Source organism: Arachis hypogaea, chromosome 7 (assembly GCF_003086295.3).
Source record: "Arachis hypogaea cultivar Tifrunner chromosome 7, arahy.Tifrunner.gnm2.J5K5, whole genome shotgun sequence".
NCBI classification, from domain to species: Eukaryota; Viridiplantae; Streptophyta; class Magnoliopsida; order Fabales; family Fabaceae; genus Arachis; species Arachis hypogaea.
The window spans coordinates 71,928,993-72,001,081 of NC_092042.1; the positions used below are offsets into that span (position 1 = coordinate 71,928,993).

Below are 72,089 nucleotides of genomic sequence, written 5' to 3' on the forward strand. Positions count from 1 at the left end.
TGATTAGTGACAACTATCTCAATAAGCTCTTGAGCCTCTCTAATGGTCTTTCTCATGTGTATGGAACCACCAGCAGAGTGGTCCAAAGACATTCTAGCCATGTCATAAATCCCATAATAGAAGATGTCTAACTGTACCCATTCTGAAAATATTTCAGTGGGACATTTTCTTAGCATCCTCTTATACCTTTCCCAAGCATCGTAAAGGGATTCCCAATCTCCTTGTTTGAAGCCGTGGATGTCCAGTCTCAAGTGGGTCATCTTCCTCGGTGGAAAGTATTAGTTTAAAAACTTGTCCACTAACTGTTTCCAAGTTTTTAAACTAGCTTTAGGTTGGTTATCCAACCACCTTTTTGCTTGATCCTTTAAAGCAAAAGGAAAGAGCAATAACCTGTAGACCTCTTAGTCTACTCCTTCATTGCGTACTGTGTCAGCAATCCTTAAAAAATCTGCAAGAAATTCTGTAGGTTCTTCCTGAGAAAACCCAGAATACCGACAGTTTTGCTGCACCAGAGTAATAGATTGAGGGTTTAATTCAAAGCTACTAGCTCTGATCTGAGGTATGCTGATACTTCTTCCATAGAAGTTAGCATTGGGATTTGTATAAGATCCCAAAGTTCTTCTGAACTCTTCATTCCCACTTGGGTTCATGATGGAGAAAGGTAGAAGATGAAGAAGGAAGAATGAGGATAGAAGGGGTAGAAGAAGAAAGAGAAGTAGAAGAGGTGAAAAAGAATTAAAATATTTTTATTTTTATTTTATGTATTTAATTAAACCAAAATTAAAATTAATTAATTAATTAAAAAGAATTTAATTCAAAAAAGAAAAGAGAAGAGTAGAAGAGTTAGTTAGGAAGTTTGAAAAAGAAGAGAGAGAAGATATGTAATTAATTATGAAAAGATTTGAACATAAAATAAGATAAAAGATAAGATAAGAATTGAAATTAGAATTTGAAATTTGAAAATTAAATTTTAATTTTGAAATTTTGAAATTTGAATTTTAAATTTTGAATTTTGAATTTTAAATTTTGAATTTTGAATTTTTAAGTTTTGAAAAAAAATTGAATTTTGAAAAGATTTAATTTTGAAAATTGAAATTTGAAATTTAAATTTTGGAATTGGAAATTGAATTTTGAAATTTGAAATTTTTTTTTTGACATTTTGAAAGTTGAAATTTTAAATTTGAAATAAGATAAGATATGATTTTTTATTTTGAAAAGATTTTATTTTTGAATTTTTAAACTTAAGATAAGATAAGATAAAAAAAATTTAAAATTAAAATCTGAATTTATGTGTAAAATTTCGAAAATTTAATAAAAATAAAAATAGAAAAGATATTTTTTTGATTTTTAAATTTAATGATGAAAGAGAAAAATAAGTAAAAAATACAAAACTTAAAATTTTTAAATCTAATGCTTCTTTTGTGCAAAAATTGGAGGGAAAAAATACCAAAGAACACCAATCAAAACACAATTAAAATACAAGAACATCTTAAAGACTAATAAGAACACAAAAAACAAGACTCAAAGAACTCAAGAACATAAAAAGAATACCAAACTTAAAATTTTTAGAAAACTAAAAGTAAATTTTCGAAAATTAAAGAAATATAACAAGAGAATACCAAACTTAAAAATTTGACACAAGATTTAATCAAAGAAAAATTACTTTTTGAAAAGTTTTGAAGGGAAGATTCTAAGTTTTCAGATATTTACCAATAACACAAATAAATATCCCAAACAGAAACCTAAGGATGCTTGAAAATAAACTGTATGAAAAGGTCTTTGGAAAAGTTTTAAAAAATTTTGTAATTGAAAAACAAGAACATGTAAGACTTAAACCAAGAACAAAGATTTAAACAAAGAAAAGAAAAATATTTTTGAAAAATATTTTAATTTTTCAAAAATTGAAGAAAATAAAAATAAAAGACTCAAATAAAAAACAAAGATCAAGAAAAAAATATTTTTGAAAAAGTTTTTAATGATTTTTTCGAAAATTTAGAAAAGAAGAAAACAAAAAAATAGACTCGATTAAAATAAAAATTACCTGATTTAGAGAGCAAGACAATCCTTCAATTTGTCCAAATGAAATTACAATCAAATGCAAATTTTCTAACTACTTCTAGATGATTCTTGTGGCCTTGATTGATTGTTAATTGTGGCTTGACATAGATGGAATTGTGTTGGGCTGGTGAAGTTTTGATTCTCTTCTTGGAGGTTTGAAACATTGAAGAATAAATGAAAGAATTGGGGTATTGAAAGTGGCCCAATGTGGAGTGTCATTGAAGTGGAACTTTGGTGACACGTTGGGCTTTTGAAGGCTTGCAACGTTGAAAGATGGTGGTCATTTGCGGCCCCAAACTGAACGTCTACTATAAACTATTACATATCATTGGAAAGCTCTGAAAGTCAGCGTTTTAATGCCAATAGAATCGTGTCATTTGGACCATTTTTGCTCAAGTTATGATCTTTTGAAAGTGAAGAGGTCATCCTAGCGTGTTTGCAGGAGATTTGGCCCAGCGTGCCACTTCCCAGGCACGCCAGCCACATGCCGGGTGATGACAAGTCATCTTATGCTAGTTTTACTAGCATTTTTACTTGCTTTTATTAGGTGTTATGCACTTTCTTGCACAATAAGTAAGTGATTAGAGTGAAATTTCATGATTATCTTGACTCAACCAAACATTGTTTAACTTTAGACAAAATCATGAGATTTATGCACAATTTAGTTAATTATTATGAATGATGCAAAACCTTGTGATTTTTTGTGAGACTTTGATGGCATGTTTGTTTGATGACAGGTGAAAAAATGAGAGGAAGAAACAAAGTGCAGGAGAACGCTACATTCATTTGAAGAACACTACGTTCACAAGTGGTGCGCACGCGTACAAGGCGCTTCCGCACAGGATGACAATGTTGGCAATCCACGCGTACGTGTACATGCGCGCACGTGTGGGTGAGGGATTAGCGTTCACAAGCCAAGAATGCAACGTTCACTTTGAATGAATGTCTGCGATACTTTCAGAGTTAGGATTTGAAATTGGTCACCGATGTGCACACGTGCATGATGCACACGCGTTGATGTGACAAAAGTAGTGGTTGGCGCGAACACGTACATAACGCTAGAATGCAGAGGTGACATTTTACCATCCACGCGCACGTGCACAGGACGCGCACGCATGAAGAGCGTTCATGGCGCGAACGTAGCGTTCAATCAATGAACACTACAAAGGACGCATACGCACGCATGGTACGCGCAAGCATGGTTGAAGCTGAAGATTGTATCGACGCGCATGCACGCAGTACGCGCACGCGTCGATGCTGCAACATTGCAAGGGACGCGCACGCACAAAGGACGCGCACGCGTAGATGAATGAACGCAGCGTTCACTTTGAGAACGCTACGTTCTCCTGAAACACGCTCCCAACCACACCAATTGAGGACCCATTCTAACCCACTTCATCAGAGGCAAAAATCCCACTCCAAGTACTTGGAAGACCAATTTAGAAAGTGTATAAATAGAAGGAAATTTATGTTCATTGGGGACTTTTGGATTTTTTCTAACTTTTGGGATCTCTTCGGATATCTTCTTCTTTACTTTTTCTTTTATTTTTCTTTAGAATTTTGAGATCTATTTTCTTTTCTGTTCTTCATTTTCTGCAACTTTTCTTTTCTTTGTTTTGGTACTAGAGCAATGATGAATTAAACCCCAATTTCATTAGGGGGAGGAGCTCTATTGTAATTCCAATGAATTAATGAAATTCTTCTTCTTCTCAATTCAATTGTGTAGCTATTGGGTATCTTCTACTTTGATTGTGAATTATTCTCTCCGGAAGGGGGTTAATTCAATTGAATGTGGGTGTGAGCCTCAAAAGGGGAATCATCTTCATTAGAATTAAAGCTCTATCCTTTACTACTCTCTTAATCAACACTATTCGGGAGGAATTGAGATCTTGAGAGTTAATGTGGCTTATGGATGAGAGAAATGTGCTCTAACTCTTCTCATGACAATTAGATCAAGGAATAGGAATTTTCACCCTCAAATCTAGTGTCCACTATAAAGTGTTATATATGGTTGGAAAGTTCTGAAAATCTACTTTTCAATAGCACTGAAATCACCTTATATCAGGGTTGCAAATCTTCTTTGCTTCTCTTGAATTTTGTTTCCAACTCTTTTGACACCTTGGGAGTGTACTTCCTCTAGTGCTTTTGTTACTTCTTTTTCTATCATTTCCTACAAAATTACTCAAGAAATCAAAGCAATATTCAATTTAATCACCAAAGCATTTCCATAATTAAGCATTATGAATTGATTCTTATATGAAAAAGTATAGAAAAACATATCATAATGTGCATGCATCATATGCTGGGCCATAATCTCAGAAGCAATTAACACTGGCGTGCGCTAGGCATGCAGTGAGCATGAAACGCTGGGCTTTGTTTCCTGAAGCACTAACTTGGGTGTGCCATGCCCCTTCAACCCTTCAATAAGAGCGTGCCATGCTAATTCTCCTCAAGTCAAAGCTGGCGTGTAATATGGTATGCGTTGGTGGTGCACGAAATTGTGATCTCAATGGCTCCAACAACTTGGTACGCACAATTGTAATATCACTCCTTTTCATAACTTCGCACAACTAACCAGCAAGTGCACTGGGTCGTCCAAGTAATAAACCTTACGTGAGTAAGGGTTGATCCTACGGAGATTGTCGGCTTGAAGCAAGCTATGGTCACCTTGTAAATCTCAGTCAGGCAGATTCAAATGGTTATAGAGAGTTTTAATAATTAAAATGTAAATAAAACATAAAATAAAGATAGAGATACTTATGTAATTCATTGGTGGGAATTTCAGATAAGTGTATGGAGATGCCTCATTCCTTTTGAATTTCTGCTTTCCTACTGCCTCATTCCAATCCTTCATACTCCTTTCCATGGTAAGCTGTATGTAGGACGTCATTGTTGTCAATGGCTACTTCCCATCCTCTCAGTGAAAAAGGTCCTCTACGGTTTCCCGCATGGCTAATCAGTTGTCGGTTCTCGATCATGTAGGAATAGGATTTACTATCCTTTTGTGTCTGTCACCATGCCCTATAGTCGCGAGTTTGAAGCTCGTCACAGTCATCCCATCCCAGATCCTACTCGGAATACCACAGACAAGGTTTAGACTTTCCGAATCTCAAGAATGCTGCCAATGGATTCTAGCTTATACCACGAAGACTCTGATCTCACGGAATGGAAGGCTCTGTTGTCAGGAGAGGCAACCATGCGTCGTGGACCATGAATCCAAGAGATATACACTCTAGCTTTCGCAGGTAGAACAGAAGTGTTTGTCAGGCACGCGTTCATAAGTGAGAATGGTGATGAATGTCACGGATTATCACATTCATCAGGTTGAAGTGCGAATGAATATCTTAGAATAAGAATAAGCATGAATTGAATAGAAAACAGTAGTAATTGTATTAATACTCGAGGAACAGCAGAGCTCCACACCTTAATCTATGGTATGTAGAAACTCCACCGTTGAAAATACATAAGTGATAAAGGTCCAGGCATGGCTGAATGGCCAGCCTCCCCAAATGACATATGAATTCAAAAATAGGGAAAAAGACCCCTAGTACAATAGTAAAAAGTTCTATTTATACTAAACTAGTTACTAGGGTTACAGACATGAGTAAATGATGCAAAAATCTACTTCCGGGTCCACTTGGTATGTGCTTGGGCTGAGCATTGAAGCTTTCATGTGTAGAGGTCTTCCTTGGAGTTAAATGCCAGTTTGAAACTTGTTTCTGGCGTTTAACTCTGCTTTGCAACTTGTTTCTGGCGTTTAACGCCAGAATATGGCAGAAAGCTGGCGTTAAATGCCAGTTTGCATCATCTAAACTCAAACAAAGTATAGATTATTATATATTGCTGGAAAGCCCTAGATATCTACTTTCCAACGCAATTAAAAGCGTGCCATTTGGACTTTTGTATCTCCAAAAATTCCATTTCGAGTGCAGGGAGGTTAGAATCCAACAACATCAGCAGTCCTTTGTCAGCCTCTGAATCAGATTTTTGCTCTGGTCCCTCAATTTCAGCCAGAAAATACCTGAAATCACAGAGAAACACACAAACTCATAGTAAAGTCTAGAAATGTGAATTTTGCTTAAAAAGTATTAAAAATATACTAAAAACTAACTAAATCATACTAAAAACTATGTAAAAATAATTCCAAAAAGCGTATAAATTATCCGCTCATCACAACACCAAACTTAAATTGTTGCTTGTCCCTAAGCAATTGAAAACAAAATAGGATAAAAAGAAGAGAACATACAATGAATCTCACAATATCAATGAAACTTAGTCCCAATTAGATGAGCGGGGCTAGTAGCTTTTTGCTTCTGAACAGTTTTGGCATCTCACTTTATCCTTTGAAATTCAGAATGATTGGCATCTATAGGAACTCAGAATTTTAGATAGTGTTATTGATTCTCCTAGTGCAGTATGTTGATTCTTGAACACAGCTACTTTATGAGTCTTGGCCGTGGCCCTAAGCACTTTGTTTTCCAGTATTACCACCGGATACATAAATGTCACAGACACATAACTGGGTGAACCTTTTCAGATTGTGACTCAGCTTTGCTAAAGTCCCCAATTAGAGGTGTCCAGAGCTCTTAAATACACTCTTTTTGCTTTGGATCACGACTTTAACTACTCAGTCTCAAGCTTTTCACTTGGACCTTCATGCCAAAAGCATATGGTTAGGGACAGCTTGATTTAGTCGCTTAGGCCTGGATTTTATTTCCTTGGGCCCTCCTATCCATTAATGCTCAAAGCCTTGGATCCTTTTTACCCTTGCCTTTTGGTTTAAAGAGCTATTGGCTTTTTTTGCTTGCTTTTTCTTTCTCTTTGCTTTTTTTTCGCTATTATTTTTTTCACTGCTTTTTCTTGCTTCAAGAATCAATTTCATGATTTTTCAGATTATCAATAACATTTCTCTTTGTTCATCATTCTTTCAAGAGCCAACAATTTTAACATTCATAAACTTCACTATAAAAAATATGCACTTTCAAGCATTCATTCAGAGTGCAATTGAGAGCCCTGGATGTCTACTTTCCAACGCAATTAAGAGCACGCCATTTAGACTTCTGTAGCTCTAAAAATTCTATTTCGAGTGCAGGGAGGTCAGAATCCAACAGCATCAGCAGTCCTTTGTCAGCCTCTGAATCAGATTTTTGCTCTGGTCCCTCAATTTCAGCCAGAAAATACCTGAAATCACAGAAAAATACACAAACTCATAGTAAAGTCCAGAAATGTGAATTTTTATTAAAAACTAATAAAAATATACTAAAAACTAACTAAATCATACTAAAAACTATGTAAAAACAATGCCAAAAAGCGTATAAATTATCCACTCATCAGTTGGGCATGACACATTAGGCATCTGCACCAGAAGCATCAAGTTGGGCATGCCTTCTCAAGTGGCATGCCAACTCTTCAACACTGGCGTGCCCCTAGACTTGTGTAGAGCGTGGCACGCCAGGCAGCATTTCTAGTGGGCAAACTTGGGCGTGTGTTGGGCGTGTACTTGGCGTGGCACACTAGACCTTTTTTCCAGAAGCTTATCAAGGGCATGCACTATGAAGTGGCATGCCAACTCTTAACCTGGGCGTGTGATGCGCATGCCAAAGGGTGTGGCACGCTGGACAAAGAATTAAGAGAGGATCCAAAACTTACACTACTTGGGCTGTCACGAAAGTTGCACTTGTATGGCACGTCACTCAACCTTTTCTTTACTCAACAAGCTGGGTCCATTATGAGTTAGTTAGAAATGAAATTTCAATTGAAATTTGAGCTTAATTTGAATTTACTTTTGCAAGTAGGAGTAGTATATAAATCGAAGGGAAAGACTGCTTTTTGGGACTTTTACTTTACTTCACTTTTGTACTTTTCTTTTAGATTCTACCTTTCATCACTTTTGTACTTTCCTCTATGAGTGATGAGTCCACATTTGATGAGATATTTTAGCTTAATTTGGATGGATTTCATCACATAAACTCACACTTATTCACTTAAATAGCATACTTTTGTGATTTCTCCCTAATTTGGACATAAATGTGAAAAAATGCGTTTTTATGCTTAAATTAGTGATTTTGATTCCACTTTTATGCCATTCGATGCCATAATATATTTTATGAGTGATTTCAAGTCAATTAGGCAAGATTGGCTAGGCAAAAGTGGAAGAAAGCATGTACAAGGAAGAACACATGAAGAAAACAAGAAAAAGCACACAGGTCAAGTGTGCGTCTGCACAAGCACCTGTGTGTATGCACAAGAAGGAAATCGGCTAGTGTGCATGCGCACAATCCTCTGTGCGTACGCACAAGTGGCAAAACAGCAAAGTGTACGTACACAACATCTGTGCGTACGCACAGTTCCCTGCACGTGGTTTCCTTAATAAAACACGTGATCTGCGATTTTTGGGGGGCTTTTGGCCCAATTTTGGAAGGCTTGATGCTGAATGGGAGTGCTATATGAAGGGGATATCAACACATATGAAGGCATTAGGTTTTATTAGGCTTTTATTAGATTTTAGTTTAAGTTTTCATTAGGTAGGAAGCTTCCATAGGAGTAGGAGTAGTGTAGATAGCAAATTCTCTCCTAGGGCTTCCATTGTAGCATTTTATAGCAAGTTTGATCTTGGATTTTGCTTTCTTAATTGTAAGTACTCTTAATTTTCTCTTTAATTTCATCATCTTTGTTTTCATTTTCCTTGGTTCAAGAACTTTGTTAATATTTGCAATTGAGTTCTTGAAGTTTTGATTGATGAATTTAAAGTTTTACGTTTTATATATGCTCGTTTGATTGTCTAGTGTTGATATTGTGAATAGTTTGGTCATAGTTTTCATTTTTCTTTGCAAATTCCCATATTTTGGTTTTATGCCCACAAGGTATTTGTGAAAATGCCAACTTTAGATTTTGAGTAGATTTTCACACCTTGGCTTGGGATTTGAGTTCCTAGGATACTAGAGTCATGATGTCCGACATTTAGTGGTAATTCTTGAGTAGTTAGTTGACTCTTGTTTCCATTGAAGCTAGCTTTTTACCAATTAATTTGGTAAGTTAGCTAGGACTTATGACTCAAGGTCAATTATGCTTGCTTGACCTACTCCTCGATGTTAGGGTTTAACTAAGCGAGATTGACTCATCATAATTATCATAGTTGTGGTCATGGCAATGATAGGATTCCTTGGATCCTTATTCCCAAGTCAAGACTCTTCTTATGCATTTATAGCATTTTCACTAAGTTTTGATCTTATCTCCTTTTTGACTTGCATTAATTTCAATTTTGATCATCTCTTAGTTCTTTCATTTCTTAGTTCTTTTAATCTTTCATTCCTTGATTGAAAATCCCTTTTTCCTCACAACCAAAAGTGGGACACTTCAATTATATTCCAAGGGAGAACGATTCGAGGTTTCATTACTCTCGGTTTATAATATTTTATATTTGAAAATCAAACTTTGATTGATTGGGAGTTGGTTGCCGGTTTGGACTATACTCACAACGGAACTATTTTATCTAATTTTCGAACCGATGCAAATCCTAACTCTATCAGTGAGCTTTGAGAAGCTATTTTCTCTTTCATTGGGGGAAAGAGCTCTATTGTAATTTGATGGATCAAATGTGATTTTATCTTCTCCTTTTCTTCATCTTTCATTTGATTCTTTAGAAAGAAACATCGTTCTTCATTCCAAAGATTCAAAGATCTTTGAAAAGATTTTGAATCTAATATGCATTCTATGTGAACCTTGGAAAAGGAATCATAGAATGAATGCTTGAAGTTCTTTCTCACAATTGTTGTAAATCTAGGTTTGGGATTGATATTGTGACATGTAATCAACCCATGTTTGAATTTATGGGATTGTGTGGCTCTAAATCAGAGACCAATCTTCATCTTTTCTCATGAGCAATTAGATCAAGAAATTGGAAATTGATCAAGTTAAGAGAGACTGAATCACCAAGAAATTGGAATTCAACCACTTATGATTTACCAAGAGATCAATAAATTGCATGATTATAGATGAGATGTGTAAAATCCGGTCAAATCGTAATTTAATAAATAATAAATTAAATATGGACAAAAATGGTTAAGAAAATTTAGAATCATAATTTGGAAATTTAAATATGATATTTGGACTTAGTGAATTTTTCTGAGTCAAAAAACATAGTTTTTTGCGTGAAAACACAAAAGAGAAATTTGACCGGCAATATGGCTGAGATCTGTCTAGTACTACAACTGAGAAAAATAATTTATGAGTGAGAGAGATTAAAAAAGTTAGAATTTATAATTTAGAAAGTAAAAAATATTTAAAGTGCGATTTAAAATGCTAATCTTAATGGTTTTGGCCCAAAATTGGGCCAACAGGCTAAACCAAGTGAACCGGGCCTAAGTGGGCCCAAGATCCAACATATATAAACCCTAATTCCATCAAACATCAAACCACCATAAAATTTGATCCGGAGCTTCGATTGACGAGTCGTTTGCAGCCACGCGTCGCTCTTCTCATCCTCTTCGATTCTATCTAGGTATTGTGGTGATTATACTACTGTCCTCTGCCTAGTTTCGATATTCCTCCTTAAATTCAAAATTTGATATGGGTATTAAGTAATTTTGTGATTTTGGTTGTTTAAGAGTGCTCTAGTATGAGCCATTGGTGATATTCATCACAAAGTTCAGTGGGTTAAGGTAAGAAACCTCAAAACCTTTGTGATTTATCAAATTTTATGAACCCTAGATTAATGTATATGTGAAATTGGCTATGTTAGTGTTGTTGGGTGTACTTGGAGCACTTGGAATAAGATGTTGGTAGCTAAAGCTTATTGGTGATGATTGAGAGCCTTGGAAGCTTAAGTTATGATGTGTTTGGGTGTGAACCGCCGTCATTAAGGTACGGTTTAAGTTTCATTTAAGTATTGTGTGGTGTGATGAGAATTTCTAGGCTAGAAGCCCCTAGGATTAAGTTTGGATTGTGTAAATGGTTGGTATTAATATGTATAATTGATATGTTGTGTAAAATAATGATTAGGTTGAGAATTGTGTGAAATTGCATGTTTGGTGTGTTGAGAAATTTGATGAATTGGATAATGATTATTGGTTTGTAGAATATACATTGAAATTGTGAATTTGGGCCGGAGGTCATGGATTTTGGGCCAGAGGCCAGAAAAAGGTAAGGACGGTAAGTGATGATTGAATTGTTGATATTGTATGAGATTGAATGAAGAATTGGTATGCAATGTATGAGAATTTGATTAATTGATGAAATAGTGGAAAATGAGGTTTTTGAAATATGGAATGGATGTATTTAAGTTGGAATGTGTAAAAGGAGTAGGTTTGAAATTCGTTGTGTGTAAATATGTAACTTGAGTTGGTTTGGGTTCATTTGTTGGTTAAAATTGATTGAGGCTAGTGAATCATTGAAAAATTGGTAAATGTGTGGTTTTGGTAAAAACAGATTTTTGGCCAACTTCAGTGGGCTATAACTCAATCCTCGGAGTTGGACAACTTTCAAAATTAGATTTTTATGAAAATTTATTTATCGATCTTTCTAACGGTTTGAGAATGGTTGAAAAAGAAATTTTGTGAAAAAAGTTATGAGGTTTTGAAAATTGAATTGAAAATCTGATTTCTGCAACATATCAAATTTTCTGTTTTCTGATATGAATGCGTACATGGCCTTTGACATGCATACACGGGAGTTGATATGGATGCATACGAGGACACTGCATATGAGGACATTGCATGCGTACGCAGAATGGTCCAATTTTTGGGTCATGCGTACGCGACACCATGCATGCATACGCGACTTACTAAGTTTTCACCTTATGCATACGCGGGCCTTTGCATGTGTACACGGACACCTAAATTTTCAGCCTGTGCGTACGCACACCATATATATGCATACGCACACCTCCCAAAATTTGGAAAAAATGTGTTCTTATGGCTTTCAACCATTATTTTGGTCTCCTAAAGCTTTATAAACTTCGATACGGTTCTAGAGTCGGTGGGATTGAGGATGGAAGAGTTAGGTATAAAGCCAAACGAGTTGAGTTAGTAAAATTGAAAGAAATGAACAAGATGTTAAGTGAGAATGATGATGATTATGAGATTGTTAATGAGAATGATGAGATTATAAGATGGATAATAAGAATGATGATGCTTATGAGATTGATAATGAGAATGATGATGATTATGATATTGATAAAGAGAAAGATGATGATTATGAGATTGACGATGAGAATGATAATGATTATGAGATTGATCTTGTATATGATTGATGTGAGGATTATTGTCGGATAGGAATTTTCACAAGATAATCCCGTTGAAGTATAGATCCAAACCAACAAACAACCCTCAATCAAAGTTTAATTTGGTTGTCACAAGTTCAACCCAATAAAAATAACCGAGAGTATTACTCCCGGGTCATTCTCCCTAGCAATTACAATCGAGTGCTCAATTATTGGCTATGATATTCACAAAGGTGGGTTGATGATAAAGAAGCAAGAAATTAAGTGGCAAGAAATGTAAATGGAAATAAAATAAAGTAAACAACTAAAGATAACAAATACTAAAAAGAGGCATTCATGGCAAGGATTGAGAATCAAGGTTTTCTATCCTAGTCATCAATCATAACATAATAATTAATAAGAGATAATCCTATTTTGTTATCTCCAACACCGAGAGAAAATCAAATAAGACTAGTTAATCTCAGTGCATAAGTCCTAATCAACTTACTAATTGAATTAGTAAAAGATTAGCGTCAATGGAAACAATATTAACTAACATCTCTAGATCACCAACATAAGTTGGATATTAATGACTCAAGAGCACCTAATTTCTCCTTCCAAGTCAAGAATGCACAAAATCTACTCTAAACCTAAGCCAAACATTTTATCAAACACTTGGTGTGCATAAAAAGAAAAGCATATTAGATTGCAAGAAATATAAAATTTAAAGCTACCAAATGCAAGATAACAATAATAACAACTCAATTAAACAATAAGAAACATAAAAAGATATCAAATTAGGAATCAAAATTGACAAGAGTTCATGAACTAAAAAAGTATTAATGAGAAATTGACAAGAAGAACTAAGAAAGTTAAAGCAATGGAACATGGAAAAGTAAAAGAAACTAAATTAAAGCAAGAATTAAGACCTAAATCTAAGAGAAATTAACCTAATTATATCCTAATTCTAGAGAGAAGAGGGAGCTTCTCTCTCTAGAAAACTACCTAAAGCATGATACCTAAGCTACACTAATTGCTCCCCCTTGTTCCAACTTGAATTCTGCCTCAAATACTTCAGAAATGAGTTGGATTTGGGCCTAGATAAGCTCAAAAATTGCCCCCAGCGAGTTCCTTTAATGAGGTCTGTCACGTGACAAGTGTCACGCATACGCGTGGCCTTGCATTCACCAAATCCTTATTTTTTCATGAATTCTCCATCTTGCATGTTTTTTCTTCACTTCTTTGATCCAATTCTTGACTCCTAAGCCTGAAATCACTAAACAAATACATCAAGGCATCGAGTGGAATCAAAGTGAATTAAATATAGCAATTTAAAGGTTTAAAAAGCATATTTTTACTCTTAGGTGCAATTTAGGAGAAATTCACAAAACTATGCTGTTTCATTGAATAAATGTGAGATAAGTTGGTAAAATCCACTAAATTCAACACAAGATAGACCACAAAATTGGGATTTATCAACCTCTCCATACTTAAACCAAGCATGTCCTCATGCTAAACTCAAGAAAGATACAAGAAAGGGGTATCAACATTTATTCAATGCAAGTAAACTATCTATATGCAACCTATGTACATGCATGCAACTACTTGGTCAAAATAAATCAATTTCCAAGAAAGCATGTATAAACATAAGGGCTAAAGCAATCACAATCAAATCAAATCCACAATTGAATTGAGTTATTGAAAAGTATTTAACTACTTGCAAGAAAAGAGATGATCATATGTGAAAACATGTAATTGAGCAATCGAACCCTCACCGGATGTGTATCCGCTCTAGTCGCTCAGGGTTGATCCATTCAATTCTCTTCTAATCATACTCTCTAAAATTTGTTTTTCATCTAACAATCAATAATTATTCAATGCATGCATACAAATATCACGAGGACTTTCCACAAGGTTGTAATGGGGCTAGGGTAAAGGTAAGGATGCATATGGTTAAGTGAGCTAGAAATTTGCATCTTTAATTAACCTAAGCTCTTACCAAACACATATAACAACCTATACAATTCTAATACAATACCTAGCTACCCATAGTTCTCACTTTTTCACACATTCATGCATTCTCTTTTTAATCACAACACATATGCATTCCTTTGGGTATTTTGTCCTCTTTTTATTGCTTTCTTTTTATTTCTTTTTTTTATATTATATTTTTTTTCATTTTCATTTTTTTTTCAAAAACATAATATAGACAAAAATATTAATGCATATGGTTCAATATTCAATGCATGAGTATGTACTCAACTTCCAAGATTTTTAACGAAAACTCAAAAATACACTTTTATCTCAATCAATGTTCTCAAACTTTCCACACTTGAATGATAAACACTCTCACTAGTCTAACCTAATCAAAGATCCAAATTAAAGACATTTATTGTTTTTCACTTAGGCGTAGTGATGTGCTAAAATTAAGAAGAAAAGGGATTAAACAGGTTCAAAAGTGGTTGGTAGATAAAAGGATAAGGCTATTTGGGTAAGTGAGCTCAAATGAAATAAATGCCTCAATCATATAAATGCATTCATACACAAAATAATGGACATAAAGAATCAAACAAATCAAAGACTACAATTATAGAGAGAGAATAACACACAAGAAGAAAAATAGTAGTTATATAATGCAACCACGCAATTAGGCTAAAAAACTCACAAGTTTATGTGTTCTTAGCTAAAAAACATATTGCACAATATATAATTCAAGCAAGTTCAATGAAATTTTTTTTTCTTAAATCAATTAGGGTGCCCTATAGATAAATTTCTTGGTAAATTTTATTATTTTGACTAAGCATATTATATATACGCAAACCAAGAAAAATGCAACTAAAAATTCTAAAAGACCTAGTAATAGAAGAAAAATAAATGAAATGTGAAAGTGTTGGGATTAGAAAAATTTCACCAAAAAATTGGCTGATTGGTCGAACAACCTCCCCACATTTAAAAGTTTGTATCATCCTCGGTGCGTTCAAAGATGAGTAAGGGGTACGGCGACTTCACGGATTGCCACCTTTAGCTAGTGGTTCAATCGGCTGCTGCGTGTTCTTTCTTTTACTTCCCTTTTTGCTTATGGTGGTTCATCCTGAAAGATAGAAAGCAGGATATAGTAAGACGAGAAAATGAAAAAGCAAGGAAGCATAGATTGTTAGAATAAGGTAAGAATCACTAAAATGAAGTGAGTTAATAAGGTTGTGACATTGATGAAAATAGTGCGTGAATTCTATGTTGCATGCGGGATAGAATTCACACCCTAGCATTCAAAAGCTATGTCACAACTACACAAAAAAGGTATGTACTTCACTCATTTTAGTGTGCTTGAAATACTTGAAAGAGAACTTGTAGGTTAAGATAACCAAACAAGTAATAAAGAAGCATAAAAGCATTCAAGCAATAATCAAGCAATTGTGAAAATGGATAATGAATGGACATTGGTTGATGTGCAAGAGAATTCAATGAATAAAATGAAATATAGAACTCGCACATCAAACAATGATACACTTTGAAGTTTGGTTCGCATCACCTAGTTGACATAAAATGGGAGACATGGGTGCTATGCAATTTAGAAAAAGAGAAATAGAAGTTAAAATCGATCACATAGCAAGCATGATCCATATAGCTTAAGAATTTCAAAGATATATCCCTAGGTGAGCTTACAATCCAATTTCACAAACGAAGCATTATGCCAAAATGACTAGTTTAAAATATGTGTAGAGCACATAGTTAGACAATTAAGGGCTAACATATCATTAAGGCATAAGCATAACTTATGGATGCATATGATCAAGCAACACAATGCATTAAGATAAATGCACATCATCCAACATCAAGAAATTTCCTAGTCATGGTTAACGAATTTAAATCACATGGTGGCCAAAATATGTAATTCAAAAGATTTAGAAAGCTTTGAAGGCAATGTCATAAGCACTTGGTATGCACAAAATTAAGCATGAAGAATTCAATACCAAGCCATAAATTACAACCACAACAAAGAAATCCAACAATGAATATTTTCAGCATTGAGAAACAGTAAATCAAATAAATAATCCAATACTTATCACCAAAAACAAAAATTAAGCTAACTAACTAACTAACTAACTAAAGGAGGTGATGGTTGGAGAGGGGAAGAAGAGAAAAGATAAGAAAAGAAGAAAAGAAATGGAGAGAAGAGAAGAAAAGAAGAATATGTGAAGCAGGGATAGTCACGCGTACGCGTGGGTCACGCATAAGCATGCGAGGGGCGAATGGGGTGCGACGCGTACGTGATTGATAAGCGTACGCAGGGAAGGAAAAATAGAAGGTGATGCGTAAGCGTGGGTCATGCGCACGCATAGGAAGAAATTGTGCTAGACGCACAGTTCCCATATACTACGTGCACAACTCACTGTCTGAACCGTGCAATGGCACAGTGCCAGCACCAAAAATTCATTATCCAGGTTTATGGGGTCACGCATACGCGTGAGAAGGGTTGTGCGTCCCGCATCAAGCCAGCACGGTCCCAACACAACTTGCTGTTTGGACCGTGCAATGGCACAGTCCACGCTTGATCCTGGCACGTTCAGATTTTAGGGTCATGCATACACGTGGCTCAAGCGTACGTGTGGGGTGACTCTTTTTTTTGTTTTTTTAAGCATAAAAACAGAACAAAACTAATCCAACCACTATATACATTCTTAAAACCAACCAAAATTCAAATTTATTAAAATTCTTAACTCTTTTTGAAAAAATTTTCAAATATTCCACTAGGCAATTCAAACAAAGATGAAATTCAAAACAACTAACCTACCCTTAAGGCATATATCTAAACAAACTAACTAACACATATGGCAATATATACAAGAGTAATATAAAGAGAGAAAGTATCTAGTAATGGAAACTTACTTTATTCATCAACTATATCCAAAAGAGAAAAGTGGAAAGAGTTTACCATGGTGGGGTGTCTCCCACCTAGCATTTTTGTTTTAAGTCCTTAAGTTGGACATTGGTGAGCTTCTTGTTATGGTGACTTGTGCTTGTATTCATTTTTGAACTCCCACCAATGCTTGGATCTTCATTGGTTGCCAGAATTTCCAACCAAATGCATTAAATCTTGATGAAGTTCTTCACAAGCTCGGAGCTCCCAAAATTGATCCTCATCACATATGTCGGGATCCCAAACTTTGTTCTTACACCCGTCTTCAAGTTGATCATTACAATTCTAATAGGGTGATAAGCTCACTTCAGAATTCTCATACAAGCACCTAAACATCCTCCTAGACCCATTCAATTTAGCAATCCTCCAACCATTGGATTTAAAATTTGATGACTTAACCATGATGAACCTAGAATGGTGCTTCCAACCACTATCCATTTCTCTCTTGCTCTTAATTCCACAAAGAGCTCTAAGTTGACCATCCGTTTCAAGCAACCCATACTCAAGCGGAATAAGAAGGCTAAAGGATATGAATTTTACCCACTTGAATGATGTAAGGGATGATGGTCCAATAATCTTGCAAGTTCCACTTTCTTGTGCTCTTCTTTGACTATTTTCACCTCTTGACAAGCTTCCTCAAATTCAAATGTTTTCTTACTAACTTCTTCTAACTCTTCCCCATCATATAAGTCATATCTTGGAGGTTGAGGGAAATCTACCTCAACATCAAATTCAAGTTCAATGGGGAAGGATTCATCAAGCTCAAAAGGATCATATGTTGATGCAAAATCATCACCAATAGGAGGACTTGTTGCTTGCTCCATTTCTTCCAATTCTTCACTCACAATATGCTTTGGAGGTTGTTCACTATCCTCCTCAACATCACTTTCAAACTCCATGGAAGAGAGCTCTACAAATTTAGATTCCTTTTTGCATTCAACATATCCTAAATCTTTAACCACTTCTTCCAGTTCAATTATCTCAACTTCTCCTCTTGTTGCAACTCTTGCTTCAACTCATTCTCTTCTCCTTGAAGCTCGAAATTCTCCTTCTCATTATGCTCCTCAATTAATCCTCCACATTCATCGATGGGAGTGTTCTGATTGTATGAGCGTAGGTGGAAGGCTATGTGGTTAAAAACTTCAGTCATGGTAGCCACCATGGTTCCTAGCCTCTCTAGCTCCTTTTGCTCCTCTTCTTTTTTCTTTTGGCAATAAGCTAGAAGTTCTTGTTGTTCTTGCGTTAGAGGTTGGAGAAATTTGTCCAATGAAGGCGGTGGTAGAAAAGAGGGTTCATTATTTGAAGAAAATGTGTCATAGTTGGAAGGTAGTTCATATTGGTGAGAGTCTTGAGGTGGTGTATATGGAATTGGTGGTTCTTGAAAGTATTGGTATTGGAATGGTGGTGGCTCTAAGTATGGCTTATATAATTATTGATATGGTGGGTATGAATAAGGATTATATAGAGGTATTTAATGGTATGGGGCTTGTGAGTATGGTGGTTGAGGGCTATGTCGAGGATAGGGTTCATTGGCATATGGTGGTTGTGGTTGATACCCGCAAGGAGGTTCATCGCATTCGTTAGATTGGTATGCATTAGAAGTTGGATTATACCCATAAGAAACCGGAAGAGGATGTTGTCAAGAAGAGTATCCATAGGCTTAAGGCTCTTCCCACCTTTGATTTCCAATTCTTTGATGCAAACTGATGAGCGGATATTTTATACGCTTTTTGGCATCATTTTCATATAGTTTTTAGTAGGTTTTGTTTAGTTTTTATTAATTTTTTATATGTTTTAATGTTAAATTCACATTTTTGGATTCTACTATGAGTTTGTGTTTTTGTACAATTTCAAGTAATTTTTGGCTGAAATTGAGGACCTGGAGCAAAAGTCTGATTCAGAGACAAAGAAAGCACTGCAGATGCTGTCTGGATCTGACCTCCTTGCACTCGAAAGAGCTTTTCTAGAGCTACAGAAGTCTAAATAGAGCATTCTCAATGGCTTTGTCAGGCTTACTTCCAGAGCTTTCCAGAAATGTATAATAGTCTATACTTTGCTTCAGATTAGAAGGCCCAAAACTGGCATTCAATGTCAGCTTTCTACCCCCTTCCAGGCGTCCAGCGCCCAAAGAGCAGAGACCAGCATCCAAATGCCCAGAGAAGACCCCCTAGCCAGCGTTCAACGCCCTAGAGGTCCCCTAGCACGTGGATCTCATCAAAACTCAACCTAAACACTCACCAAAAAGCCCTGTGAAATGGATTTAAGCATTAAATATATTGTTTTACCCTTACTAGTCATCTGTTCAGTATTGAAGAGTTATTTTACACAATGTCTTCAGACCTCTTTGGGAAGATACACATTATTTTCGAGTTTTATCACTGTATTTCCTTTCAGTATGAGTTTCTAAACCTCATAGGTTGAGGGGAGGAGCCTTGCTGAGTCCTATGAGTTAATAAAAGTATTACTGTTTCTTCTTCGATCTGTGTTTGATTTATTTCTAAGATGTATATCCGCTCTTCAACATGGTGAATAGGATGATCAGTGACAATCAGCTCTGTTTATCATACTAAGACGAACGTGCCTGACAAATACCCGCGTCTACTTAGGTTCGTGTGAATACGTGACTGGAAAGCACGAGCCAACAGCTATGTTTATACATCTCTCATATGGCTAATCCATGACTTTGTTGGGGACTTCTCGAGACACCAGTTCAGCCGATTTCTGGGAAGATTAGGGTCTTTGTAGTATAGGCTAGAATCTAAAGAAGCAACATTCTCTGATCCAAAAGATTCGACCTTGTTTGTGGCGTTTTAAGTAGGATCTCCAGGAGAATGAACTGCTAGAGCTTCACCCTTCGTCAAATTGGATGACCACAGCCAATGGTGTTCAATCTGTAGCCGAGGAGATCAATGACCACGGCCCATGGCGTTGATCACATACAGCCTGCCACAGAAGAGATCATTCACAAGCAGAGAAGACAGTAATACCAGAGTTAATTCAGAAAGACAAAGAAATTCCAATCTTCAACTATATTCCTATTACTGGTCACATTCTAGTTTGCAAAGTATTTTCTATCCCTTTTGCTTTATTCCTTTCATGTCAACCCAGTTTAGATTTCACAAATTCACAACCTTCTAATTCGCCTAACTAAGACCTGCAAGATAACCATAGCTTGCTTCAAACCACAATCCTCGTGAGATCGACCCTGACTCGCTCAGGTATTACTTGGACGACCCAGTGCACTTGTTGGTATAGCTGTACAAAAGTGTGGGAATTCATGCACGAAGTTTTTGGCGCCGTTGCCGGAGATTATTGAGTTTGGACAAACTGACGAATTGTCTTGCTCCCTAAATCAGGTACTTTATTTCTTGATTATTTTCAATTGAGTCTTTTATTTTTGTTTTTATCTTCTTTATTTTTTCGAAAAATTTAAAAAGTTTTTTCAAAAATATTTTTCTTTTCTTTGTTTAATTCTTGTTCTTCATTAGAGTATTACATGTTCGTGTTTTTCAATTCCAAAAATTTTAAAAATTTTCCAAAAACCTTTTTCAAAGCAGTTTATTTTCAAGCATCCTTAGCTTTCTGTTTGAGTCTTTTGTGTTTGTTCTTGTTGAGTTTTTCGTTTTCTTTGAGTCTTTCATATGCAGAATCTCTCGATAATGTCAATAGGATCATCAACATACCGCCACCCCTTTCCATCTATTCACATCACAACCATCAATCCATAACCCAACAACCCAATATCATAATAACCATCAACATCCAGCAATTATTCAATCAATAATAACAATATCACCATGAACACTAAGCATTCCACATACACATACATTCCAGCCTCTCATATGGTCAGCTAGCCTAAGTTTTCACACAACATTATATATTAAATACGCGAAACCTAAACCATACCTTGGCCGATTTCCACGTATTTTTTGAGACACCACCAAGGCACCAAACACAACCCTCAAGGTTCAAAATCTCCAAGACAAGGTCTCCCAAACTCCATCAAGCTTCCAACATACACATATACAAGCCTAATTCACATACATCACACATAGATACCCAAATTCAATATCCAATACACAAATTCAAGGAATTGACTAGGGTTGATGATCTTTACTGTACCCACGGACCAAACAAACTAAGCCCAACAAGTTCTGCAAGCTAGAACGAACCTAAAGAACCAAAATCAACAAATCTCAACATGGATACTTACTAATTTTTGAAATTCAAGGGGGTAGAGAAACTGGAGTGAAAATGACGCTTACCTATGAAATTATTCCGGTAGATTTCTAGATCCCGACGCAGTGGTCCCGTGGTCGCAAACAGTGCGGGGTGCGGTGATTGGAGCTCGGAGAGAGGAGATATTTTGTTCACAAGGTTAGGGTTGAAAGCTTTTTCCCCACTTCTTTCCTTGTTGTGCAGCGTAAATGAAGAAGAAGGAGAAAGGGGGAAGCTGTGGTTCATTAAAGTTAATGGGTTGAGTTGGGTCTTGGGCCCAGTTCGCCCAGTTCGGTCTGTTCGGCCTAATTTTGGGCCAAATTTTTTTAAATTAGTGTCAAAATTCTCGTTTTAATGAGCTCTGTCTTATTTTACTATAAAATTTGCATTTCTAATTTCTTTTATTAAAATTTAATTTATTAATTAATTATTCACTAATTTTTCGGGGTTTACACTCATCATATATAGTCGTTTGTATATATTTCGGATATTTTGAATGGGTGGCAAATGGGAAAGCCTGTCCCGTTCCGCCAAAAACCTGTCCTTTGGCGGGCTAGCCCACCCCGTCCCGCCTAATGAGGCGGTCTTGAAATTTCACCCACCCCACTTAACAGCGAGCTGGCGGGCTGGCTGGCCAAGCCTGCCAAATCTCTTTTTTTTTTACTATTAAATATTAAATAATATAAATTACCAAAAAAGTATTAAATAATATATATAATTTCACAACTGTTTTAATAAATTTATAATTTCTAAATACATAAAAAATTATATTTTCTAAATTCACAAACATTAAAATCTTTATAATTATAAATATGTAATAAATATAATCATAAACCAAGTTTTTTGAAACAAAATAATAAAACCAACATTGTCCAAAATAAAATAAATATTGTCCAAAATATATAATTAAACATCTACAAGTTTATAACATAATCAATCAAAAGTAAAGCATAATCCAAAACATTAAATTAGAACATTTTCAAAAAATCTTAAATCCGACGAGAAAGCCTGCCCCACCCCGCCAATACCCACCAAAACTCACGGTTTAAGTGGTGCAAGTTAGACGAATTTTTAATGTGTGGCGGTCTCAATTTTTCAATTCAGTCTACCTTTTTTGGCAAATTACGCTAACGAGCTCAACAAATTTAGGTCCGTTTGTCACCATAATTGTGATCCAATTTCTTTTACGTATATATCCTGAGTACTGAATATTTGGTTTTTACTTTGTGCCTTATTCCGAATGCATTTTGCAAAGGTATAGTTTTTGTTGAATCATATCCTGGTGACCGAGTATCCAAAATACGTATTAATGTGTATTTGAACACATCTAAGATGTATAAAATTATATATATTAATAAATATTTTCTGCATTATGAATTTTGATAAATAATATATTTAATTAGTTTAAATAAAAAATCCTTTAAAGTTGTCTTTGGTTGAGTATTAATTTTGTATGAAAAATTATATTTGCTTTTAATTGCTTTTAATATATTAAAACCCGATTTAATGTTATCTTTTAAGAAATAATCCAATTTCTATAAACCGTGTTAATTTAGGGACTTTTTAGTTTTTACTACTAATAATTAGCATGGTCGTCGTATAGTGGCAATGGCCCATTGAGCTAGAGACACTCAAGAGAGAGAAAGAGAGTGTGTGACGGTGAGAGAGAGAGAGACACACACACGAGCTTTGGCTTTTAGCCTTTGCAACCTCTTACTAGTTATATTGTGTCAATTTCATTCATCAAAATGGCTTCAACCCTTTTGAGAAGGGCACTCTTGAGTGCTCGCTTGATTCACCCTTCCGCCACTTTCCCACCTCAAACGTCACAGATTCTCTCTTCCTTATCCACTGTAAGTATCATAATTCTTATTTTAATTCACGTTCTCGATTGCTTGTTCGTTTTTTCCATTTTTTTTATATCTAAGAAAATTGGCGCTCTCTCGCTGGATGCTTTCATGAGGTTATTGTTGTTTTCTTGTTCTGGCCTTCTGTGGTATGCGATTGTCTCGATAAAGTTTAGAAATTTTGTGTGTGTGGAATTGGGTTGTGTTGCTAGAAAGGTGTTTGTTTCTTGTTCCGTGTGGTAATTTCCAAAAAGAAATGAGTTTCATATAACATCAGTTTCCGTTGATTAATTTTTTTTTTAACTGTGTCAACTGAAGTGCTATCAGCAAGTCAAATTCATAACAAACTGGCTCTGGTTTTGGTTTCTTTTCTTGCTAGTTCTTAGTCAAAGGATATTATCTGACTAATTAACTGAATTGAAACATCTTTTTGTTGTTTTTGATTATAGTTTTTGCACTAGGAAATTGGTCCTCCTTGTTTAAAATTTCAGTCACAGTAGCATTTGGTTGCAGTTACATAACATTTAAGGAAAATTCATTGTATGTGGCAGAAATTTTGAATTAGCAGGATTTATCGTTTCTCTTTTGCACCTGTGAGGTATCATCAATTCTAATACAAGTTTTGGTTTTCTCTATATAATTACATTTGTGTTCATTGGTTGTATGAGGGAATCACTGATACACACAATTGATTCTGATGTTATTATAATGCATGAAAAGTTTAAAAGAAGCAATTTCACAAATGTTATCTTGTACAGAACTCTTCCCTTTTCAATCTAAACTCTCTTTAAGTTCATCGTTTATTTTAGCATAAACAGAAAATAAAAATATTGATGAAGGTAACTCACTAAGTTATTACCGTATTATCCTTTTGACCTCGATGATTTTTATGTTTCTATTAATTAGAAACAGAAAAAAGATATTATGGTAGTGAGCTGAACTATTTATTGTATATTTTCTCTTCTAGGTGCAGAAGCGGCTGCTATTTAACGGAACTGTGAAAACCTATACAGTTCATAACCCAAAAACAACTGGTTGGATTCGTTGTATGGCTTTCTCCGCAGAAGCAAAATCCACAAGATCTGTATCAACAAATGAACCAGTTGTTTCTGTCGATTGGCTTTATGATAACCTTAAGGATCCTTATGTGAAGGTACTTGCTTAGTCTTCTTTATTGCTTGCTTGGCAGTGATCTTACGGAATTTTAAACTCTATATTTCTAAGGTTGTTGCTTCCTCCGTGGAAACAACCACTGATGTAATTATCAGGTTAGATTGTGTATATGCGGACCTTTCCTGGACCCTGCGTTAATGCGCGATGCTTGTGTACTGGGCTGGCTGCCTTTATTTTATCCATTCCTGCATGTGTGTTTTGCATACCCCAGAAATGGCAGACAAGGAAAGTTCTGCATTCATTAATTTGATCACATGTGGAAAAAAAAAAAAAACCGAAATAGCTCTTTATTGATGGCATGCATTAATTATTACTTTGTTATTGGCAAATTATTGACTAAAGATCCAAAAACTTGTGTGATCTTGATGTATTAGGTTTAAGAATCTCGTTACACCATACAGTATGTGTATTTATGGCATGTATTAAAATTTGATGAATTGTATAGTCAGTTCTTGGTTCTTTGCATAAACTGAATATGCTATTTCAACTTCTTCAAAACTTCCTAGCTCCATATACACTGTCTGAAGGGTACATCTTCAGAAATGGTTCCATAGTTTCATTTTAATTACGTTATCCATTCAAGAACTAAGGCTTATCTTGTGTATTTGATTTAAGGTGTTGGATGCATCGTGGTACATGCCGGATGAACAGAGGAACCCAATCCAAGAATATCAGGTATGGACATGATTTCTCAGGATTTGCATTCTTGAACTTTGAAATTCTGTTGCAGAGTACGTGGCATCATTTGAATGTATCTTCTACAATTACTTACTTCTTTGGTTTTTGTATCCTAGCTTCCCAATCATGTGTAATTTGTGTAATGCCACATCCAACAGGTTGCTCATATTCCTGGGGCCCTTTTCTTTGATGTTGATGGAATATCAGATCAAACTACAAAAGTGAGTTTATCAGATCAGACTACATGTTTATGCATGTGTCTTATCAATGTGTGACATCATGCATATTGTCAGTCAACGCTATTACATTTTACATTATGACTAATATTTAAAGCTCCACTCTTATTTTTTTGATTAGTTGCCACACATGTTGCCGTCAGAGGAAGCTTTTGCTGCCGCTGTTTCTGCTCTTGGCATAGAGAACAAAGATGATTTGGTTGTTTATGATGGAAAAGGACTATTTAGTGCTGCTCGTGTTTGGTGGTGAGCCATGCTGGTTGTTTATGAACAATATATTATTAATGGATCATGTAGTAACTGATTTCGCTATCTTCTTTAACTAATACCTGTTTCCTCTTCTTTTGCTTATTCAAGGATGTTCCGGGTATTTGGCCACAATAGGATTTGGGTTTTAGATGGTGGCTTGCCAAGATGGCGTGCATCGGGTTACGATGTTGAATCCAGCGCCTCTAGTGATGCTATCCTTAAGGCTAGCGCTGCTAGTGAGGCTATTGAAAAAGTGTATCATGGGCAAGCAGTAAGTTTGGAATTTGTCCATGTATTTTAATGTGATAATGTATTTGTATTTTTTCTTTTGACTGCCTTTCTTTTACATGTAGTAAACGTGTAATGTCATAATGTGAACACATTCATTTTGTTTTTATGGTCGCTTCTTATATGTATGTTTTGTTACTAGGTTGGCCCAATCACTTTCCAAACAAAGTTTCAGCCTCATCTTGTGTGGACACTTGATCAGGTTGGTTGCATTATATACATCGTCTGTGAAAATAAGTAAATGAATTATAATACGATCATTCCATTTTAGAAATTGGATGTTCAAACTGATTTAATCACTTATGCAATTATTTAAATCATGTTGGTAATATTCTTGCTTGTGGAAATTTTGGAAGGTTGCATCCTAGAGAGCCCAAAATTAGTTAGATTTTTTTTTAAAAATATCATTATTGATTGCTTATGAAGCCAAGGTCTGAATATAGCAAAGATGTTTGATAAATTGACATCTTTGTTAGATTAAAATGAACTTTTTACCATAAATAAACCTACAGATAGCCCACAATACATGCAGTAATCAAATATTATATCAACTATGAGAGAAATTGTAATGCTTTAAATGTTTCCTTATTTCTTTTTTTCTTCTCTCGCCTTTCAGGTTAAGAGAAATGTTGAAGAAAAGAGTCACCAACACATTGATGCTCGATCACAGGCCAGGTACTTCATATATCCTCCAGACAGTTTGTATACTTTTTGCATGATTTCATGTATTTGCACGCATGTAGTGGATAACTATATGTTGGCACTTTCAAGACAAAATAAAATGTATGTTGATAAACTGCAATCTGTTTTGTGATTATTACTATTATTATTAACAATGATCCATAAGCCTTTATGTAAGTCCTGAAGTAATGAGCTGATTTAGCAAAAAGAGTAATTTTTAAATCTGCCAATTGGAACCTCAATGTGAATCTGGTTCTATATCATTTCAACTTTTTAAAAGGAAACATAAAAGATACTCATTTTGTAATGGTGGTTGTTTCTTGTTCATTAATCTTGCAAGGATTGATAAAAGTCAATTAATCTTTCATTATCAACATGTCAAATTTGTTAACATGTCAGGTTTTGTGAAGCTGAATAACTATTAACTAATTGAGAACATTTAATTGTTTAGAAGCATGTGTTTCATGTGTGAAATAGTTGCTTATTATCTCAACAAGCAAGTATTACAGTTTTAAATATTTAATATAATATAATCTGAATGATCTTGGGTGTTTAATTTCCCCTCCTAACATGAACTTTAGTATTTTGAGGTTTCAACATCCTCCCACTGAATATTTTCTTGTGTATAAATTTCTTACCCCATAGTTCACTTTCTTTCCATGGATTAGTAGCTTTCTTTTTTTGAGTGAACAAAAGTTTACTAGCTTAGGGATTCTGTTCCTGATATGTGTCTTGTATTTATGGAAATTTTATCGTTTGGCAGGTTTGATGGAGCTGCACCAGAACCGAGAAAGGGAATCCGAAGTGGTCATGTACCTGGCAGCAAGTGCATTCCATTTCCCCAGGTACAGCATATTGTCATGTCGATTTTGTTGTGATTTACCCACTAAACCAAATTATGGTTCATTTGGTTTGTGTTCATTTTCTATTTTTATTTTTAGTATTTTCTGTTATCTGGATTTTGTGAAAGAAAGAGTGAAAACAATAAAGTCTTCTTTTCTGTTTTTTTGCCAAAAAAATTCTGAAAATAGAAAAACACTGAAAATAAAAACAGAAAATGAAAATGCAAACCAAACGCAACCTAAATTTTTTACTTATAGCACTATCCTCTGCTAAATATCTGGCTACCCACTTTTCTAAATTGCAAGTATAAAGAAGCTGCTTCGTGTTTGTTAAACTGTTGCATTCTTATAAAAACGGGTATTTGCATTGTTATCGTATTGTATTGGGAATGGGAAAGAAGGTAGTAAAATGCACACACATGTATATTTTTTGGTTTTAAACAGAAAAAAAAAAACTGCTTTTACCAACTCTATGTAGTTCTAAACATTATATGTTAAAGCTTTTACAGCATTTAGAATTTTTCAATGCATGCATACACATATATCAGTTCTTTGCCTGTAGTTGCTAGATGGTTCACAAGCATTGTTACCAGCAGATGAACTTAAGAAGCGATTTGAACAAGCTGGTACGACTAAACCTATGTTGATGGATATTTATAATGTTGAAGTTAGTTTACTTCCTTTGTTTTTGATACTTGTATATATTTTCCAATTCCTTTACAGGCATCTCATTGGAAAGCCCTATCATTACTTCTTGTGGAACAGGCGTAACTGCTTGCATTCTCGCATTGGTACATCTCTCGTTTAAATGAATTGAGTGTGTTCTTTGCTTTGGAAGATGAATATGCCTAAAGTTTACTACGACTATGAATCGGATATTGCTGATTTCATTAAAAACATGAATTATAGAGGATATAACTAACGGGTACTTTGCTTCCATTTTGCATTTGGACATGGTTTAATATCTTCAAGTAGGAGTAAAAGAACAAAGTAAAATAAAATATAACTTGATATAGCTGTAGGTTGATGTTTCTTTAGTTTCTTGATATTAAAACAGGAGTCTCTGGAAATTACATGAATTTTTCATATTAATTTGAATATTCAGATTTTAGTCTTCTCTAATATTCATTAAACAAAATCTTTTTATATTATTCAAAAAATATATATATTTCTAGGTGAGTATGGGAAGACTATGTCATCTAGGCTATAGCTCGTTGGCATGTTAATGTTACCAATTAAAACATTATTTATAGAAAAAATTATAAAATTTAAAATTTCAATGTATTATGTTTATTAAAGTAAAAAGTTTTTTTTGTAGGGTCTTCACCGACTCGGAAAAATTGATGTTCCGGTTTACGATGGATCTTGGACAGAATGGGGAGCAAACCCTGATACTCCTGTTGAAACCTCATCTTAAGACTCAAATATATAGTTTAGATTACCATGGCACCTTGTACAACTATAGTTTCTTAACAAAAGTCTCAGTTCTCAAACATGTTGAGCACACCGTTTTTCATTCACTAGATTGATTGCATGTGTTTATGGCAAACATTAATTTATGTGAAAATAATGGTAGGGTTATTCTAAGGTATAGATATTTTATGCTGTTGTATAAGGTTTTATTTTTGTCATTATTATTTTTCTAAACAAGGTATTATTTCGAAATTGGACAAACATCCTTTTGGTTCAAATTAGGGTGGTTTCTGGTTTCTTAGCTATCAACTATATTACCAAAATGCTAGTTAGGAAACCTCTTCACCATATGCCTAGCTATTGCATTTCTTATTTGTTTTAGGTCTTCTCGCGAATTTTTCTCATAGCCAAAAAATGTATATTTTCCATCATGATCCATTTTGACTTAAAAGTTATATTGTTTAGAGTATTGTTACATGAACATTTAAGATTGAAAATCCTAGAATGAAAATAAAAAGAGTGAATACCCCATCCGGCCTTTGACAATTATCTCGAAAGGACAACGAGGTCCCCAAGAAAAAAAAACACCCAATCGGGTCCCTAATAATTTTTTTTTGGGACTGATTAGTCCCTGTGCCAAAAAAAATAACATTAATTTTTTTTTGGCACAGGGGCCTCGTTGTCCTTTCGAGGTAATTGTCAGGGGCCGGGTTGAGTTTTTTTTTTGTCAGGGACTGAGTTGGGGTTTTTTTTTTGTCAGGGGCCTCATTGTCTTTCGAGATAATTGTCAGGGGCTGATTTGGGTTTTTCTCAAATAAAAAAAAGGGGTATGATAGAGTCAATATGATAAGGTATGCGGTGACGTACATAGTGGCTTGAATGGTTCCTGTAGGTAGAATGGAGCAGTTGATGATTACTTCTATTTTTTTTTGATCGATGGATTAGAAAGAAAGGGGAACATATGCCATTTGAAATAAGGAGTGGTTGGTTAATCTTGTGAGCCTGCTGTTCGTGTGTTGTTGTTGTTGTGCCTTGAGGTGTAATTGTTATATGATTTAATAAACTCTTGATTCGTGATTTATATTTTATGATAATGCCAAAAGAGATAGATCATGAATCAAAGATTTTTCTTCCGATTTTGGATTGATTTAAAAAAAAAAACCTTTTTTATTGTTTTGATAAAAATGGAGGATGTGGATGTCCATTTCCAAGAGAATCACATTAAATGAAAGTTGAAAAATAAACATTTCATGCATGTATAAATAGGACATGATATGAGGCCGTATAATTTTCTCCCTCTCTTATACTGCTAACTCACTCTTCTCTTTTATATTTCTTTATTTTATATTTGTATCTCTTCCTTATTTATTTAGTTATTTTACAACACGTTATCAGTACGAGACTCTGATCAAATTTTAGAAAGACTCCAGGTAACAAATTTCTATTATGTCGAAATTCTTTCATCTTGAATTTAATGTTCTTGATATATTTGGAAACGATTATTTATCATGGATACTAGATGTTAAAATCCATCTTGATTCAATGGATCTTTGAGATACCATTAAGGCTGAAAATAATACATCTCAGAAGGATAAAGCTAAAGCCATGATTTTCGTTTGTCGTCATCTTGACTGAAAAATGAATATCTCACATTAAAAGATCTTGCAGATCTTTGGAAGGACCTTGAAGAAAGGTACAATCATTAAAAGACGGTGATACTTCCTCAAACACGATATGTTAGAGAAAACTTTCTCAACCTTCCATGCCTCGAATGTGCTCCTGCAGCTAGGGGTGTACATGGCCCGACCCGACCCGGCCCGGCTCCAAACACTTTAGGGGCTAATTTAGTGTGATTTCATCGGGTCTAGGGTCGGGTAAGGGTCTCAAAAATAGACCCAGTCATTATTTCGGGTCGGGTCCAGGCCATATTCGGGTCACCCGAACTCGGCCCGGTGGCTCGGTCATCATACACAATTAATATTTGTGTTATTAGTGATAGACGATGGTTATTCTTATGTAGAATTTAAATATTGTAAACCTTAATATTTTGTGTTATTAGTCATTATAAGATTATAAGTTAATGTTTTATGTTAAAAATGTCTAAGACTTTAAACTAATGCATAATATTGTGTTATTTGTATTGATTTAAATATTTGGTGTTATTAGACAATATTAGTATTGATTATGGTTATGCTTTAATTTTAGAGAAAGGTTGGTTCTAGTTATATTTTTTTAAGTGAATTTTACTATGTGAATTGTGAAATAATGATTGGAGATTAGGTGATTTTTACATGCTAAAGACCTGGTTTTTACCCGATTTTTACCCGGCCCGAAGGTGCGTAGCTTTCATCGGGTCTAGGATTGAGTTAGGGTGTAAAAGTTAGGCTCGGTCTATATTTCGGGTCGGGTTTGGATTAAGCCAAACCCGATGTGACCCGGCCCATGTACACCCCTACTTGCAGCAGCAGTATCGAGAGAAAGGATTTAAAAAATATTCTGAGCTAATTTTTTGCCTTCTTGTTGCTGAACGCAATAATGAATTACTCTTAGGAAATCATGAAGCGCGCCCAACTGGCACCGCCCCATTTCCTGAAGCAAATGCGGCAAATCATTACCCTAGAAGAGGTAAATGTCAAGGTTTTGGTAACAAGAAAAATTATGGAAGGAAAAAGAATTACGTTCACAAGAAAGGATTTCACCAAAAGTGGGATAAAGAATGAAATAATGGGCAAACTAAATCAATTGAGGATAAATGTTTCCGTTGTAGTGGAAAGAGTCATTGGTCACGTACCTGACGTACCCCCAAGGCACCTAGTCGATCTTTATCAAGCATCTTTGAAAAAAGACGATAAAGAAAAGGAAACAAATTTTGTTTCAAATGATGTTGAAAATTTTACCACTCATTATGATGTATCTGATTTCTTTGAGAATCTTGAAGGAAATATTGACCATTTGATCAATGATGGAATAGTTTAATGTGTGTGTTTGTTAAGTATTCATATGAATAAATAATGTAAGAAACTTCTTGTTAAGTTTTATGCATTTGAATTTCAAGTGTGATATATATAAATAATGTTTGATAAAATATTTATATTTATGAATTTCAAAATTACTGAACGTGCCAAGATAATAATAACAAAAATTTTTAGTATATGATACTATGTACTGTACTTCTTAGAAAAACGATTTCAATTAAGAATATAATTTTACTGTGCATATACTTTTACTCATTTTATTATTATTATTTGTCTTTGAAGAGAATGGCAAGGACATATAATGAAGATGTATACTTTTCGGATAGTGCAAGTTCGCACACCATTCTCAAAAGTAATATATATTTTACCCATCTTGTGCCAAAAGAAGAATATGTTAATACTATTATTGACTCAGGCAATGTGATAGAAGGCTCCGGAAGAGCTATAATTTTGTTTTCTAGAGGAACAAAATTCATAATAAATAATGCACTATTGTCTACTAAGTCTATAAGAAACTTATTGAGTTTCAAAGATATTCGCCGAAATGGATATCATATTGAGACAATGAATTAGGGAAATCATGAGTACTTATGTATCACAACTCATGATTTAAATAAAAAGGTTATATTAGAAAAGTTACCCTCACGTTCATCTGGGTTATATTAACCAAGATTAGTGCAATTGAATCACATGCCATTGTAAACCAGAAGTTTACTAGCCCAAATGAATTCATAACTTGGCACGACCGATTAGGTCATCCGGGAACAACCATGATGAGGAGAATTATTGAAAACTCCTATGGACATTCACTAAAAAACCAAAAGATTCTTAAATCTAGTGAAATTTGTTATGCTGCATGTTCTCAGGGGAAGTTAATTTTAAGGCCATCACCAGTAAAGATTGGATTTTAGCCCCCTGAATTCCTAGAAAGGATTCAAGGCGATATATATGGGCCTATTCATCCACTATGTGGATCTTTTAGATATTTTATGGTCCTAATAGACGCATCTTCGAGATGGTCAAATGTGTGCTTATTGTCTTCTCGCAACCTGGCGTTTGCGAGATTTCTGACTCAAATTATTCGATTAAAAACATATTTTTCAGAAAATCCAATCAAAGCAATTCGTCTTGATAATGCTGGTGAATTTTCTTCCCAAGCATTTGATGCTTATTGTATGGCTAATGGAATAAGTGTTGAACATCCAGTAGCTTATGTTCACACACAAAATGGGTTAGCAGAATCACTTATTAAATGCCTCCAATTAATTGCTAGACCCTTACTTATGAGAATAAATCTCCGAACCTCAACTTGGGGGCATGCTATTTTACATGTCACAACACTTATTCATTTGAGGCCAACGAGTTATGCAATTAGCTTTTGCCCAGCAGCCAAATATTTCCCATTTAAGGATATTTGGGTGTGCGATATATGTTCCCATTACACCACCTTCTCGCACCAAAATGGGACCCCAAAGAAAATTGGGGATATATGTTGGATATAATTCTTCCTCTATAGTGAGGTATCTTGAGATACAAACTAGAGATGTATTTAAAGCCCGATTTGCGGATTGTCATTTTGATGAATCAAAATTTCCAACATTAGGGGGAGAGAATAAGCTTCCTGAAAAGGAACTTAATTAGAAAGCATCATCTTTGATGCATTTGGATCCTCGATCAAGGCAATGTGAATTAGATGTTCAAAAGATTATACATTTACAAATGATAGCAAATGAATTGCTTGATGCATTTTCTGATACAAAGAGGATAACTAAATCCTATATACCAGCTGAAAATGCTCCAATTCGAGTTGATGTCCCAATCGAACAAATTGGCACCGAAGCAAATTCACGCCAGAAGCGTGGCAAGCCTGTCGGTTCCAAAGACAAAAATCCTCAAAAAAGAAAAGAGGTAAATACTATTCCTGTTGAAAAATACATAGTAAAGACACCTGCAGTTGTCCAAAATTCTGATATAGTTTTAACGCCAGAGGACGTTCAGGTACCTGAAAATTGTGAAAATGACGAGATCTCGATAAATTATGTCTTTACAAGAGAGAAATGGAACCAAAATAAGACAATTTTCAATAAAATATTTTCATATAATGTGGCATTAAGTATCATGCATGAAAGTAAGGATCTTGAGCCAAGATCATTCGAAGAATGTCGACAAAGAAATGATTTGCCAAAATGGAAAGAAGCCATGAAGGTTGAGTTAGACTCACTTGCAAAACGTGAAGTCTTTGGACCTGTAGTCCATACACCATAAGATGTAAAACCTGTTGGATACCGATGGGTATTTGTGAGAAAACGAAATGAGAAAAATGAAGTTGTACGCTACAAAGCTCGACTTGTAGCACAAGGTTTTTCACAAAGGCCCGGTATAGATTATGAAGAAACGTATTCCCCTGTAGTGGATGCAATAACATTGCGTTATTTAGTCAGTTTATCTACATATCATAAAATGCATATGCATTTAATGGATGTGGTAACAGCTTACTTATACGGCTCATTAGATCGTGATATCTATATGAAAGTCCCTGAAGGACTAAAGATATCTAAACCATCCAATGAATATTCGCAATGGTTATACTCAGTCAAATTGTAAAGATCTTTATATAGTTTAAAGCAATCTGGACGAATGTGGTATAATCGTCTTATTGAGTATCTGGCCAAAAACGGATTTAAGAATGATGATATCTGCCCGTGTGTTTTCATAAAAAAATTTGCATCTGGATTCATTATAATTGCTATGTACGTTGATGATTTAAATATCATTGGAACTCCTGAAAAGATTCCAACAAAAAAGAAGAGTTTGAGATGAAAGATCTTGGAAAGACTAAATTTTGTCTCGGCCTGCAGATCGAGCATACAAAAAATGCGGTCTTTATTCATCAAACAACATACACAGAAAAGATCTTGAAGAGATTTTATATGGATTAGTCATTCCATTAAGTACCCCAATGATCGTAAGATCTTTGGATGTGGAAAATGTTCAATTCCGTTCTAAGGAAGAAAATGAAGATATCATTGACCTTTATATATACACTTATATATATATATATATATATATATATATATATATATATATATATATATATATATATATATATATATATATATATATATATATAAGAAACAAACAAATGATATTTTGCATCTTATTCCTTTTATTGTGATCAAAATCACAATAAAATTTAATATATAAATAAAATCAAACAAACTATCTGATTATAAATATAACTTTTATATTAAAAAAATGATGATTTAATCACAATTAAATAATTAAAATAAATTAACTATTAATTTATTAGAAAACCATCTCAATGGAAATAACTGCATCGAATGCTTAAAATTTTTTTTGAATTAATCCTATTAATTCACAAATTTAAAGAAAATATGAATAGGAATTTAAACACAAAAAGCCAAAGCTCTGATACCACTACAGGATTACCATGTTGTTCATAACACATAGCGGAAGTAATAAAGTAATCCTAAAGATCTATTTTGTGCTTAAACTTTATTCCAATAATAAACATATAGATCAGATCTTGATACCTTTAGACGCTTTAGTAAAAACTTTATTCTTCGATTGTACGAAGACTCTATGCATATCCACACCGAGACCAACATTTGCTGCCAATTCCTTGACCAATGGACATCTGATCCAAATTGAGAAACCTCTTGCAACTCTTTGCACACCATAAAATTCTTCTCCAAGAATTAGGCTCACATACATTTATATGCGTAGAGGTAAAGGAATAAAACCCTTGTATTTTATTCTCATCACCGTCACATTCCTCTACTCTTAACATACATATATATAGTATGAGATTTGTTACTAATTTAAATTTGAATCTCAATTCAAATTTAAATCATATCTTAAAATTCTAAATCTGAATCCTTCAAATTGATGAATCATATCATAACTCAATTTGAAACAAAATCGATTTGGATCTCATCCAAATTTATAATTCAAATTCAGAAATAGAATAACTAATTATTCTCAAATCTCATTTAATATTCTCAATTATAATATTATTATTATATTCTTGGTGCTAGCAAAGAATATAATAATATTCCATTTGAATTAATATAATTATTTATTTGATCAAATCAAAATAATAATTAAATAATTCTACAGCAAAGATTAGAACACTCGTTAGTGTGTGACCCCATAGATTCAATACTAAGCGGGTAGTAAATTAGTCATACTAAATTTACTAATCAAGGTTGGTGTCTAGCAACACTCCTCAACAACCCGATAGTATGAAGTAATATATTTTTACTAAGAACCTTAAAAGAACAAAGTATAGTTCCTTCTATCTTTCCAGCTCTTGGTTAACCCTTAGAGTATGGTTTAATTGTTAAACTCTAACTTGTTACCATTATTATAATGAACTGTAAATGACCTAAAAAACTCATTTCTTCATTCATTCAATCTCCTTGGCCAAGGTTTTATTCATCTCAGTCATTATAATCATAGAGCTCAAACTCTTTACCGAGAGTTGACGGATTCCTTATTGACTAATAATTAATTCTACAAGTATTTAAATTATACCCAATATCCTTTTAACTAGCATCCTAGGGTATTAGGTGTCCGGAATCAAAGTATAATAAATACATTGTCAATTACTATGACAGTCGCAGGTCAAAGGAAATTCTCTTACTATGTTCATCTTGAGAATATCCTATTGACAAATATATAGTAATTATAACAATTAGGAATTCTCAAAGTGAGTCAGTTCAATGGTCATATCTCTATATGCTCCATCTATATATATAATTTAATAAATGAGATCTATTAATCTTTATCCAACGAAGACCATTATATATATATATTGATTTTTTCGGATTATTAATGTCTTTTTTAATAATCCTATGACCAAGAACAATTTAGATTAAATTATAAAATATTTATCTCTCAATATTATGATCACTATCACAATGATAAATCTCTAAATCTAATCAAGTACCTTATTATATTAAAATTTTAAGATAATAACAATAACAAATTATTTGACACATAATTGATAGGATTGTGGTCATACTACTTATTCCCAACAATCTATCACTTGCACGAGAGCCAATCATGATACATTGGATCTTGGGCATACTGTTATCTCAATAATCTCTCACTTGCACTAGAGCCAATCAATGATGTGTATAATTTTTCAATGCACGTTTGTGTTTATCAAAACTCTTTTGACTTTAAACACCTTAGCTTTTGAGCATATGTGCTTGACTTTTTTGTAAAATATACCTAGTGTATAATAAATATCATATTTTCTCAAAACATGAAATCTCCCACTACAATAGTGCATAATTTTATTTTAAGGACAATTCTTATTGAATATGATTATAAAAAAATCTAAGTAACCATTAGATCTATCTTTATAGAATTGTATCATTATACAAATAGGCTACTTTTTCGAAAAGTTAGTTTGACGATAAAACCTTTTATACTTTCAGGAGAAAGTATATCCTCTATTGAGTGGTAAACAATTCTAATAAAAGTAATTACTCCCACTTTTTTTTAAGATGGAATCCTTTTTCTAAAAAGGAGTTTAACCTCTTATCACAGACACTTTATCATAAGAAGAGTGATAAAAATAATCTCATTATTTTTTTAGGGTAACCAATAAATCTCGTTTATCGGACCTAATATAAATTCTATTGTTGTGCAATCTCTTAACACATATAAGACGTCTCCAAACTCTAATATTCTTGAGTCTTAGCTTATGCCTTTTCCATATCTCATATTGGTAAAAAATTGATTTAGTGAGAAATTTGTTAATTTAGCAACATTTCTAAAATGTAGTCCAAATATTTAACAAACAATACTCAACTAAATTAAATTTCATGTTTTTTTTTAAACATGATAGGGTACATAGAGTGCTAATATTTGTGCATTGAGAATCTCATTCTCTATTCAATAGAATATCAATTAGATAATTAGAGATTTTACTTTAAGCTCTTATAATAAAAATACTCAATATGTAAGACCTGGTTAATTAACAGCTAATTAACCCATAAATGAGAATTTATTCTAGAAAGCCCAAAATATGATTTTTATGGCTTAATGTGATAGAAGAGATTGAGACAAGAATTTCGGTACCAATTTTATAGAATTCGGACCAATGGGACCGAACGCGCCAAACCGGGCCAACCGGACCCAAAGTGGGCCCTTGGCCCAACATAACTAAACCAAAACCCTAGTTTTCAGCATTCTCTCTCCTCATTAAACACACTCACACATTGGAAATGGAGGCCATGGAGGGAAGAACACTCTCTCAAGTTCTTTCTCTCACTTGATCTTCAAACCACCATAACTTTTGATCTAGAGCTCCGATTGCCGCTCCGTTTGCGGCCACGCGTTTACCGCGGAGAGCTCTACAAAACCCATACAATTAATCTTGAGGTAAGCCACGTTTTTCTCTTCGAATTTCTAGCCTTGATTTCGAGTTTCATGAGCAAAAATATTGAGATTTTGGGCTCTTTGATGTTATAGGACCCAACTCTCTTGAAGGAGAAGGTTAATCTTGTCTCTTTGGACCTTGGGTGTGGTAAGATTCTCAACCCTAGTGTAATTTGTGGTTCTATGATGTTTGGATTTTGAGATGTTATGTATGGGTGTGATGATTGTGGCTTAGGTTGTGTATGTGTGAATATTGGAGCTTGATTGGTGACTTTGAAAAGCTTGAAAAAGGGTTTGGTGGTGAAAAATCTGTTCTTGGAGGTGTTGAGGCCTTGAGAGCTTGAGAAAAAGTGGTTTGGAAGTGCTCCGGTTGAGCTTGGGAAATCGGCTAAGGTATGGTTTCGGTTTCTCGTATCTAATATGCAATGTGGTAGGAAATACTTAGGCTAGAGGCCCTAAGATAGGCATTGAATTGTTGGTGTTGTTGAATGGTTGATATATATGATGTGGTCATATATGTGAGGATGATTATTGATGCCTTAATGGTATGATGTATGAGAAATATGCATGTTATGATATATGCTTGATGATTGGTTATGGTTGAAATGTGGATTGAACCATGTTGATGGTGAGTATGATATTGATTGTGTATGATGATGATTTATTGGAATTGGTGTTGTTGAGAATTGGCATGAGGAAGAGTATAGGATATGTCAATGTGTTTGAGTTTGAGCCACTTGGGTGAAGTGGGTTAAAATGATGGGATAGTGATTGTTGTAAATTGTGGTAATGTGTCAAAGTGTGAGTTGAGGAGGCTTGATGTTGAATATGATATGTTTTGATTGATTTCAAAGAAAAGGGATGAAATTGGCATGTTTTGATTGATTTTGAAAAGAGTTGAAAATGACTTGTTTTGAAAATGGCACTTTGTGGTTTTGTATGAAAAATATAATTTTTGGGCATACTTTGACGGGACATAACTTGGACTACAGATCTCTATTTTGTGCCAAATCTGTTTAGAAATGAAATTAGATCCAGGATGTCCATTCCGTTCGAAGAACGGGTGAAAAACGATTTAAAATGAGGAAGTTATGTCCGTTGGAAGATTGGGGGTTGAATCTGTGAATTCTGCAGCTTTTAACTTAGAAAATTTTTAGCAGAATGACCCCTCGCGCGTAGGCGCACTTGGCGCATACGCGCCGTTCTTCCAGAAAGCGCCATCCATGCGTGCGCGTGATGTGCGCGGGCGCGCCGATGTGCTGCACCCAATGCCCAGCCATTTTCCAGAAAGTTGTGCCAAAACTGTGCCAGATTTGTGCCTGGGGCACGATATTACCCACGCGTACGCGTGGCTGACGCGTGCGCGTCGATTGGCTAATTTTCAATCCACGCATTAGCGTGCATGACGCATACGCGTCGATGAGTTTTGTGGCCATCCACGCGTGCGCGTGGAGTGCGCATACGCGTGGCCCTGTTTCCATCCCAAAGTTGATTTTTGAGTTTTAAAAGCCAAATATCATACTTCTAAGACTCCGATCTCACTATTTATATCTTAAATCATTATGATATGCCTAGCTATTAGAAAAGGAGCTAGGGGATGTGGTAACTTGTGAGTGAAGCAAGGGAAAAATGAATGATCAATGAGGATCAAAGATGATTATGTGAGAGGCGGAGGATGGTGGTGGAAGTGCTTGTTATGCCATGGGCCGAAAGGCCGTAATTGTTAATGAAATGGCTGGTTATGGATTTAACCATGAGTCAGGTGGCTGGTTATGGATTTAACCGTGAGCCGGATGGCTAGATTATTGTTGTGTTACGGCGGAGCCATGATTATGGCTATGTATAAATGCATATATATATGCTATTGAATGAATTGTGAATGTTGCACTTCCATTATCGGAGATGATAGTTTACCTGGGAGAAAGCAGTGGCTAGCCATCACGTGCTCCAGGTTGAGACTTGAAGCTCTTTTGACCCTATGTCGTCAGGGTGGCCGGGCACTGTGAAAGCCTCGGATGAGCTCACCCCCATAAATATTCACCAGTGAGGGTGATGGATATGGATCATGATTATGATCAAGTTTATATTGAGTATAACTCAAGTTGGGGATTCACGACAGAGGGACAGTCCAATGGTTAACTACCAGGACTTGTCGGGTTAGCTCTATAACCGACAGATGATATCATCAGCCGCTAGGGACAGGCATTAATCATATGCATACTATATGAATTGTTTGATATTGCCTATTTGACTGCATATTACTTGCTAATTGTCTAAATGCCTTAATTGTTCCTATTTGTATATTTCTTGTTTGATATAACCGTGTTTGCTATATTATACTCCTGCTGGTGGATGGGAGGTCTGAAGGAATTGGAAAGGGAAGTATTAGTTAGACTGAAGAATCTTTAGTCAGATGCCCTTTATGGTTTAGCTTGTTTATAAACTTTTGAATTATCTGGAGGAAGTTCTAGGATTGCCTTCGGCTTTCCTCTATTATTATGTATTATATATGTGGAAGCTGTTACCATGCTGGGAACCTCTAGTTCTCACCCATGCGGATTTTGTGGTTTTCAGATGTAGGACGTGAGGTTTCTCGCTGAGGCCTGCTGGAGACTTCTGGATTAGCAAAGATCCTTTGTTCTTGGGGACTCTGTTTAGTTTATATGTTTTGCTTAGATACTTTTATCTCCCTTAAATAATACAAACTGTGATGACTCCTCTTATGGGAGATTTTGGAGAATAGGTTTTATGTATTTGTGTCCCTTTGGGTTTCTTTTGGGGTTTTCCTTATTTTATCATATGTATATATTGCTATGCTCGGACCGGTTATCTTCGCAGCCGAATTTTGAGTTTTGATATTCCTGTTCTTGACACTCCTTTGTATATATATAATCTCGCGTTGGTTTATCCTGGTTCGTTACGTTACCGATCGGAGTGTTGCGCTTTCGAGTCGCGATTTTTTTGTTTACCCTTTTTTCTACACAGGCTCCTAGTTATAATCAATCATTCATACTACTATACGTACTAAATTTTTATTTTAGAGGTCGTAATACCTTGCCATCTCTGAATTATGACTTAAGCATAAGACTCTATATGGTACGGTGTTACACAATATCTTTATTATTGGTCAAACCAACCCTTAAGAGCAATTTTGATTGGCATCCTCAATACTCATATTGAGTTTTTCTAAAAAGATCACAAACATTAATCATATTAAGGCCAATTATAAATTGTTTGTAACAGTATAAATCTCCAAAAATGCCTGCGAGAACAATTCTCGCTAAAGTCATTTGCCTAATGGCATTCTAACTTCTAAAGTTGTTTAATTCAAAATATATCGTCCAATACTTCCACTAATTTAAACAAAATTTTTGATAGTCATACTATCTTATTTTGGGGACCATACATCTTCTCAAGATGTTTAATAATAAATAGTGGGTAGATGCTTTTGAATTGGAACTCATGGTTGTAAAAAATAATACATATTGCAGTAAAGCAATATTTCAAATACTTCACAAGTACTGACTATTCCATCATTAATTTTATCCGAGGATATTATTTTAATAGAATTATCATCTCCATGACCTTTTATACATGAGAACTATTCTCAGATGTTAGCTAATATATTACTTTCAAGTATGCCACACAAAAAAGGGCATATTTAAAATTTTAAAATATGAAAGTAAATCAAGAAATCTATATTTCTGAAAAAAAAAATTATTTAGAATCGCGAATGAGTACCTTGGTTGTCAAGTTGTTACTCATACCTAATCTAAATAAACGTGATTAAATTGCATCCCATACAATTATAATCCCAAATAATTATACGGTTGTGAGACAATTATTTAACTGAATTATACTTTATACACCTAGGTTGTCTAGGTTCAAGTATAAAATTAATTCTCCTTATACATCATCATATGCATAAATAAATTCTATCTTTGAGTACAAGTTTTTTGGTTATCAGGTTGCTCCTTGTAAACAAGAGATAAATTTATTTTTGGCAAACTCCTAACTTTTAGGATTTATCTCAATTGTTAGAGAATTTCTACCAGTATTCATGGATTAAATTTTATACTCTCAAGTTGTCTAGGTAAAAGTATAAAATTAAATCCTTAATACATTAAATGTATAGACTGGTTATTATCTTGAAAATAAAACTCCTGGTTGTCAGTCCGCTCTTTATAATCAAGAACATTAGAAAAAACTAATTTCTAAAATGATTGTGTTCAAAACACATTAATCAAATCTAAATTTAATATTTAATGGACTAACATTTAGCCTTATAGTACTGTCAAATCAAATTTGACCTTTATATATACACTTATATATATATATATATATATATATATATATATAAAAGAAACAAATAAATGATATTTTGCATCTTATTTCTTTTATTGTGATCAAAATCACAATAAAATTTAATATATAAATAAAATCAAACAAAATATTTGATTATAAATATAACTTTTATATTAAAAAATGATGATTTAATCACAATTAAATAATTAAAATAAATTAACTATTAATTTATTAGAAAACCATCTCAATGGAAATAACTGCATCGCATGCTTAAAATTTTTTTGAATTAATCCTATTAATTCACAAATTTAAAGAAAATATGAATAGGAATTTAAACACAAAAAGTCAAAGCTTTGATACCACTGAAGGATTATCATGTTGTTTATAACACGTAGCAGAAGTAATAAAGTAATCCTAAAGATCTATTTTGTGCTTAAACTTTAATCCAATAATAAACATATAGATAAGATCTTGATACCTTTAGACGCTTTAGTAAAAATTTTATTCTTCGATTGTACGAAGACTCTATGCATATCCACACCGAGACCAACATTTGCTGCCAATTCCTTGACCCATGGACATCTGATCCAAATTGAGAAACCTCTTGCAACTCTTTGCACACCATAAAATTCTTCTTCAAGAATTAGGCTCACATACATTTATATACGTAGCGGTAAAGGAATAAAACCCTTGTGTTTTATTCTCATCACCGTCACATTCCTCTACTCTTAACATACATATATATAGTATGAGATTTATTACTAATTTAAATTTGAATCTCAATTCAAATTTAAATCATATCTTAAAATTCTAAATCTGAATTCTTCAAATTGATGAATCATATCATAACTCAATTTGAAACAGAATCGATTTGGATCTCATCCAAATTTATAATTTAAATTCAGAAATAGAATAACTAATTATTCTCAAATCTCATTTAATATTCTCAATTATCATATTATTATTATATTCTTGGTGCTAGCAAAGAATATAGTAATATTTGATTTGAATTAATATAATTATTTATTTGATCAAATCAAAATAATAATTAAATAATTCTACAACAAAGATTAGAACACTCGTTAGTGTGTGACCCCATAGGTTCAATACTAAGCAGGTAGTAAATTAGTCATACTAAATTTACTAATCAAGGTTGGTGTCTAGCAACATCCTCAACAACCCGATAGTATGAAGTAATATATTTTTACTAAGAACCTTAAAAGAACAAAGTATAATTCCTTCCATCTTTCTAGCTCTTGGTTAACCCTTAGTGTATGGTTTAATTGTCAAACTCTAACTTGTTACCATTATTATAATGAACTGTAAATGACCTAAGAAACTCATTTCTTCATTCATTCAATCTCCTTGACCAAGGTTTTATTCATCTCAGTCATTATAATCATAGAGCTCAAACTCTTTATCGAGAGTTGACAGATTCCTTATTGACTAATCATTAATTCTACAAGTATTTAAATTATATCCAATATCCATTCAACTAGCACCCTAGGGTATTAGGTGTCTGGAATCAAAGTATAATAAATACATTGTCAATTACTATGACAGTCGCAGGTCAAAGGAAACTCTCTTACTATGTTCATCTTGAGAATATCCTATTGACAAATATACGGTAATTATAACCATTAGAAATTTTCAAAGCGAGTCAATTCAATGGTCATATCTCTATATGCACCATATATATATATATATATATATATATATATATATATATATATATATATATATATATATATATATATATATATAATTTAATAAATGAGATCTATTAATCTTTATCTAATGAAGACCATTATATATATATTGATCTTTCCGGATTATTAATGTCCTTTTTAATAATCCTATGACCAAGAATAATTTAGATTAAATTATAAAAGCTTTATATCTCAATATTATGATCACTATCACAATGATAAATCTCCAAATTTAATCATGGACCTTATTATATTAACATTTTAATATAATAACAATAACAAATTATTTGATACATAATTGATTGGATTGTGGTCATACTACTTATTCCCAACATAAGGGTTATCGCGTTTTCGTGAACGAATGAGGGTAAATAAGTTATTTCACAAAGAAACAAGTAAAGGTAAAGGTCGAAACGAAAGAAAGTTGAGATTTTGGACATGGAATATAGGCACTCTAACAGGAAAATCTATAGAGGTGATGGATATCATGACAAGGAGGAAGATTAATATCATGTGTCTACAAGAAATAAAATGGGTCGATGTGAAGATTCCGTAGAGATTTTTTTTTGCTAGGCTCTTATGTCAACACACCCTCATTCACACCACCACCTCCGCCATATCTTATATGCAATGTGTTGCGAATTGGGTTGATGATCTTGATAGAGCTCATTGCCTCACATGCTACCTTCATGTCTCTAAGGAAAGAAGATATACTCTCCAATTCTCGGAAGATACGCGTTGCGAATTGGCTGCGTCTATACTTCTAATCGCAAAATTTGGTCAGTATTGCAAGATGAAGTTGGTGTGCCATTCCTACGACCCTAGTTTCAAAAATTCTAACCCCTTAGCGCTCCGGGGCGAGAGTGGAGGACACCTTACGCGCAAGCCGACTCTACGAAGTCAGAATTGAATAATTTTTTTGAATAAATTAGTGTTTAACAAAAATAATTATGATGCTGATTTTTTAATAAGACTATTTTTAAAAAAAATAAATAATTAATTTATCACTTATTTAAAAATGATTAAAGATTAATTTACTTTTTATTTTATGAGAGATGAAAGGTCAAAACTTAATTATTATTTTAGAATGATTATTATAATATTATACAATGTCAAGAATTTACAGAAAACAGAAAAGGATTAGAGACTAATATATATTGTAAAGAAAAATCTATTTATGTGGTTATAGTTCAAACTTAAAACATTTGTAGCGGTACAGCAATTATACATTGTATATTTCACAAAAAACAAATAACTTAGTACAGTCATAATTAACCTAAGTAATATGGGATTTTTTATTTTTATAAATTAAATAAATATAATAATTACTAAAATAAAAAATTTTAAAAATATTTATCGAAATAAATACTTCTTTTTTATCTCGTTTACACCGTACACAAAATAATTTTGCATGTATCTCATTTACAGTGTAAACGAGATAAGACAGATGCATGTGATACGTGTTTATCTCGTTTACTGTGTAAACAAGATATATGTATTTTTTAAAAAAAAAATTGAAAATAGTAAAAAATATTAATAATATCAATAATTCAAACTTTTACCATGCAATTAGTACATAAAAAGGTTAGTAGAAGAGATTAAAATGAATATATTTAATCAATTTTAATCCATTTTAAATGATAGGGATTTATACGTTTATTTGAAAACCATTTGTAACTACCCATTCTTATTTATACGTGGTTTATTTAATGGGCAGTAACTACCTATTTCTAGTTACCCGTTCCATTTACACGTAAGTTATTTAATGGGCAGTAACTACTCATTACTATTTACACGTGATTTATTTAATTAGCAGTAATTCACCTACTTTTTTTGTTTGTTGCATGGGAATACATGAGTCATTAAATAAATCACGTGTATTTAAATTATATTTTAAATTTTTAAACAATGGGTAATTAGAAAAGAGGTAACCGTATTAATAGTGGGTAGTTAATACCCATTAAATAAATCACGTGTAAATGATAATGGATAACTAGTAATAGGTAGTTACTGCCCATTAAAGACAGGTGTAAATAGTAATGGGTAGTTACAAATGGTTTCCAAGTAAACGTGTTAATTTCTATCATTTAAAATAGACTAAAATTGATCAAATATATCCATTTTAATTTTTTTTACTAACTTTTTATGTACTAATTGCATGGCAAAATTTTGGATTATTGATATTATTAATATTTTTTATTATTTTTAAAGTTAAAAAAAATACATAAATTTCGTTTACAGTGTAAACGAGATAAATACATGTCGCATACATCTGTCTTATCTCAACGAGATACATGCAAAATTATCTCGTTCATAGTATAAATAAGATAAGAGAGAGGTATTTATTTCGGTAAATATTTTTAAAATTATTTATTTTGGTAATTATTACATTTATTTAATTTATAAAAATAAAAAATCTAAGTATTATGGTATACAAAAAAATAAATACGTTAATGTTTTTTTTAAAAAAATATATATCATCATGTTTACTAAAATATTTTTATTATTAATTAATAAATGATAAAAATATTGTTTTATTAGAGGTGTAAATTTAAATATTAATTATCAAATTTAAATAGAATTTATGCTTTTTTATAAATATATATAATGAAGGATGATTCACAAAAGTACTGTAATAAAAAGACAACGTGACTATAATAGTAGTTGAACTCAACAAGCATGACTTTGTAAAATATTTACAGCCATAAAAGATACTAATTTAACAAATTGATATACATCAATAAAAAGAGTAACCGATATTTAAAAAATATTTGAGCGCAATGGCATCCCATTACCTCAAAGTTGATTTAAAAAAAAAAAACAAATTTTCATCTCATCATCATGCATCCATTCATATTGGATTAATTGTTTAATATCAATAAATTTTATAACATAAATCTCACTACAAATAATAATAATAATAATAATAATAATAATAATAATAATAATAATAATAATAAAAAATAAATAAATAAAGGTCTATTCAATTTTTAATCCATTCGTCTTAATAAAAATATTTCTAATCTATTATCTAATAACAAATTATTTTTTTTAGCCAAAGATAGAAAGACTCGAATCCACAATCTTTTAGATGAGTATGAAAAGATTATACTATTTGAGCTATAACTCATTAACCAATAACAAATTACTTTACATGCAAAAAAAAATTCATGTTTCATTCGGAATAAAATATATAAATAAATAAAGTTTACTCATATTCTTGTATTCTAATATTGGACTGAAATATTAGTTTTTGGTGGCCAACATCAAATTGTAAAAGGCCTACAATTAACCCAACATAAAGCCCCATACCATGCAGGACTAATCCAAGATGCGTGTAGTAACTCACTAACTCCCACACCTTTATCGTATTCACTCCATAACAATACTTACCAAACAAGGCTCAACGTCGCACTTGTTAGATTATTTCCAGTAGAAAATTCATTTCAGTTCTTGTTTATAGCCTACCTGTCATAAAAAGTAACTCTACATCAGTTTTTGCATTATAAATAGTAAATAGAAACTCAAAGTATCTCTCTATTCTTCATTAGAAGGAACTAACTTTAGTCTCTGTTGTGGTCCTACTTAATTAATTAATTAAAATATTTAAAATTAATATAATTAATTTTTTTAATAATGTAATTTAAATTTTTAAATTTAAAAATAATTCACTATTAAAAGATATTAATATTAAATAAATTCATATATAACAATAATACACAATATATAATTCGGGGTTACACTAATTTGTAAAATTACTTAATACAAAGAAAAACATAATTAAGCTCTATAGTTGACGATAAGCATTGTGAAATTGTCATATGTGTTCAATCAAGTCCTCTTTCAATTGTCTATACTGCTGCGTATTTCGAAGTTAGACATTTTTTTGGAGAAATTGATAGTATGGTGCAAAATCTTCTTCTCCTAGCTGAGGTTGTGATAAGCCATTTTCGACATCATCATACTCTAAGCCTTGAGCAAAATTTCCTGTATAAGTGTCTCTTTCATCCTCAACAATCATATTATGCAATATAATATAAGCTCTCATTATGTTGGCAAGCTTCTTCTTTTTTCAAAAATGAGCTGGACCACGTATAATTGCAAAGCGTACTTGCAACACTCCGAATGCTCGCTCCACATCTTTTCTTTGCCCTTCTTGGTATTGTGCAAATAACTTGCGTTTATCCCCTTGTGGCTTTGAGATTGATTTGACAAATGTGGCCCATTCAGGATAAATACCATCTGCTAAATAGTATCCCATAGTATAATTATTACCATTAATAGTATAATTTACCTCTAGAGCACGGTCATTTAGAATATCATCGAACAACTGGAGAATGATCTAACATGTTGATATCGTTATTTGAACCAGAAACTCCAAAGAACGCATTCCATATCCAAAGGTCTGAAGATGCTACAACCTCAAGTACTATGGTTGCAACCCCACGATAACCACTCATGTACATACCTTTTCACGCCTTCGGACAATTTTTTCATTGCCAATGCATGCAGTCAATGCTACCTGACATGCTAGGGAAGCCACGACTCTCCGCCATTTGTAGCAGGCGTTGTACGTCATTTGGATTGGGTTTTCGCAAGTATTCATCCTCGAAAACCGAAATGACACCTTCAACAAATTTTTTCAAGCATTTAATTGTAGTGCTCTCGCCTATGCGCACATAATCATCAACAGCATCAGCTGCTACGCCATATGCTAACATCCGTATCGCAGCGGTACATTTCTTGAGTGGCGACAAGCCTCTTCTTCCAGTTGCATCAACCCTCTGTTGGAAATACGGATAGACGTTTGAGAGAGCGTCTACTATCCGAAGGAACACATGTCTTCTCATTCGAAATCTCCGTCGGAAAATGTCAGCATTATACACCGGTTCATCTGCAAAGTATTCTTGGAAAAGGCGATGATGTCCTGCTTCTCGATCTCTGTTGATCCATCTACGAGTAATTGGGATAGAACTTCTATCGATATCTTCTTCTTCTGAATCTTCGAGTAAACACTCATCGAACCAATTATCTATGAGTGTGTTATCTTGCCGTCTTCTTTTGCCATACAAAGCCTCATTAAACATATCATCAAAATTTCTAGCCATATTTAGAAATATATTTTTAGTTCTCTTCCGAGGTGAGAAACAAGAGTTGAAGTAGAGTTGCGGAGTCATTGATAGTTGATATTTATAAGTATGCCTGCAATAACTACCTTAACGGCTAGTTTTGCAATGGCTACTTAACGGCTAGTTTTGCAACGGTCACTTTCATGAACAATAAGGGCACAATAATATTGACTAATTTAAAAACTTACATCAGAAATAAATAAAACAAACTACATCACATACCAGTAATACGCAATAAAAATAATAACATAATACATAACTCTACGAATACAAGGAACCATTAAGTAAACCACTTGGCGATTATTTTCTCACATGCAATCTCATGAAGAGCTCGTCATTTTTCACTCATTGAAAACGTGTCAGTATTAAGTATTTGCATATCCATCTCCCTTTCCCTTTCCTTGGCCATCCTTTCCATTTTCCTTTCTTTTGCTTTTATCTCAATTTCTTTAATATACCTCTGAGTTTGTAATTCTTGTTCTTTCATTGCCGCTTGAGCTTGTAATTCTTGTTCTTTCATTGCCGCTTGAATTTGTAACTCATTCTCTTTGATAGCCATAATCTTTCCTCTATGTTCCTTCTCCTCTTCTCTTTCTTTTTCCCTATCCATTAGTTCCTTTTCTCTAACATTCTCAATATCTTCCATGAGATATAATTTTTTAACAACCGATTATTTTCTTTTGCTAAAATCTTCAGACATTTGTGCTTTTCCCTTACCTTTTTGCTTGCTCTTCTTTGATCCTTGTGGGCGAACGGGAGAGTCCACATCGGGCTCGTTAGCCAACGGTGTTTCTGGATTTGATGAGGATGAGTATGCTCCAGTTGCACTAACCTTGATTCTCTTTGAGCCGCCACTCTGTGTAGGTAGTTGGCTTCTCTATTTTTGCTCTAACCGAAGCATGTTCCAATGCCTCTCAAAAGTGAATTTTTGACCATAATTTATGGAATAAAGTTTATAAGCCAACTCCTTTATATCATCAGCGTTCGAACCACTCCTTATGTTTCGACTAGCTTGATCGTAGCAACCAACAAATTGTGCAACAGCCTTGTTGATCTTATACCATCGTTTCTTACATGCAACTACCCCCTTGTCATGTCGGAGCAATATTCTACACAGTAGCTATGAATTCGACTCCAAAATGTTTCCCTCTTTTGATCGGTACCAACTATAGGGTCAGTTGAAACATTTAACCATGCACTGGTCAGCATCTCATCCTCTTTGCAATGCCAGTGTTGAATACTATCTTGCCTCCAATCTTCAATATCATCATCATTGAGGTCGATAGCATCTAATCCACGAGGGTTGGCAAAATCTGAATATTGCGAATTTGGACTAGATTGTATAGGAGTTTGAGAGGATGGGTTAGAAAAGCCACCAACACCAGATGAGTTATGTCTTGATGCACTGAATTGAGTTGGAAACGGCAAAGAAGTTGGAGTAACATTTTCGATAGAAGGGTTAAATATGGATGAAAATGGAAAATGTGGTGTTTGTGAATTTTGATTTTGCGGTTGGAATATAGAAAATTGATTATTATAAGGAGCTTGAAAATTGAAATTAGACAAATTTTGTGGATTTGGATTTTGAAATGTATTCGGTAGTGTGAAGTTTTGATTTGGGACTTGAGATTTTGAGGTTTGAGATTGTTGGGTATTTGGAATTTGAGAAAAGTTTTGTAAGTAATTGAAGAAAGAGTTGAGTTGGTTTGGATCCATTTTTCCAAACAAAAAACAATATCAGCAGAACTTTGATTTCGTAAACTTGGAAGAAGATGAAGAAGAGTAGTAGAAAGTGTGAGAATAGAAGTGTATGTAAGTGGTATATATAGAGTAATAAAATATTAATTTATTAATAATAACGGTAACATAATAACGGCTAATTTTCAATAGCTAATTTTGCAACGGCTAATTAAATATAATAATATAAATTATTAATTAAATAAAAATTTAATTATTTAATCTAATTAATTATTTTAATTATTAATTAAATAAAAATATAATTATTTAATATAAATAATTATTATAATTATTACTAAATTAATTATTATTTAATTATTTAATATAATTATTTATTATAATATAATTATTTAATATAATTAATTAAAATTTTATATAATTATTTATTTAAATAATAACTTGCCATTTGGCAAGTTATTATTGGCTTCTCAAAGTCCCTGTTTAGAGGGCCTAGTTCCTCTAGAAATCCGTGTGAAGACCTTCTCTCCTTTTGCTCCAACGGCTAGGACCTTCTTGTGTCAGGAAAAGTAAAATTGGGACTCATGCATTGGACTTGCTCTTAGACTCCTCTGACATCATTGTTTCGACTCAACTAACTACGGAATACGTGTCTAGTTTTCATGGCTCATCTTTAAACGCTCCTTGCTAAGTATGGAGTACTGCACACCTTGTGAATTTGTTAAATCTAAATTCTTCATTTATTATATTTTATTTGAATGGTTTGGATTTAAAAAGGTAACTTGTTAATCAGGTTAATTTTTTTTTACAAATTTTAAATTTTTTTGGCAAGTCTCAGATATTGGGATGAAGTTCCAAATAAAAAATTAGTATATAAATATTAAAAATAATATGTCTGTACAAAAAAAAGTTATTGGACTTTAGAATTAAAATAAATAATACATAAAAAATAAGTTAAAAATTCATGTACTAAATCCAAAAAAAGATATATTAGAATCTTAAAAAAATAATATTAAATATATATTATGTATATAATATTAAAATTGAAATAAATTTTGTTTTGTGTGAAATAAAATATAATATTAAATATAAACACAATGATAAAAAAAATTGTGTTATATATATATATATAAAATATTAAAATTTAAATAAATTTTGTTTTATGTGAAATAAAATTATAATATTAAATATAAATACAATGATAAAAAATTTTGTATTATATATATATAATTTTATTTTGTGTGAAACAAAATTAAAACATTAAACATAAACAGAATGATAAAAGATTTAGTACTATATAAATTTAATTAAAAAAATATTTATACAACGTAAAAAGCAAACAAACATATAATAATTTTTTTTGTGCGAAACAAAAATTCATGTAAAAAAATATTTATATAATTTTTTATTGAAATATATTATTTTACTATATTTATAATATATTATTTTAGTTAATATATATTATTTAAAAAATATTTAAAATTTATTATTTTGTATTAAGAATATTATTAAAAATATATTATTATTTTTTCTTAAAATAACATTTTCTTTTCTTTCGTTCAAATACTATGACAACAAATTTTTTTGTGTAATTGCTTCTACTCAATAAATATTATATTCATTTATTTTTATATTGTATGTAAAATAAATAATTAATGTTTAAAAAAGTTAATAAAGGAAAGAAGTATTTTTTTTTACCAATTCTTAGGTGAATATAAAGAGATTATGTCATTTGAACTATAATTCGTTGGCAAAGAAAAAAAATACTCTTAATTATATATTAAATAGAATAATTATTTATTAGGCTCATTTTTATACAAATAAAAATTTTTCTTAGTTTTATATCTGTAATATTTTATACCAATTAGCTTCAGAATTTAATTATTTTTTGAATAAATTAATAAAAAAATAATACAAATAATTGTTTAAATATAATTGTATTTTAATTTTTCATTCTATTACGTATTAATTTGAAATAAAAGATAATGGACTTGTTGTAACTGCCATGCATATTGTGCTTTGACTGCGTCGTCATCTGAGAATCATGCGCCTTCATGGAAACTGGGGTTCTTCTACAGAATCCGTTTTGCGTTTGGAGTTAGCTAACCAGCAGTGGCGACAGACATGCGTCTTCCTTTTCTATGGTAGCAATTTTTCGGACTTTGATGGTCATTTATGGTAGAAGTGAAATAGGTGGGTTCAAGAACGTCAAAATCTATAGCTAGCTAAAACGATAGTGAAGCACCTGCCATCAAACAAAACAGTGAAAATATTTGAAGACATCACATCGACAATAATAGAGTAACAGAGGAATTAGTCTTTTTGTTAGTGCTGGTTTGTTTGTTCAGCCATGACAAAAAAAAATAATAACAATAATAAATAAATTAAATTTACCTGATAACTTTTGATAGTAGATTAATTTTTAAGGAGTGCTGCACTCCCTGGAGTGTACTAACTTTCGCCAGTTTTCATTACCTAAATCTGTATCAATTTAGCTCTGTACCGTATAATTGACCAAAATTGTATATATATTTGACAACAAACAAGGTTCAACTTCCTTATTTTAATTTTCATTAAAGTTTTGTGGCTATTTTGTATTTTAAAGATATATTTTAATAGTATAATATAATAATAATTTTTTAAGCTTTTAATATTTTCAATAACTTTAAGTAAAATGTTTTTTTATGTTGCTCTTAAAATGTATTTTTAGAATATATATTAACAAGATTCAAAAAAATAATTGAGGTATTTGTATTATTTTTTGCTTTTTGTTCTCCCATCACATTTTTTAGCCAAATGTTTCATCCACATATCTTATGTTAATAAAAAATATTAGTTTTTCAATTATGGTTTACTTTCTCCATATTAGCATTCCCCGAATACTGATTTGGTCCATAAAAAAAGTATAATATTTTTTAATAATAATTAAAAATTAGTTATTTTAAATCATAAATTATGACTATTTTTTAAAATTTAAAAAGCATACTAAAGTTAATCTTCGAGTTTAAATTATGTTATATCACGGTAAATTGGGCAATTAAAAAAATAAAGTATTCATATAAATCTAAACCATTTATACGAATGTAAAAAAATATATGGTCAAAATTTATTCGTATAACAAGGAATGAAAGACTCCGTGTTCTTTGAAAAATGACATGCTATTATTAGAGGTAATAAATAATAAATAAAGTAACATTCATTAAAAATATGTACAGTCTATTTAAAAATTAATAAAAAAACATTAACCTGATCATTAAACATAATAAAGTAAACTGTTAACAATAAGTGTTGAGCAGGATCATGAGGTGAATTCACCATTTGATAATAAGAAAAATTCAAGAAACGCATTAAATTTGTTCCGTCCATATAAAATGAAATCTAAGGCTCTCGAGAAAAGAGCAACATATATATATCTACTGAAGCAACAGACAAAAAAAAGAAGAGAAGTTTGTATGCTGAAACAACTCGTGCTAGCATCTAATAATAAATAATAAATAAGAAAAGAATGAATATTGCTATGCTTTCTTCTGCAAATTGTTTGTTTCAATCAACTCTTTAAGATCCTTAAGGATGGTAGGCTTTGATCGAACATCACGCTGATTTGTCAAAGTTGTAACAAAGTCTTTAGGGACAAAGCATAGTTCCTCAGAATAAAGCTTCTCTTGAACAAAGGGAGAAGTAACAAGAGCACATAGATCTTCACTTGGAGGAGCAACCTCATCTTCTTTCTGCAACCATTATTATTATAGCAAAATATGAGAAGCAGAAATGTTTGAACAAACTCAATTAAAACTTATAAAAAAGCAAGAGTGTTGGATACACACAAGTGCTCAGTCCATTATTTCTAATCGCACTTCTCATGAAGTAAATTGCTAAAATTATTATTTTTAATTGGTGGACCACTTCTCTAATATATAGTTCAGAAAAGAATGTTAAAAACCCTCTTGCAATTACCCAAAATAAATAATAGAAAAGAGGCAGTTACATGTTAAACAGTTAGATAAGTAGCTCATTTTTATTTTTTATTTCTCTAAATTTATAATTCTTGTTCCTAAAGTTTCTCTTGTTGTGTTGACCAAATCCTCCCATTCGAATAACTGTTTCCTTAAAATTCTGTTTCACTTTCTCTCTCTTTGTATGTCTATCTCATATAACTATCCATATGAATGCAATAATAACATGTATTTATTCTTGAGGAGCAATGTCGAGTTCATGTAGAATTAATCTTCGGTAATTCTACTTTGTTTAAAAAATAAAACATTTTAAATTCAAACAGAAATTATTATGGACAAGTGAGGGACAAGCAAAAGATTCTAAACCATTAATATCTAATGTGTAATTAATCATTGATTTCAAATAACTTTAAACATTAGAGGTGATAAAAGAAATTCATGAGTAAATAACATACAAATAATTTCTCCAAAAATAATATTTGGGATACTCACAATTAATCCAACCTTAAACAATGAAGAAAAGGAACGAACAAAAATTAAGGCAGCACTGTAGAAGAGTACATGAAGTTGCAACATTAAATCTAGAACTTAATTCTAAACAAAATATTTCTTCGGCCTAATTCTTAATTATAAAAATTATCTAAACAAAAAATTCAAAAGAAAAATATATTAAAAAATATATAAACGTTATTTTCATCCTCAGACCATCGTAATATTACAGTCATCCAAAAAAACACTACTATGGATGCACGTAACAAATAATAATAATAATAATAATAATAATAATAATAATAATAATAGAAGCAGTTACCTGAATTGTGTTCATTAGTTGGAGCATACCAACTTGAGTTTGAAGGTACTTCACGTATCTAGAAGCTGCATGGAGCATCTCAGCTGTGTTCATCTTTGGTCCACCAGGAACCAACTTTCCAAGCTCTTGTGTCTTCTCTGTGATCTTCCTTCTTCTCTCCCTTGCGGCTATGCTCTGTGCAGAAATAGTTCTCTCGCTGTCCTTCTTCTCACTCTCATTATTAATTCCCACACAAAAACCATTGCGTACAACTTCAGGAACCATGAAGTCTGATGAAGGTACTGCTACTGCTGCAGGTAATAGTAATTCTTCTGCTAATGCTGCTTCTTCTGATGGTAAGGAAGATGAATTCAGTATAAACCCATCAAATAGACTGGGCGATGCAAACTCCTTGAGTGGAGGAGGGAGTTGGAGTTCTTCATCCTCATGAAAGTACTTTTGGCGTTTGGGACATGAAAGAAGGGTGTTAACATTAGAATATTCAGTCTGAAATAGATCATTGGGTGAGATAAAGGAGTTATGAGAAGAAGTGCAATCAGGACCATGTTGATGAGAAGACAAAAATTCATTATTAAGGTCAAAATAAGGGTCAAAGAAAAAGTTGTTAGGAAACAAGCCTTCCTGGTTGTGTTGGTGGTAATAATGGTCAGGTGTAAGTTCTTCTGGTGTAGTTAGTTCATGAAAATTGGTGGTAAAATTTTCTGATATTAATGAATTTTGAAGTGCATCTCCATTCAAGTACGTACTCAGTGCCATTGAAAATAGTAATAGAAAAACAGAAGTTAAAACCTGAAATGATAGTAAAGTTGAATTAGTGTAATGGAATAGTAAAATAGAAAATCAGTGTAGCATTTAATTAACTACTCTCCTCTACTATGTACATGAGAATGTCAAGTTAATGATTAAGCTAAAGTTCAAATAAAATACATGCTACTAAGTGAAAATAAAAATCTTTCTGTATAAAGACAGAAAATGACAAAAAAAATCTTAGTTTGAAAGCTACAAAATCTTTTAACGTACCTTTTCTTGACTTGGAAAGCTACAGAATCTTTGGAGAGAAAGAGAGAAAAGAGAGTAATAAGACTATGAAAGACTTATACGAGCAGTACAGTAGAGCTGTATGTAAAAATGATAGTTACATGTAAATACATAAACTGGCTCTTATGCTCCTTCCTAGTGTGCTACTTTGTGGGTTCAGATTTTCTAGGAGAAGTTACAAAGGCAGTTACATTTCTATTTTTTTTTATTTTATGATTTTTTTTCATCACTTACTATGCTATTAATCATTTAAATAATTATAACATATATTGTTTATGTATGTTATCTATTAATTTCTTTTGCCATCAAAATATTAAGTTTGATATCAAAATTATTTGTTAAAAATTAAAAATAAATTTTATATGAATTATTTTTATAAATTATTATATACCATCACTTAAATGAAAGAATAAATTAACAAACATTATTAATAATGTATCACTAAATTATATTAAAGACCACGATAATAAAAAATACTAATAAAAGTTTTAATATTTAAAATATATCTCTTATTATATATATCTATATAAAAAATTATCTTAGCTAAACTAATTACATGTTTATTATAATTATACTTATTTAACAAATAAATAAAAGGTAGACTAATAGGCACCATAAATGCATGATAATACAATAATATTTTATTAATATTTTTTTAAAATTCTGTTCCACTTAATTTTTTTTGAAATTTTCAATATGTTTTCTAATAGTTAGGTGCCAAATATGTAATTTAACGATTTATCATAGTTTCTTTTGCTTGTTTAGGTTGAGTTTAAACAATATATAATAATCAAAAAAATTATTTGTATGACTTATTATTCATAATTAAATTATCGTATATTTTGAAAATACATTTAATTCATATTTTAAAAATAATTGTACTAAATATAATATAAAATATTTACTTCAAAAAATAGGTACTAATGTTTCATAATTATTATTATTTGTAGTCAAACTTAAATATGCTACAAGAGTAATGGTAAAATTTGAAGATAAATTTTATTCAAGAAGAAGGTATTGTAATATTGCCGTGATAGGATAAAATAAATTAAAGATGTGTACTAAAGATAGAGTACAGTGAGTATTTTATTATATATGATTGGATACTTTTAATTTATTTTGTGATGAATGTATAATATAATATTTATATTAAATTGTAAGTAATAAACAACAAGATTTTCATATAAGGATTAAAAAACAAATTTTGTCCGTCATTCATGTTAAAAAATTCATCACGTTCATAATAATAAGATAATGATGTATAAATAATTTTTTCAAAATATACATTGACACATGATTCTAATCACTAAATAATGAGCAAAGAACAAAATTCAACCACCACTATATTCAAATAAAAATTTTTACCCGCTAAAATATAAGAGTACACAGTTAAACTGAAAAAAAAAAGAAAAATCAATTTGTACATATCTGTAACGAAAATTGATCAATTCACTTAATTTTATTTTTATGCATAAACATCACTTTTCAATATATAAATGTTTATAGTTCACAATTTTTTTATTTATATAGAACTATGTTTAAAATAAAAATAAAAACAAATACAATAATTCTCCGAATCATTCAAATTTAAAGAAACTTAAAAAGAAAACTACCAAAAGAAAAACGTTGAGAATTGTTTTCATTAGTAAAGTATTCAAAAGATTTCAACTAATGTTAAGTTCAAATGTGTTAAAATACACTCTTTAAATCTTTGTAGTATACACTTTAATAACCATACACCCACATAACACAAAAATTTTAGAATTAATATCCAAATTCACAAGAGACACCAACCATCCTATATTTTGGGGTTAGGGGGTTTAATAAAGCATAATTTCTTTTTGTACTATCATCCACTTTAAGGAATAACATCTTTGTGTTTATCTTCAATCTACCATGAACTAACTTTCTAACCTCTTAATATTAAAAAAATATTTTGATAGGTAATAATTATGATAATTTTTAAGTAATTTTTTATTGAAACCTTTTAAAGTTCTATTGACCATAAAGTATTTTATATTGTTAATATATAAAAAATTAAAAGTTTAATTATTCTGCAGGTCCCTATAATTTCACCAAATTTTCAATTAGGTTCCTATATTTTTTTCTTTTCAATTGAGTTTTTATACATTTTTTTTTCAATTTAGTCCTGGTTAATGTTAAGCGTCAAAAAAATGTTAGTGAATTGTGAAATTACTTGTATACCCCTATGGACCTAATTGAAAAGAAAAAAAAAGTATAGGACCTAATTGAAAATTCGATGAAATTATAAATATTCAATGAAAGATATTCCTATAATCCATATTTAATGATTCTACGACATGAAATATACTCCTATACTCCTTTTTATTTTGTCGCTATCATTCTTTTTCTTATTTATATACAAATTGTACCAAAAATACCTTCTTTATATTGTTTTTGACTTTCAAAATACCTTATCTTAAGAATATACAAAAAAATAATGAATAAAATAAAATAAAAATAATAGTAATAAATATATATAAAATTCAGTTTCCATCACTCAAGTATCGATTATGATCAACATAATGAAAGAATTTGCATATGGCATATAGTAATAAGAACCATTGATAGAGTAATTACTAAAGTTATTTACAAAAATCAATTTTTTTATAGTTCCTCAAACAAGAGAACCAATTTAACTGACAAAAACCCAAAAACAAGTATATTAAAAGCATGAATTTTTTCTATGTTCAAGCTAGAACAAGAAATACATATTTTGTCAAGTATTAATAAAAGACAAGACATATAAGGCAACAATCCAAAATTTTTTCTGCACATTCTTGGATTAAACCATGTCAAATAGTATCAACGGTCATCGACCAGCAATTTTCTGAGGTTCACTCCTCTTTCCATCAGAAAAAATCCCTTGCTTGCTCCAGCAAAAACTGATATTTCATCTCCTTTGAATATGATTTTTGCCATTACAACTGATGCCAAGTGACACACAGGCCGTCGAGCACCAAAAGTGAGCAGGGAATACAATGCATCCTCACACCATCTTTGCCATCACGAAATATTTTCCTAGAAAATATAATAAATTTTAACATAAAAAAACACACTAAGATTTTTAATAAAAACACAAATCAACAACAAATAATATCAAATGAATAGCACCAAACCTTAATTAAAAGCCAATTCTCAAAAGCAACAAGATAAGCATTAAGTTACTACCTCATTATAAAACACACACTGTTATAGTTCTCCTAATTTTGTAAGTGTAGTACAATGGCTCAGATAAGATAATTAGATTTAGTTACAAACTTGCAATAATTTCAGCTATCATACAAGAATCAGAGACATGAAGATGAATTATAGCGCAAGAACCAAGATTCAGTGCTATTTTCCTCTATATGAATTCTCCAAAATGCTCTTCTACTTTCTCTCATTTTTTGCTCTTTGAGAACTTGCTAATATGCATATATCGAAATTGAAACTATACTTCAGTTAATCACACAGCGTCATACTCGTTTAAAATTTAGTTTTCAAAATAAGGGACTCTTGCAAACAATCCCAACAAATTCAGGACAACAAAATTTATTTATAATTTATCTTTACCACTACTCAATACTCAGTCCTCACTAGTAATTAGTAAAAAAATCTCCCATTACTTGGGATTTTGGGTTGCCTCATATAAGAATTACTCATGGAAGATCCAAGTTCAAGATAATGGCGATAAACATGTATTTGAAAATCAGTCATTGTATTCTCAGTTTTATACACAGAATCGGTCATTATATTCTCAATAAACATGGAAGATCCACAGAATCAGTCATTATATTTTCAATTTTATACACTTTTCATGTTGGTTGTTACTTAATAACAATGTATAGACTAAAATAAGAACCATTTCATTATATGATGATGAAAATATAACTAAAAATAAGGGATCTATCCACATAAGCATGAGTTCAGCAGTATATACCTCAACTTCAATGGCATTAAATTAGAATCCAGAATCCCCTTTAACTGCAACAACAAGTCGATCCGAACAAGCCACTGTAGCCGAAATGAAATAACCAAGGCCAACCCCCAAGTCCCTACATCCAACCTAGTCTTGGGCTCTGTCTGCAATGGAAGCCACAAAAGTAGGAACGACGAAGCGAAACCAGGCGCGAGGGACGGAGGGGCGGTGCGGTGAGAGAGGGACGGAGGCGTAGCGTGGCGAGGGAAGCATTGAAGCATGGAGGCACGTAGGCGAGACACAGCAAGGGAGAGAGGGACAGAGGTGCGGCGAAATACAAGGGATGAGCAGAATATAACGGACGAGGCACGACAGGGATGTCGAGATGAGGAGGCGCGCCGAGAGGATACCATGCGGCAGATCTGGAAAGAGCTCGAAGAAAATCTTAGGGCTAAGGATATGGGAGTGTGGGGTCAAGTGAGAAGAGTTTTTTTTGAAATTTTTAAAATATAAAAGTGTCATGTTATCCTAAAATAGAGAATATTTATTTTTTTAAGAGAATATTCTGTAATTTTAGACCTTTTTGTCACGATAGGAATTTAATTGAAAAAAAAAATTAACATATAGGGACCCAATTGAAAAGAAAAAAAATATAGAGATCTTATTGAAAATTTCGTAAAACTATAAAGACCAACAAAATAATTAAACCAAAATTAAATAAAAAAAATTGTGTGTTTGTGCGCGCGTATTTCCAAAAAAATGATTGTATCACATGATATAAACCGTAGACCATGCAGTCATGGACCAACCATTGTGACACCATTTTATGTTCACAAACACCAAAAACGATGGAATAAACTTAGTTTCAAAAGATTTAATTCTTTTTATAAAATCTCTTGACAAGAAAAAAAATGATATGTTAATTCTCTAAATATAAATTCTGCTAAGTTCATTTTCTTAATCAGTTTTTTTTTATGTAACTTCTAAATAATTTTAAAATATTCCAACAAAATATTATATCAAATATAAAAGTTATATGTAACTTATAAAAAATAGATATATTTTTGTCAAATATAGGATATTTTTTGAAGTTAAACCCCAAAGAGGTATCTGAGATTTACAAATTACATCAATTTAGTCCCTAACTTATCAATTGCACTGTTTATGTTTGCGACTTTGTTAAAATTGCACCACGGTCGTCCCTCTCTACATCTCCGACCAGATTAACTGCCGCTGACAGTGACATGGCACTGAGATGCCATGCTGGGTGCCACGCTGGAGTGTCAATTTTGGTGCTAAAAGGAAAGGTGGATGGAACGGCGTCATTTGAGACATGTTGAGAGTCAAAACCCAAATAACCCAACGTCTGTGATCACTTTCTCTTCCTCTTCTTCTTCTGAACACCAATACTATGCGCCATGAAATCTTGAGTCCTGGTGACTGTCTAGGATTTGAAGGTGAAAAACGTTCGGCTTCGTGGAATTCGCTGCCACTGTGATAGTTGTGTGCGATAATTGTTGGAGAAATCTGTGTACAGTCATTCACTAGCCCCTAACATTAGAAGGAGGCCAGGAACTCTAACAAGGAAAAGGAGAAAAGATGCTAATGAAGGTAATGGTGGTAACAAGAAAGCCAAACTAAGTGGAAATTTGAAAAGGCATATGAAGACATTCACGTGTAGGTATTGTGGAGTAAAAGGGCATACTAAGAGAGGGTGCGCAAAGAAGAGACTAGATGAAGTAGGTGCTGCTGTTGCAGCTGGAAAGGTTACTGCAGATAAAGCCAAATCCAATGCCACTACTTCTGCTTCTGGGGCTGGCCCTCAGCCTACTACCGCTGCTGCACCTGTTGATAATCCTCCTGCTGCTTCACCTGTTAATAATCCTCCTACTGTGGAGATTGAGCTATCACAACCAAACTATAAAGGATCACAGGTAATACACTTCTTTTTGTCACTACATAGCTCCATCCAAAATTTATGTGCATTGGACTCATCCAGGATCGAAATGTTTTTCTATTGTAGGACATAGTAGGAGCTGCTGCACCAGCACCATCAGGGACAAAGAAGTTACCCACCAAAAAGAGGAGCTCACCACCACCTTAATCCATTGGTGTAGATCCAATGCAAGGAGCCAGTGTAGCAACATCTTTAAGATTGGCCAATTTTTTGAATTTTGTTCAAACTCTCGATTTCAAAGCACCAAGGAAAAAGAACAATTGATGTTTGATGCCATGCTACTTACCCCCTCAGGGTGTTTAAAATAATATTTCTTTGTTTTGTTGATGACAGTTACTAGAGAGTTGCTTTATTTAGGACAATAGGCCAAACTTTTATATTGCCAGACTTGATTTCTTTTGTGTTGCACTTTTTATGTTCCTTTAATGTTTGCTACTCAATCATGTTTATCAGTTTTAGTAATTATGTATTATGCATTCTTCTATTATAAAGTTAGATGATTTTTAATTATTTTTCTTTATGGTAACTACTCTATCAAAACAGGGCACATTACTTAAGAAAAAAAGCAACTCTAACTTACTTTCATTCATCCATTAACATATTACATACAACATTATCAGAACTTTAAATTCATAACTAATACAACAACTACAGTGAAAAAGACCAGTATGCCTAAGAATTATATTATACATTTTTGGGTCCTCACTTCAACTTCCAATTTTTCAATCCTCCAGGCTAAATTGACTCTCACTTGTTCATTGTCATTTGCAGTTACATCCAGTCTTCCTATATGTTCCTCTTATTCTTCTACATCATCAGCCCAGAGAAAAAATCCACACCATGTTTTGCCCCTAGTCTGTGTATGAAGTATGATAAGGAGTAAAGAACAGAAAATCACTTAGCAATGTTTCTTAACAAAAACTCACATTGTAATTCTTAAAACCAAAGAAGGGCTTATTCGGGTTGGTATTTGTTCTGGACCACTGAAGCACGGGCCGGTAGCCAGACCCACAATGCTCTGGCACCCGCAACAGTCTACTTCGACTTCGAGTACTCGTCGTTGATCATGTAGAGCTTCCTTGACCCTGGCTCGCACATCCAATCATGATTTTCGTTTCAGTTCAAAGAGTAACAACAACGAAGCAGAAGAATAATGTTGCTGAGCAAAGAGAAGAAGATGAAGAGCGATAACGATGTCATGTAGAAAATTAGAGTTAAAAATAGATAGAGGGACCACAATGGGTCAAGCAGTTTCAATTGCTACCTCAGCTAGCCGTTATATACGCCATTGTGACATCTTAACGCAATGTCACTGTCAGCGGCAGTTAATCTGGCCAGAGATGTGGAGAGGGATGACCGTGGTGCAATTTTAACAAAGTCGGGGACGTAAAATGCAATTGGTAAGTCAAGGACTACATCGATGCAATCCGTGAATCTCAGGGACCACTTTGGGGTTTAACTCAATCAAAATATCATTTCTTTTCTAGGAGCCAATTTGTCAAATATAAATTTTTTTGGACCAAAATAATAATTAACCTAAAAATATATTTGTTCATATCATGATCCAAAAATATAACCAAGCCCAAAATGAATAGAAGTCCACCCAAAAGAGTTGACCTCTAGGCCTACCCGACCTTATATAAGTCGAGCTCGACGACAACAGCTCAGCTCTACTTATCTAAATAAGTAACTAACTCCTAAGATATCTTCCACTTATCTAGAAGGGAGATCTCAACAACTTCCCTAGAAAAAGGAAACGGTTATCCACCATCAAAGGTGGAATTACTCTAAAAGGTGGTTATCAACTCTACTATAAATACAGTGACACTCTTAGGTATACTCAAAACCTAATCTACTAAAAACATTTGATAACTTAGGTATCAGAGTTTCTTGTAAGTACCACTTGCCACCTCCTCACGAGGAACTCGGACGGCGGTACTTCAGCACCCACAGAAGTTGGACGCTATCTCATAAGGAATCTGGACCTCACGTTCAGGCCCAAAAGCAACCCCTTTTCAAGTAACCGTTGAAATATTGGTGCCGTTGCTGGGAACTTGGATGTCTACACCCAATCATGGAAGACAATCAATTTGAAGACAATCACACAGCATTTGAGTCAGAACCGGAACCTCATAACGATGACTGAGCACTCATGATACATCCACAATATGATAGAACGAGTGGTCCTAATAAGGAGGGAACATTGAAAAATCCTCCACCTAGGAGAATCCATTCAGAAATACATCCACTAGAGAATAAAGAGCCCCCCGCATCCAAATCCACCAGAGAATAAAGAGCCCCCCGCATCCAACCGAGATCATGGGACTCGCCCGGGCACCATGGTCGATTAAAGCAACTTGAACAGGATATTGAGTGACAAAGAGGGGCTAAAAGAGACTTGTGAAAGGAGGTATAGCGCTGAAGATAACTAAAAGAAAAGCTCTCAAAACTAGAGGCTAACCTTTGAAGTCAGTGCAACCGTACGGATCGGGAGGAAAGCCCTCTCGGAAGAGAAGATCCATTCATAGAAGAAATCATGTGAGCTAGGGTTCCTAGAAACTTTAAAAGCCCCAACATAGACCTCTATGATAGAACGACCAACCAGAGATACCACCTCGGCAATTTAAAGGTCAGATGTATTTGGCTGATGTGTCCAATGAAGCCCGTTGTGAAGCTTTCCTGACGATGTTAACCAAAGCGGTGATGAAGTGGTTTGATAGTTTACCACCTATATTAATAACTTGTTTTGACAACCTTGTAAGAAGGTTTCTCATCTACTTTTCGATTGAGAAAGATAAAGTCAAACATGCTCCTAGCCTTCTGGGGATCAAACAATAAATCGGAGAAACTCTCCGAGTTTATATGGAACGATTCAACAAAGCTTGTATTGAGATTCAAAATTTATCCACAGAACCAGTGATAATGGGTTTAGTTAATGACCTCAGAGAAAGGCCGTTTTTTCAATCAATATCCAAACGACATCCGACCTCTCTGTACGAAGTAAAAGAACGGGTGGAAAAGTGCATCAATATGGAGGAGAATTCCTGACTTAGAGAGCTAATTCCAAAGCAAAACCTTCCTTATCAAGCTCGGGATAAAGATAGAGAAGCAAAGAAAAATGATGAATATAACTTGGACAAGCTCAAAAGTTACCATAACTAAACCCGCTCTGAGTTTCTCTTGTCAACATCTACAGGGAAATTTGACACACTAAAAAACTTCCACCCCCTCATCTCATCAAGAACAAGAAATTTGGAAGTTGGATGGAATACTGTGAGTATCACAAACTATATGTACATTCCACCAATGATTTCTACGACTCAAAAAATGTGATAGAAATACTAGTCAGAGAAGGCCGGTTAGAAAGATATCTTGCTGAGAGATTGGACGATCCAGGAAAAAGGAAGAGGAGTGAGGAAGATATGGGTCAACGAGATTAGCCACCACAAATTCCTAATATGAACATCCACATGATAGTCGGAGGATTTGCAGGAGGAGGGGTAACCAAGTCTTCTCGCAAAAGACATTTAAAAGAAGTCAAACAAGTCGGTGAAGAATGCAAAGTTCCCGATTTACCCACAATCTCATTCACCAAAGAAGATTCTCAAGAAGTAACCCCATGGCATGACGACCCTGCTATGATTAGAATGATACTTGCTAATGCAAATCTCCACAAAACTCTGGTAGATCAGGGGAGTTCGGCCGACATCTTATTCAAGCTTGCTTTTGACAAGCTCAGGCTATAAGAGAAAGAACTAAGAGCCTATCCCTAAAATCTTTTTGGGTTAGAAAGACACGCCCATCTGACCTTTTGGCTTCATCTCCTTGAAAACCTCTTTTGATAAGGGGTTAAAGTCTAGAACTTTGAGTATAGACTATATTGTGGTCGACGTGGTATTGATGCCTAGGCATCTTAGGCTAGTTTCACAAGTCTTTTTCATTAGTTTTTGTTCCGAGGGTTACCTGAAACTGTAGGTCGATCTCGGACGAGATTAGCGGTGGTGGCCGGAGCTGACGTGTATGACTTGTTGGACTTGGTGGTGCTGCTGATCCTTCGTCACCGGAGGGTGGTGGTACCTGCAAGAGACTTCGATGCTTAAGTTAGCATGTGCTTTAGGCAGGCTTTTAGTAGAATCAGAGTATGAGTTATACCTGGGTGCTTCAGTGTATTTATAATGTTGTTGAGTGACCTTTTTCTGGAGATAAGATAGTTATCTTATCTTATCTTTGAGTGGAGTTATCCTATCTTTTAAGGGAACCGCCCTTATCTTTCTATGCTTGAGCTACCTTTGGACTTGGGTCGTCTTCCTCTATTTGGGCTCTTTTTTGGGCTCTCCTGGTGATTTGTCCGACCTCCTTTGAGAAGAGGTCGGGTAACCTTGACCTGAAGAGGTCGGTCGACTTGCCTTCAGTTAGCCCGGGTCATACAGCTCGACCCGGGGAATGAACAGTGTCCCTGCTTGAGTGCGGTCTTTCCTTTTTAAGGTCGAGTCCTTTTTTAGGACTTCGATCCTTTTGGAGAAGCCAAGCTCGAGCACTTTGGTTGACTCTGCTGAGGCTTCTTGAATGCGAAGCGTTTTCCTTCACTCCTTTTAGTCTAAAACGCGCGTTTTTGCATTTGTATTTCTTGGGAACGTGCGAGGGTTTTTAAAGCCCTTTAACTCCTCTTTTTGCCGTTTTCCTCTTTTTATTTCATTTTGACTTTCCAGAAGACTTTGCTTTTAGTTTCTTCTTCTCTTGCTTTCTGCAACTCCATCTTTACCCTTCTGTTCTTGCGTTTTCTGGTTCGTCTGTGACTCTTCATTTTTGCTTGCTCCCAAGTTTTCACATCTTCGCACCTCTCCTTGTTTTTTGGAGGTGACTATTGGTGTGGCCTCGTGAAGTCTTCATTACTTTCTTTACAGGTTGGTCCTTTTCTTTGTTTTTCTATTTTTTCATCCTTGGATTTGAAAAGTTTTTATCTTTGTTTGACTTTACGTTTGGAAAGTTTGAATCTTTCTCTGGTTTTGTTGTATCTGGTCATTGCTGTTTCTTTGATTTGTATGAACCTTTTCACGTTTCTTGATAGTTGATGCTTTTTTAGGGTTTTGCATGTTGTTACTGTCTCTGATCGTGTCCTCTGATTTGAAGCTTTGGAATAATGAACTGTTTGGTTCCGAAAAAGATTGCATCTTTTTGACGATTTCCATTTGGCATGTTTGATGTCAATAGTTCCCTTGCTTATAATTCTGTGGTGAGGTCATGACTTTTTGATGTCTTGTTTGCGAATTGTGACTTTCTTTGTTGAGTTTCAAAAAATGGTTGTTTTTCCTGCTCGAGAGATGTCAGGGCGTAGTTTTCTGAATTCTTATTCTGTTACTGCCTCCAAAGGATGCCCCTGGACTTCTGGTGTGGGTCCTTGGGGCTTCCTTTTGCTACTGTATCTGACGTCTAACATCTGCATGCTTTTAGCTCGAGTTGTATCCATGTGTGCCCGAACTGCTCTCTTGGTTTGGCCGAGCTGTTGATTAGTAACCCTTTTTTCTTTTTTCTTACTGTAGGACTAGTTGACTCATGTCTTCTCGCAAAAATATTGTCGAGACATCCTCCAAGGTCCCCGAGGGCATGTCTAACTGGCTGGACTCCCTTGTCTTGATGTGCGTCTCAGTGATTAACTCAATACTGCGTGCAGCTTAGGAAACATCACAAAATTTGTAGTAATAGAGATCAGGAGAAGAACTACGAGTTAGTAGCGCCTGACCCTGATAAGAGGGTTTGTTTTCTTTCTCTGACCCCATGGGAACGCCCCTTCTTTTTTGCATATGACTACTTTTTAAGCCAAATGAATATTACCCTTCCTTTTACCTCTTTCGAGACCAATTTGCTGTGGTCATGTAATATAGCTCCATCCCAGCTCCATCCGAACTCCTAGGGCTTCATTAAGATCTTTCAGTTGTTATGCCAAGAATTGGATGTCAAGCCTTATCAAACTCTCTTTCTTTACCTCTTTGTTTTGACCAAACCTGGGATTTCTGCCAAAAAGAAAGCTTCGTAGGTTTCTTTCTGGTCTGCCCAAGGAAAGAAAGTGTTTTCTATGTATGATGAGTCTTTTAGGGACTTTAAGAACTATTATTTTAAGGTCCGAGCTGTTGAGGGAGCGCAGCCTTTTTTCTTAGAGCCGAATAATGAACCTGCCTTCCCCTTATGTTGGCAAAAGAATGTTGTAGTATCTAGATATTCGTGGGAGATGCTAGATGAGGTTGAGCAGGCCTTTGTGAATATGTTGGAGGAGAATTGGGGGCAACCTCCCCATCTCGACACAAAGAAGTTCTTAGGGGATCCCTCACTTCTCCGAGCTGAACTGGGTAGTGGTCGACTTCTTTTTTCTTCTGTTTTGCTTTTGTTTATTTGATTTTGTTTCTTTTCTTCCAGTTTTGTAACTTGGTTTTTGCTGTGTTTTTCAGAGATGGTAAAGAATAATGATTCCATGAAGGCCTTTAAGAAGGCGAGGAAAGCGACCGCGGCTCAAAACATCTCGGCCCAGACTACGGGGGAAGGTTCTTCTCAGATTCCCCCTAAGAGACCGACCTCCGACGGTCCTGGGCTGAGGAAGGTTTTCCCGACTCCTAAGGTCTATTTGGCTGATCCTCCCCGATCAACTTCTGGTGCTACTTCTTCTCCCACTGCTGGCCCTCCACCAAAGAGATAGAAAGCTGTTGAACCCTTTAATTTGGATGCCTCTGATTTTGATGATGTGGGGTTTGTTGATCATCAAATTGCTCCTTATGGTGTTATTCATACGGATGATGTATCCATTCTTTGTCATCTGGACTTCATTACCCGAAGTAGCATTAAGATGGAACACATGGGAGCAGCCTTATTCGGAACTGCCCAGGATGTTCCTGTTCATGCGACGAAGGCTTTTATGGAGGAGGCCAAGTTGGAGTATGATAGAATCAAAGGTTTGAAGGAGGAACTTAAGGTAAAGGTGGCAAAGTTGGAGAAGGATTTGGAAAATAAGAAGGCTTGGGCTACTACTGCAGTGGCTTCTGCAAATCTGGCTGAGGAGATGGCGCAAAAGTATAAGGAGGGCTATATCCAAACTTATAGTGAGATGATGGAGCTCAGGGAGAGGTTGAAATCTGCTCAAGCTGATTATATCGAGCTCCAGGGCCATCTTGTGGGCAGTGTGACTTCTGCCTATAAGAATTTGAAGGCTCAGGTCCGAGTTCTTGCTCCCGAGCTCGACCTATTTCTCTTCAATTTGGACAATATTATGGAAAATGGGAAGATCGTCCCAGCCCCGGATGAAGATGCTCCTGCGCCATCCGCCAAAGCTTCTAATGCCCCGATTTCTCCAACTCCTGAATCTGAGGTCGGCCGTCCCGAGTCATATCCTGATGTTTAGATTCTGACTCGACCAGATGGGACAATTGATGCCATCCCTCTTGCGACTCATCTTCCTTCACCTCAGGATGCCGCCACTGGGGAATCTTTGCATCCTTTGTAGTTTCTGATTTGCTTTTGTATCTTAATGGCCCGGCTTGTAGGTCTTTGAACTCTATTTTCCGTAGCTTGTAGTTGTTTGACTGTGATATTTTAGTTGCTTTTTCCTTAGCAACTTTTATTTAGAAAAACAAATGCTTTTGAACTCTTGAGGTCGACTCTCGGGTAGCCTTTTGAGTCTTTATTATAGTAGTTTTGTTTCTTCTTGATGTGTTTGTTTGCAATTTTTTAGTATTTTTAGGAATCTTTAGAGCGTTGGAGTCTTGCTGTCTGACCTCCTTTGATTACCTTTGTGTTTGTCTGCTTCCTGCTTGAGTCGAAGTGTCCTTTGACGCTAGCTTTGTTTGATTATTCTTTTTAGTATTCTCATGGAACACTAAATCGATTTGATGAGGTCGTGGCTTTTTGGATCGAGCTGTGTCCCTTTTAGCGCACGCCTTCTGCTGGTCGACTTCTTTTGTCAAACCTTCTTGAGTTATTTCTTGTAATCCATCTTTATTTGGACCTCACCGGGTCTCTTTTTATGGATTTACTTTTTATAACTTCTGTCGCTTAATCTGTTTGGTCCGATTTCTTCATGTCGGTCCTTCTCGAGTTATTTTTAGTAATCCATTTTTTCTCAGACCTCATCGTCAGGCCTCTTTTTATGGATTACTTTTTTTTTATAAATTTTGTCGCTTTGGTCGATTGGTCCGACTTCTTCATGTCGGTCCATCTCAAGTTATTTCTAGTAATCTACTTTTTAGTCAAGGATGGCCAGGCCTCAGCTTATGGATTACTTTTTATAACTTTGTCACTTTTGTCGTGATCGGACGGTGAATTTGATTTTCACCTTACTGACCTGTAGCTTTGTCTTGATCGAGCAGTGAATTTGGTTTTCACTTTTTGCCAATCTTTGTCGAATTTAGATGATGAATTCGGTTTTCATTGTGGTCGGGCGGTGAATTTGATTTTCACCTTACCGACCTGGAGAGAAAATTTGTAGAAAAAAATCTGAAAAGGTTTTATTCAAATAGAAAGTAGACATACAGGAAAAATATATACATGTGGTATTTTACCCTTCTAAGTTAGGTAGTTTTGCAGATTTTGGCTTGGTGCCTCGTTAAAAAACCTTTTCTGGAAAAAGAGTGCACCTCTGGCCTAAGATCTTTTATTACCTCCTAACTATAATACCTTCTTAGATTGCAGGCATGCCTTGACCTTGGTAGCTCTCGCCCCTTGAGTTCGGACACCCTGTAGTAGCCTTTTCCCAGTACCTCTGTGACTCGGTAGGGTCCTTTCCAATTAGCTGCCAGTTTTCCCTCTCCAGGTCAACTTGTTCTGATATCATTTTGGATTAGGATGAGGTCATTGTTGGCAAAACTTCACTGTACTACCTTTCGATTCTATCTTGAGGCCATTCGACGCTTTAACACCTCCTCCCTGATCCGAGCTCTTTCCCAGATATCTAGAAGTAAGTCGAGCTCTTCCTTTTGAAGTTGGGAGTTGGCTTCTTCACTGTAGAAGATCGTTCTGGGGGACCCTTCTTCGACTTCCACTGGGATCATTGCCTCCATTCCGTAAGCTAGTCAGAAGGGTTATTCCCTTGTTGTGGAGTGTGGAGTTGTCCGATATGCCCAAAGGACTTGTGGGAGTTCTTCAACCCAGGCTCCTTTTGCATCCTGTAGTCTCCGTTTTAACCCGGCTAGTATGACTTTGTTGTCAGCTTTTGCTTGTCTATTAGCCTAGGGGTGTTCTATGAATGTGAATTGGTGCTTTATTTTCAGGTCAGCTACCAACTTCCTGAACCCTGCGTCTGTGAATTGAGTGCCATTGTCTGTGGTGATGGAGTGGAGAACCCCAAACCTGGTGACAATATTTCTGTATAAGAACTTTCGACTTCTTTGAGCAGTGGCAT

The 72,089-nt window shown here is 33.7% G+C and overlaps 2 protein-coding genes across 4 annotated transcripts; one reads left to right on the forward strand and one right to left on the reverse strand.

Moving 5' to 3' along the window:
- Positions 1 to 22,982: 22,982 nt before the first annotated feature.
- Positions 22,983 to 28,973, forward strand: LOC112703388 (thiosulfate/3-mercaptopyruvate sulfurtransferase 1, mitochondrial). Of its 3 annotated transcripts, none has more exons than XM_025754809.3 (12): positions 22,983 to 23,245; positions 24,207 to 24,392; positions 25,028 to 25,087; positions 25,249 to 25,311; positions 25,448 to 25,572; positions 25,684 to 25,846; positions 26,006 to 26,065; positions 26,480 to 26,538; positions 27,308 to 27,389; positions 27,949 to 28,012; positions 28,110 to 28,177; positions 28,705 to 28,973. In XM_025754809.3, exons 1-12 carry the CDS (start codon positions 23,141 to 23,143, stop codon positions 28,801 to 28,803), a joined length of 1,134 nt encoding a protein of 377 aa, XP_025610594.1. In that variant the 5' UTR covers positions 22,983 to 23,140; the 3' UTR covers positions 28,804 to 28,973. The 3 variants fall into 3 exon arrangements, with proteins under 3 accessions (XP_025610594.1, XP_025610595.1, XP_072055712.1); XM_025754810.3 differs by lacking the exon at positions 22,983 to 23,245 and adding an exon at positions 23,254 to 23,388; XM_072199611.1 differs by lacking the exon at positions 22,983 to 23,245 and adding an exon at positions 23,270 to 23,355.
- A 25,568-nt stretch (positions 28,974 to 54,541) lies between these two features.
- LOC112701584 (transcription factor bHLH53-like) lies at positions 54,542 to 56,546 on the reverse strand. Its single transcript, XM_025752326.1, has 2 exons — positions 55,791 to 56,546; positions 54,542 to 54,754 (listed from the first exon to the last, which is right to left on the reverse strand). Exons 1-2 carry the CDS (start codon positions 56,544 to 56,546, stop codon positions 54,542 to 54,544), a joined length of 969 nt encoding a protein of 322 aa, XP_025608111.1.
- Positions 56,547 to 72,089: the final 15,543 nt, after the last annotated feature.

Coding starts and splice junctions, on each gene's coding strand:
- LOC112703388 (XM_025754809.3), top strand. CDS start 23,141: ATGGCTTCAACCCTTTTGAGAAGGGCACTCTTGAGTGCTCGCTTGATT. Junction 26,066..26,479: donor TTGTGTGGACACTTGATCAG/GTTGGTTGCATT, acceptor CTCGCCTTTCAG/GTTAAGAGAAATGTTGAAGA. Junction 28,013..28,109: donor GAAGCGATTTGAACAAGCTG/GTACGACTAAAC, acceptor ATTCCTTTACAG/GCATCTCATTGGAAAGCCCT.
- LOC112701584 (XM_025752326.1), bottom strand. CDS start 56,546: ATGGCACTGAGTACGTACTTGAATGGAGATGCACTTCAAAATTCATTA. Junction 54,755..55,790: donor AACTAATGAACACAATTCAG/GTAACTGCTTCT, acceptor TAATGGTTGCAG/AAAGAAGATGAGGTTGCTCC.